This window comes from Lolium perenne, chromosome 4 (assembly GCF_019359855.2).
Source record: "Lolium perenne isolate Kyuss_39 chromosome 4, Kyuss_2.0, whole genome shotgun sequence".
Taxonomy (NCBI): Eukaryota; Viridiplantae; Streptophyta; class Magnoliopsida; order Poales; family Poaceae; genus Lolium; species Lolium perenne.
In genome coordinates, this window is record NC_067247.2 from 302,578,266 (window position 1) to 302,643,019 (window position 64,754).

The following is a 64,754-nucleotide window of genomic DNA, read 5'->3' on the forward strand; positions in this document are numbered from 1 at the left end:
TATCTGAGATGGTGCTTGCGGATATCCCATGTAGACGAACAATTTTCCGAAAAAACAAAGTAGCAACATGTGAAGCATCGTCGGTCTTGTTGCATGGTGTAAATGAGCCATCTTAGCGAAACGATCAATGACAACAAAAATGGAGCCATGACCATATCTAGTGCGTGGTAAGCCTAACACTAATCCATGCTTATGTCGGACCATGGAGCATATGGAATTGGTAATGGAGTGTAAAGGCCATAAGGGTTTGTAGTAGACTTAGCTTGAAGGCAAGTGTTGCAACGGTTGCATAGTTGATCCACGTCACCTTTCATCTTGGGACAATAGTAATGGGTGGATAGCATGACAAGTGTCTTGTCGCGTCCAAAGTGTCCCATGAGGACACCGCTATGTGACTCTTGCAAAAGTAATTTTTGAAGAGAGGACTCGGGGATGCAAATTTTGTTAGCATTGAACAAGAAACCATCATACAAATAGAAATCATCAAATCCCTTTTCAATGGAATATTGTCAAAAATGGGACCGAAGAATGTGTCGGAAGGGTAAAGCTCCTTGATCTCACCAAGACCCAACAGGTACATGCATGAAAATCCAAGCGAGTAAGTGATGCATGTAAAATGCATACATGAAGTTTGTCCTTTATCATATTGAATTCCCACATATTTGCAACATATATGATGATAATACCATGTTTTACATTGATTTATGGGGATTTACCAATGATCCCATTTATTTGGTTTATAACTATGCAGAACAGGAAAACCCTGTTTTGTGTATTTTTCACTTTCAGGGACCTATACGGAGTCAAATTGACCTGAGATTTTTGGAGCATCATTTTTTCATCGGGAGAAGCATCCTGGGACCTAGAAGCACACCTGGATGGGCCTGAGGCCAAAAGACACCAGGTGGCGCGCCCAAACATCTAGGACACACCACATGCGCTCTTTCAGCCGTCGATCATTCAAATCACGTGATCTTTTCGCCCACCGACGTTTTTTGACCTAAAAATCACTATATATATGGCCCCGAAGAGTTCTAGGGAGGAGAGAGCCGCAGAAAAACAGAAACACGAAAACGGAGGCTGTAACAGAGAAGATTGGAGGGGGGAACTCCGTCGGAATCACCGCCGGAGGGATCTCCATCTTCTCCAACGTCTTCATCATCATCACCATGATCAAGAAAGAGTAGTCCACCTCTGGACTACGGGTTTGTGGCAGTAGCTTGATCTATTTATCTCATGTTCTTCATAGTTCTTAGTGCCATATGAGCTGCCTCACATGATTATGGCCATATTTGTAATACCTATGTGGGGGATCCTATATTCCACTTTTTGGTGATGTATCATTTATAGACCACCTATTTTAAGTGCCTTATTATTCATCATATGTTAGGGTTTATTTGTCAAAAATCATATGTTAGGGTTGCTTTAGGACCAAAGGAAATAACATGCAAAGCTAATGTTCCCTTGTATTTTTTGCGATAATCCCACCGATCTATTAATAATCATCAATAATAGTTAAATAACTAAAAAATAATAAAATTTACAAATAGGTACTTGTTCCACCTATCGAAGGGCCGAAGACGCGCCGCTGTCCTTGCCACTCCATCACTGGAGCTGGGTAAAGCTTATCGTAGTCGAGCTTGATGTAGTAGGGAGAGAAAAAGTCATCGTGCTAACCCACAAAAAACTAGCGCATCAGGACAACAACTATCGTCAATGATAACAACCATAATACTTCACCAGAAGGAGAATGCATGCACTGGCGCACCTAAGGCCTATCATGCATATGACCCAATCCTTCCCAAGAGCCGAAACTAGGCAGTTACAATGGTATATAGATCATGCCTATGACCCGATCCTCCTAAAGATTAGGAAACTACATTTACAATGGTATACTATATCGGTACAGTATGTGCAGTACAGCTACAGCTACAGGTGTTTCAACAATTTCTGTTCTAGGTGAGAGAGGATATACTATTCCCTCCAACCCTAAATATTTTGTGGCAGGTTTAATAAATCTAGATGTATTTTACCCTCCATTTTGCCTAAACTTGCTACAAGTAGTACATATGTTAAAACGTTGCACCGGCAGGTATGGTGATCAACGTTGCACCCACAGGTATGGTAAAATGAAAGCGTAACTAGGGGCGGCCAAGAGGCTACAGACAGCTGGGGAGCTGGGGAGCTGTTGAGGAGCACCTGCCTTGAAGCAGAGCAGACAGCGAAGCAAGTCACCAACGTCGGCAAAGCCCTTTTTCGAAGACCTTAGATTGGAGAGATGATGCACGGAAGTTTCTGAGAAAGCATCATAGAAACCTTACTGACTTCTCTAATTTGTTAGCCTGGCCTGATTACATCACAAAAAGGAAGCCAAGCTTTCAGATAGATAAACTCACTGGAAACTCCATCAACGTAGAAGTTGAAATTTTCATAGCGTCGGAGGAAGAGCAAACATAGTAAATCCGCCAAAGTCATTTATTCTCGAAGATTCATAAAATGTCAAAATAAGAGGAAAATTTTCTGCAGGGTTCTAACTAAATCCTACATAGTTTATTCTATAAGAAGTAACTTGATACGTCCAATCGGCAAAAATTTCACAAACTAAGCAGCTATCTATAACCATATCCTGATAAGAAAAGATAATGCAACGTTCTTGGCTTGGTGGTGAAACCCTCAGTTGGCGCTTACACCGGTAGAGTCGACGAAGCCAGGGTGTAAGGCCCCTTGATCCTCAGTTTTTGTCGGTGGCTGCTTCTGGAGCAGCTGGACACACTCGTTCATTTTTGCAGACAACATGTCTGGCGAGTGGATCATCGCTTCCATGAGTTTAGTATCTAGCTCCAGTAATAGCTCCAGTAACATTCCAGTGATTTTACTTGCAAGATGAGGCTGCAACAGCCAGGGCACACCAAGTTAGCATAAAACTAGCTAGATTCCTCAATAATTTTGAAATAAACAAAAGCTATATCAAATAAGGGACTAATTAAACTGGATGAGGAATTACATAATATCTCTGAACCAGTGGATATATCCTATTCCCCAGCATATCTCTTTGCTTGTCGGGTGGAGCAGCAGCCAGTAATTCGATGAATGGATCATTCCCTGATGAAACATGGTCACCATGATGGATGGCCATGCCATTAGTCATAACATCAGCTGGAATGTACTTTGCATGGCCGAATTGCTGCATAACAAGTAGCAAGTTAGACTCATGAGTCAACGAATTTTAGCATAACATCTACATCAAATATTATAATATATATAATCTGTGTTCTGCAATATATTATTTTTCTGAATTATAAGATATATATTGTAATAGAAATAAGTGGTCAAATTGAGTTTTTACGACTGTCCCGGTGTCACAACAGCTTTGTAGTAAGAGTATTACACCTAAGTGCAACACTCGTTTTCTGATTTTTTTATTATAACATTCAATTGTACTAAATATCAACAAAATGAAGATATAAATCATACCTGTTGGGACATTGACATGAAATCTTTAGCTGTCTGTGCGTGTGACACATAGTTCACAGCGTGGGGAAAAGTCATCATATTGCCAGTCATCCGTCCTCTGTTGTTTCTGTATTGCCTTGGGGCATTTGGCATCTGTGCAGAAAATAAATAAGATTTTGCCAGATTTGCAACTCAAGTAATGGAATTTTAGTACATCAAGACAAGGACATACGAGAGGCGCATGAATCTGTTGGATGCTATGCGGGGAAGGGAACACATTCTGCCTCCATTCTTGTCCAATCCCCATGGGTGGATACATAAATCCTTGTCTTGAAGGACCTTGAGGGAAGTGCGTGCTAGGATGGGCAAAATACACATGAGGATACCCTGTGGGGATTACAGGGCTTGCAGCTCCTGACCTCGTAGCAAATTCAGCAAAACGTTGCTCCAGCCTAGCTTTTCTGTCCTCTTTCCTTTGAGCAATAGCAACATACAATGGTTTGCCGTAAAACATAACACCTGTTTATTCCAAACAAAGTGACAAACTTTAAGTATCGTGATATCAACGTGTTACTCTCCCTAGTACACAGATAAGTGAAAATATTAATACTCTGACTAGCCATGTTATTTTAGAAAATAAAATTGGCAACTTAAAAAATCATATCATATGTATATATTTGTATCAGACATATTTTTTACTATGTTGTTATTAGTTCTGGGGGTTCTATGCAGATGTATGCTATGACAGAACCTAGTGATCAAAGTTAAGTCTTCAATACCGGTCAGGTCCAAAATGACACTTATCTATGAACTGGAGAGAATGAAAAATAACAAAGGATTACCACGCATGTTGCCTACAGCACAATTTGCTTCATCGGGTGTGGCGTAACATACAAATCCAAATCCCTTGCTAATGCCCTTGTCATCACGCATAATCTTTACTGATGTAATGTTTCCAAATTCTTCAAAACGTTCACGTAGAGTGTCATCGTCAACTTTATCGCTAATGTTTTTGATATAGACATTTGACCCCTGTAAACAATAAATACACATTCATAAATATAAGATGGAACATATGAGTGCACATAACAGAGAATAATGAAACTTGCATTGCTCTTGGTGATTATTTCATTTCTCTTCTCCTCATGCAAGAGCTGCAAATATTGCTTTCTTTCAGCCTTTTTCTGAGCCCTTGCCACATACAGAGTTTTGGATCCTAATAATAATAACAATATTATTATTAAACAGAAACCCATAGATTAGTCAAGAGTTATTTGTGAAATGAAATGCACATAAGTAATATGCTTACCAAGTGCCATCCCATTCATAGCCTCTTTTGCTTTCTTGGCACTTTCTGGGTTTTTGAAGCTGACAAACCCAAAACCCTTCGATGTTCCATCATCTCTCTTCATTATCTTCACACTAATTATTGGACCAAACTGAGAGAACTTCAACTTAATAAGCTCCTCTGTCATGTCATCATCTAGATTCTTCATGTACAGGTTAGTATATTTGTCATCATTATTGGCAGACCTTTCACTCTTCTTGACAAAATGAGCAACATGCCTACACAAATCGATCATTGTCAAATAAAACTGGGTAAGCAACAATGTGAAAAACCAATAAGTAATAGTAAGACAAAATCATTATAACAAATATATGTTGTATTACAGATATATTAACTTACAGTTGCTTGCCCTCAAAGTAAGAGTTGTTAAGATTCTCTATTGCTATGTCTGCTGATTCTTGTGCTGCAAACTGAACAAATCCATAGCCTCGACTTGTCCCATCCTCATTTCTAGCAACTTTACATGATAATATTTCTCCAAACTTGGAGAACAACTCTTGAAGAATTACGTTGTCAATATGATCACTAAAGTTCTGTAAATTAATGCCATATCATATTAGTACTTACATATGACAACACACAGTGAGAAATATAAACATGAAATGATGATATTGTTCTTTTTTTTTACCTTAATAAACACATTTCCAACACCACTCCGTCTCGCATCAGGATCTCGATTAGACCACATTACTCTAATTTCCTTGTCCAAGATAAAGCTATGATTCATCTTTTCTAAAGCAGTCATGGCTGTCAAGTTTAAACAAACAAATAGTTTATTTAATCAATGGCCCCACGATAAACAAAAGTTAATAGGGCCTTTGGGCATTAACTTTAATAAAAAAATCAGTAAGAAAATGGGGAAAAATAGAATGAAACATAGGAAAGTAGACAAGGTGCTTCCACGAATTTGGTGGGAAAAGAGTTGGATCTAATAAAAACATATATTGATACCTTTAATCAATAAATTTAATCTTTTATAGTAAAACTGAAGAGTGACGCAACAAGAGGTGCCAATAATTAAAAAAGAAAAAAAAGGAAGGGAAATTCACAACTGCGAGATAGATAGTGTTGTAAGCAGTAAACATAACAATGGTTTATACACCTTTTACCAAAGGAAATGTAATTTGAATTTAGGTAAATATTTCATGTTCCCCATATCATAGTATATATCCATATATCTTGCAAGAAAAACCACTCTTAAAACCATTATATGGTATGCAATTCATTATGGTCAAATTTTGTCTCTTTCGTTTCAACACATGGGCATATTTCCTAGATTAATCTTATAGGAAAACTGAAGAGTGACCCAACAAGAGGTGCCAATCAAATTAACCACGCTCCCATGGAAAAGGCAATAGTTAAAAAGGGAAAAAGAAAGTTGTAAGCAGTAAACATAACAACAATTTATACACTTTTTACCAAAGGAAATGTAATTTGAATTTAGGTAATAAATGTCTCATGTACCCCATATCCTAGTATATAAACCACTCTTAAAACCATTATATGGTACACAATTCATTATGGTAAATTTTTGGTAATTATCAATGTGACATAATATCACACTAAGAGATCACACTTTGAAAGATTTTTATCTTTTCTAGATGACCAATGCATCTCTCTCTATCTCTCTCCACAAGCGCACACCCACAATTGCAAGGTAAAAATCAAGGAGTGTGCGTTTTCCTATTTAAAACATTAACAAAGTTAATTGCAGGCCACATACATGTCCACAACAACCAACCAACTGCCTCTAGTCATTATGTGGATGCGCAAATTGCATGCTGAACAACACAAACCATAGGAAACTACACAAGGGCTGATGACTATCACATCAAAAGTGACACCGTCCCACAACAACACACCAATTACTAGAACACAATGGAAAATGCAATGACAATGACACACATAGATTTTACAAATACAGTTCAACAACATTTCACATAATTAAATAGACATCGATCAATCCAGAGAAGGCATAAGACCACATTCAAAACATATGTGATCATTACAAGGCAACAATAAGATCACACCAAAGGGCTCAAGGCATATTTATATGATTATTACAAGGCAACATTAAGTTCACACAGACACAAATAACATTAAAATCACACCAAAAGGCTCAAAACATATATGCTTACAAGGCAACATATGGTGTCCACACAAAGAAAGGCACATAAATACAAATGTAGTTAATTTTTTTTTGTAATAGTTCAAAGATTGTATTAAGATCACACCAAAGGATCATGCTTCACAAGATTTATATATTTTTTACATGATCAACCTCACTATCTTTCTCACACATAGACGCAAAAGTTTGAAAAGTTCATTTTGTTCTCTAAACTAGTTAATTGCAGGCAACATACAAGCTCAAAATTATCCAACCAACGGCCTGGCCATTATGTGTGTGCAAAAAAAAAAAAAAGATGCAAAACAACGCAGACTATACCAATTGGCGAATGCTATCACACCAAAAGTGGCAGCATGCTGCTTTCGATAACACTGCAATAAAACGAGGATTCGATGACAATGACACACATACTCCATGTAGAGCTGTTTCACATTACTAAATATACGCATATACACTTCCAATCCAACAAGATTGCAGTCAAAACATATATACATGATTAGTTTCTCCTTACTGAGAAGAGAAACATGTCGCTCCAAATCTATCAAACCCTAGTTAGAACTATATATCGAGGGAGGCGCGGATGGAAACAATTAACGCGCGCGGTAGGCAGCAGCAGATATCAACGACGACGTACGTACATGGATCCTAAAATAAGAAACGCGCGAGATCGAGAGGCACAGGGCGATCACGCGTAATGCATACCGTCGGCCTGGGAGAAGTAGTTGACGTATCCGTATCTGAGCGAGCTGCTGGTTGCGTTGTCGCGGCAGACCCGCACGGAGGTTACGGCGCCGACGGTGCTGAAGGCGTCGAAGAGGTGGTCCTCCTTGGCGTTCTCGGGCAGATCGCCGACGTAGAGCGCGGGCACCGTGGTGGCGGTGGTCGCCGGCGGCGGCGCCTGATCCTCGCCCGCCTCGACCGCGGGCTCCTCCTCCCTGGCGGCGGACATCTCCTCCGTCGTGGGCACCTCCGCCTCCGGCGCCGCCATGGGCAGGGGGCTAGGGCTCCTCCTGTGTCTAGGCTAGGTCGTCCTGGGACAATGCGGGCGGGCGGGGGAGAGAAGAGACGATCGGGCGACGCGGAGCGAAACAAGGAAAGAAACGCGAGGGGACTGGCCTTTTTGTGTGGCGATGGCGGGGGCCGATGGGGAGCGACGGCTGCGCGTGCGTTGCGGCGCTCGCGGTAGCCGGAAACCGCTGAGCCGTCTGACTGACCCGTGGGCCCCTTATACTCCCACGCGGTGGCCGCCCGCCTCTCTCGCATCAACCCAACTCTACCAGACCACACTTTCCTTTTCATTCTCTCTGCGCGCCGGGCCCGGCCTGTCGGCGTCACAAGCTGTTCGCTCGGCTCTTCTGTTCGGTTCGGCCACGCCTACCACCAGCTCGTCGCCTCGCCAGCTACGGGGCGAAATTACCAGCCTGCCACCGGCGCGGCTCCGGCGCGCCCAGGGGCAGAAGCGTCCACCGCGCGCCCGGTCGGTATTTGACGACCTCCATCTCCCTCACCGCTCCGTGTCGGCGAGTCCTCCTCCTTTCCTTCTCCCCTCCACCCCGCTCGCCCGGCCCGGCCACCAACCTTCCCCGCGGCGCCCGATCCCGGATCCGGGCCGGCAGATCCGAGCCCGGCGATGGCGGCCACGGCGGCGCGGCGGCTGCGGGACCTGCAGGCGCAGCCGGGGAACAAGACGTGCGTCGACTGCGCGCAGCGCAACCCGCAGTGGGCCAGCGTCTCCTACGGCGTCTTCATGTGCCTCGAGTGCTCCGGCAAGCACCGCGGCCTCGGCGTCCACATCAGCTTCGTCCGCTCCGTCACCATGGACTCCTGGACCGAGCCGCAGCTCCGCAAGATGGAGGCCGGCGGCAACGACCGCCTCAACGCCTTCCTCGCCGCCAGGGGCGTGCCCAAGGACACGCCGCACGTCCCCAAGTACAACTCCAACGCCGCCGCCGCCTACCGCGACCGCGTCGTCGCGCTCGCCGAGGGCCGGCCCTGGACCGACCCGCCCGTCGTTAGGGAGACGCCCGGATCTGGCGCGCCCGCGCCCGCCAGGAAGCCGCCCCTGCCCGCTGGCGGAGGCGGTGGGGGTGGCGGCGGTGGGTGGGACGACTGGGACGACGAGGTCCGCCCGGACATGAGGCGGAACCAGTCGGCCGGCTCCTTCGGTAACGGCGGAGCCGACTCGGGGAGGCAGCCCACCAGGTCCAGGTCCACCCAGGACATGTACACCAAGCAGGAGCTGGAGGCCTCCGCGGCCAGCAAGGAGGATTTCTTCGCTAGGAGGATGGCCGAGAACGAGTCCAAGCCTCAGGGGATCCCTCCCTCCCAGGGCGGCAAGTACGTCGGCTTTGGATCCACCCCGCCGCCCTCGGCCAATAGGAACAACGGGGCTGCCCAGGGCGGCGATGTCATGCAGGCCGTCTCACAGGTAAACAATCATCATCTACCATTATCTCCTGGTCCCCAATACTAGTTGCAATACTGTTGTTTACTGATTTTGAGAAGGGGAAATCTGCTACATCATTAAGTTGGTATCTTTAGATCTGCAAATGGTGACCTGTTAGCAAATTTTTTTAGGGGATGAATGGCAATGTTGTAACCACTATTGATTATTTAATTATCATCACATACTGCTGCTAGAGTTCTGAGACATCCATCTTGGTTATTTTGTGCCATAGATTTTGGTAAGCAAATGTGGTTAAAACGCACTTTCTACCTTAATCTTCAGTAAACTATACATAGGACTCTGGCCGGGCACAGAAAACCGAACCCGAAGCCTGAACCCGAAATAACCGGGACCGAACCCAAACAAACCGTAAAATTCGGTCTTCAGTTACACCTCGGTCTTGAAAAACTTCAGGTGACCGAAATTTTATTGCGCTGTTTGGTTGTTGCAGGATGGAAACTGATACGACTATAGACCGAGCTTCTTGCCAGACATCAATTTATTTCCAATGTGCAGCGCCGCAATCGCATGTCCCCATCCATCTCCGTATTATCCTATAGCTTTTCTCCTTTAGCTAGCCAAACAGGTGTGCCGCTGCCATCTCTTCTACACCGGACGCTGTCGTCAGCTGCAAGCGCTGCAGCCATCCCGCCACACCACCTCGCCGGCAGCCAGCCAACCATCCTTGCCGACCCCGCCTGCCTCTCCGACTACGGGCGCTAGCAGCCGCAAGGCTCAGCTGCGCGGCCGTCGCCGTCCCGTCCACACCACCTCGCTGCCATCGACCCAAATGACACCGCTGCATCTCCTACCACGGGTGCCGGCAGCCAAACAGCCTACAAGAAGTTGCGCTGCCGTCACACCCCAGCCACAGGACCTCCAGACCCCCATCGATACAGACTGGCCTGTCTCTCCTGAGATGCATTTTCTCTGATGTATCTTGTAATTTGTACTGTAGATATTTTTTATTGGTCAGATCTGAGATGTATTAGCTGCTGAGAATGGATACTGACGCAATTTTCTTGCTGCTAGTTTCGTAGAGTGCATCCGTATCTCAAGATAAAATTTGGGTAACCAATATGTAGATGAGTGATGATAATTAGATGAACGGGGGATGCAGTTGTGCTGATCGTTTCTACAGTACATGGCTAATTGTAAATTGTGTGCTATTTGTGTAACTTTTGTGCTGCCACCGTATGGTGTTGTGCTTTCATTTTTATGCACTTTACTGCCAATATAAATTGAATTGCAAGTGAAATGCTGCCATTTTGTATATATATCTCTGCTGCCAATTTTATCTATTTGGTCTATATATATGGTCATGACCGAAGACCGGACCGAAAAGACCGAAGACCGAATACAGAAAAACCGAAAAGACCGAAGGAAATACGGGTAGCATTTCTAGATGACCGAAATTGACAAAGACTGAAAAGACTGGACCCAGCAACCGAACAGACCGAACACCCGGCAGACATAGGACCACCTTTTGAGCCTGATCCTTATCATTGACGACATCTCATGTAGACTTAATATGGCTATTGCTGTAACCCAGCAGCACTCCTTCGAATTACCATTAGCAAAGTACGTCTGAGATCTGGTTACTCCAGGCTTATATTTTGTGTTTTGTGCCAAGCTTGAGGTGTCATACCTGAGTCATGTGCATAGATACATTCGTGTCAGAATTCAACCTTTTCTGAGTTTCAGTTTTTATCTCATGAATGTTCTTTACCATTTTGCCTTTTCAGGGATTAGGACGTCTTTCACTTGTTGCAGCATGTGCTGCCCAATCTGCTGCAAGTGTTGTCCAAGTTGGCACAAAAGAGATCCAGTCAAAGGTACCTTGAATGCTTTGCCTGATTCATAATATGCAAGAGTTGAATTTCCCTAGTCTAATTTATCTTGAGTGCTTTTCCTGATTTGTAGTATGCAAAGGTCCTAGTCTAATTGATCATGGAACTTGGATTGCTCTTTGTTCACTCTGCTCATCTAGTATCATGGTTAAACTTGTTGTAATAATACATTTCATCAAACTCACCTGAATACTGTTATGATAGCGAGGTGTGGTCTCTTTGGAGCAGTCTTAACTCGAGCAATTAATCTTTTATCATAATTATTTGTACTGCACCTGAATTTGAACAACATTTCTTTTCATAGTTCATTCTTCACACTTCCTTGATTGAGCATGCCTTGTCACATTCATTTCTCAATGGGAACAATATTACTCCCTCCGTACATAAAAGGATGTCTCAACTTTGTCTAAATTTGTATGTATATCTACACACTAAAACATGTCTAGATGCATTCATATTTTGACAAAGTTGAGACATCCTCTTGTGGATGGGAGGGAATACTACATTTATTTAGATCGTTTGTCAAAGTATTTTATCCTGTGTTGCATTATTATTTGTGTTGAGAATGGTGATTATCTGGAATGCAGATGAGCGAAGGGGGCTACGATCAGAAGTTGAATGAAACAGTGAATGTTGTTACGAATAAAACTGCAGAGATTGGAAGCAGAACCTGGGGGATTATGCGAGGAGTGATGGCATTGGCCTCGCAGAAGGTGGAGGAGTATGCCAAGGAAGGAGGCGTGGGCGGTGGCTGGGGAGACGACTGGCAACAACAAAGGACGCAGAACAGCAGTGAGCCGTACCGCAGGTATGAGCATGAGACCAGTAACGGCGGAAACAGCTGGAATTCTCCTCAAGATGGATCATCGAAGAATCAGAATTCCAATTCTTGGGATGATTGGGATGAACAAGACAAGAAGGCCGAGCCTGCAAAACCAAGCCAGAGCAGCGACTCATGGGCTGGCTGGGATGATGCGAAGGATGATGGCTTTGATAGTTACAACAGTAACAGCCCTGCCAACAAGGGGAGCAACCAGAATGGGATCTCCGGTGGGTCATATTGGGACGGTGGCTTCCGCTGATGCTGGTGTCTTTGTGAGAGCTATATATACTTTCAGAGTTGTTATATGCCAGAAAATGTGGTGGTTATCATTATTCAGGATACTAAAATGTGGGAGTAAAAGAGTTTGTTTTTTTGTAAGTTGTCTACAATTGTTGTGTTGTGGTGGCATGTTCCTATGGTCAAACTTCATTTGAAACTGCCGTCCCAGATCCTAAGAAATGTCTTGAATTGAAATTGTAATCTACAGATACCTACTTGCAATTCTTTATTCATTGTACTGATTTGTCGTAGCTGCTAGTCTGGCAAGTGGCAAAGTGGGGGGCACATGCACTCTCAGTTGTGCTGTATTATGCGTGGGGTGTAATTGTAATTGCTTTTGTTTGGGCTGATCCACCGACTGATATCCAGTGCTTTTCTGGTGTAATGATTTGCCTTTGGTTAGTTGATTCCAGGAAGAGGAGCTGACTGGGTCCCCACTTTTGAAAGCTGGTGGCATGGTACCGTCGAAGATTGGAAGATGCAGAGTGGATCCAAGAGTCGGCATAACAACAGCCCTACAGGCCACAACCTTAAGAGCATCTCCAGCCACACCCCCGAGAAAACCCCCAGGACCGAATTTTTACATCCGGATGGCGTAAAACGACCCAGTCGTGCACCCAGAGTCTCAATTTCGTCCGGATTTAGACTTATATCCGTCCGGACTCCACACGCCAACCCCGGTTCCTCGGGGAGCTATCGGGGGCTCCGGATGAAAGATTTTCGTCCGCGTGGCCCACTGTCACGGACTAGTCTCCTTCTCTCTCCCTGACTCGATCGAACCAACGAACCTGGATCGCGAACGGCGGTGGAGCCAGATGCGTCCCAGCTCGGCGACTACGCCACCCCTCCTCCCCCGCGTCGATGCTCATCGTGCTCCTGCTCTACCTCTGCGTCGCTGCTCATCGTGCTCCTGCTCTACCTCTGCGTCGCCATCGCCGTCCGCCGCTTCCGCTCCCGCCACCCCTGCGCCGGCGGCCAGGACGAGGAGGGCCGCCGCGGCGCCCCGTCCCAAACCTAGTCCTCCCGCGCCGCCGCGTTCCTCCGCCGCGTTCCTCCGCCGCCACGGCCTCCACCACAACCGCCCATCCTTCACCTACGAGCAGCTCGCGCCGCCACCGCCGGCTTCGACGCCGCGCGGAAGCTCGGCGACGGCGGCCGGGACGGTCTACCTCGGCTACCTCCCGCCCGCCGCCCGCCCCGCCGCTGTCAAGCGCCTGCACGTGCCGCCCTCCCCGGGCCCGTCCCTCCCCTCCGCCGCTGCCGCCATCTTGATGGCCGCAGGATGGAGGCGCCGGGGCGCGGGCTGGCGGGCGCGTGGGGGAGAGAGGGCCGGAGCGCGTGAGGACAGAGCGGCGCGGTACGGCATGGCCGGAGCGGCACGGCGCAGCACGGCATGGCCGGAGCGGCGCGGGCGTGGCCGGGGCGTCGGGGCGCGAGCATGGCCAGGGCATCGCGGTGGAAGCATGGCGTCTCCATGCCGGCACACATCATGGGCTTCTTCGCCACCACCTTCTGCACCGCCCGCTGACGCTGCACCACCGTCGGGTGCGTGGCCGGCATGGTCGATGTCGGTCGAACACCTCCCGGGCATCCTCACGAGCGCCGTGTGTGGGGAGACGGCTGGAAAAATGTAGCTCCCCGTACCAAAAATAGGTCCAATCCGGATCAATTTTTATCCGGATTGTGCCTCGGGGGCCTCCAACGAGTGGGGATGCTCTAATGGAAGGATCAGCTCGCCCTATTTTGTAGATGTATGGCCGGAGTGGGTACAACAATGACGCACGATTGCTGTGGCTTTTGCTTAGTTGGAGCATGTGCATGCCAACTTTACATCCAGAACCCGACCATGTTTGTCCTCCAGGTGTAGCACTAGCTCGAAATTCGCTTTTTTGCATCTGGACGACATATTCTCTATCATTGGATCCAATATAAACTATTCTCTGTCACTATTTGGAATATGCAGGATTGATCAAGTGTCGGTGTAGAATCTGAACCCACACCAGGATGAAGTGGACAACCAGGTTTGTGCTGCTCAAAATTCCCCAGCTTTTGTTTTCTCATTGGTAGACTTAATTAGCTAGTTAGTTATGTCTTTTGTTTGCTCAAGATTCGGCAGTTGAGAGTGGATTGAAGACATCGGACATATCTTGCCAGACCCCAACTCTATATAAGTACTATACTAAATAGTAGCAAACATCTTTGAATTTTTTTGGGGATTAATGATATGTTAACACGTATGTGTTCAGATGGTTTAATTCCAGCAGGTGTATTTCTGCGTGAACTTTCGATGCTCTCTAGAATTTTTCTGGAGACTGGAAACTCATTATTTCTTCATGCTGCTTCTCAGTGGTCTGCACTTGCTGCCTTGAGCGTGTGGATTTAGTGTTTGCCTATGCGGTCAAAGCGGTGCCCTCTTTTCATGGTGAAATAATCCGAAGCTCCACCGCTTAACCTGTCAATTTGCACCCACCCATCACTTCTCTCTCCCATCACCGCTAGGCATATCTTCCGGACTCCAGCGCCGCTGTCTTTTTTTCTCCGCCTGCACGGGCGTCCACTTTGTCTTGCCCATCATCTCCTCCCGATTCCTCTCAAAAAATAGGGAGGGGATCCTCCTCTTCGAATGCACCCATGAAGCTCCGACCAAGAGATCGAGTTCGTCGGCTGGCCAGGTTCGAGGCGAAGGCAGGAGCTCGAGGTCCTCAGGTCCCCGCGAGCGGATGAAGGTGGCGGGTAAACCCTAGGCCGCAGACTGCAGAGGGAGACCAGGCTCTTTCTTTCGTCACGCCGTTCTTGAGGCGCCCATGCGCGCCGGGCTTCGCCGCCAGGGTGCCGCGCTGACCAGCCGGCTGCTCCTACGCATGGCCTGGCCTGCGCTGTGCAGCTGACCATGGTGGCTGGAGGTAGCAAGAAGGCATTCACGGAGCTGCCGACGGGGTCTGCGGCCTCCACTGCGGTGGAAGGGGCGGGGGAAGCTGCTGCTTCTTTATCTCTTACCCTCTACAGGGGCGGAGGGAAGGCTATTGCTTATGCTTCATCGAAGGTAAGCGCGCTGGGGTTGCCGACTCAGCATCGAGGCTGGCCCGCCGACTTCTTCTCGCCAGCGTCGCTCCTGCCATGGTGATTTCTTCCGGGCTCCCCTCTAATCTGGCTTCTGGAGACGTGGAGGAGGTCGACTTGGCTGGACCATGTCGAGGCGCAAGGCGGGGTGGACTCCCCTTCTCTCTCCCACTTCCCAGGTTTCCTCTCTGCCCGAAACCATCAGTATGAAATTCGATTTTGGGATTTAGTGTCTCACCTCCCTTGATTTAGGCCTCCGATTTGAGCTCCACATCGTGGTTTGTTTGCTTATGTGGTTTGGGTTTCAGCTACCCGTTTCCTATTCGCCTGGGGGCTTTGGGATGTCTCCCCCAACCTCAGGTATTCCCTCTTGATAAGGGCTAAGCCCTAGGGGAGGCCCGATCTTCACGGATTTGGGTGGAATTCGTGGGGGAGGTGGTAGAACACGAAGAACATGAAGGGGATCGGAGATACAAACTCACACACGCACAAATCGGTTTGTCCTCGTTTGCCCAAACCACCAACTCGATAGAAGTTGCAGGAAAAGACCTTTCGGTAGAAGTCCCGCAAAAAGATCGACAAATCGAATCCTAGAGATCTAGAAGGGTGAAAAGATCGAGGTTGATAGAAGTGCAAGCGAAAGACCGAAAAGGTAGAAGTGCAAGCAAAAGACCAACAATCGATAGAAGTCGCCAAAGAGATCGCAAGGATTCAACAGGGAGATCGCGTGGTACAAGATCTAGGATCTATGGTAGGGGTTCCCACATGGGGCAAGATCAAAGCTCAGGTTTAATCTCACATCAAGTCTGAATCTCAGATCTGAGCCAACAAGGCTATTTATAGTTGGTGGGGCGAAAGGGTAAGTTACATGCTGAAACGTGTTGTTTTGAGCTGAAAGTCGTGCAGGCGGAAGTTCCGGTCGCTAGGGGCGGAAGTTCCGGCTGGATTCCCTTCACAAGGTGTTGGATAGCATCTGGGAGGCATTGGGGCGGAAGTTCCGGTCGGGGCGGTACTTCCGGCCAACTTCCGGTCTAGTTCCGAAAATGGTCGTTTTTCTTGCATAACCATCCAGGGTTGTTTTGGCGCGATTTCGGAACTTCCGGTCGCTCGGGGCGGAAGTTCCGGCTGGATTCTCTTTCCTGGACACTGGAAGGCATCTGGGAGGCATCTGGCCGGAAGTTCCGGTCCTGGGGGCGGAAGTTCCGGCTGGAGCATTGGGTCTCCATCTTCTCCATTTTCAGCTCCCTCTCCATTGGCTTGGTCTCCATGGCTTGCATCTTGATCGATGTACCTGATTGAACACATGGTATTTGCATGAAGTAGCATGCCATCCAATGAGGTATCAAATGCATACGTGGAAAGGAGCCAATTCACCTCTTGGTGTATGGCTTTGGCCCGAGCTCGTGTCGTTGGGCCGCGAGGAGGGATTGTCGGTCTTGAGGAGGAGGTGTCCAAAAGCCACCCCGTATCATCTCCCCCCTTGCGAAAGAGTCGTCCTCGACTCTATGTTCCCCTCATCACCGTGATAGGGTGAGAGGTCGGACACATTGAATGTGTTGCTCACCAAGTACTTGGATGTTGGTATGTCGATGACGTAGGTGTTGTTGTTGATGCGCTTGAGGACCTTGAAGGGACCATCGCCTCGGGACTTGAGCTTGGAGTTTCGTTCATGAGGGAAGCCGTATTTGCGAAGGTGTATCCACACTAGGTCTCCTTCATTGAAGATCCTTGCCTTCTTCTTCATGTTGAGTCTAGTGGCTTGACGAAGGACTTGTTGCTCGATTGTTGCCCTTGTATCTTCATGTAGCTTCTTCATGTATTGGGCTCGCTTGTCGATGTTCATGTTTACTTGCTCATGTAGCAGAAGAGGAAGTAGGTCGATCGTTGTAGGTGGTTCAAACCCATATACGACCATGAAGTGACTTCTCATTATTGTAGAGTGCTTGGCGCGGTTGTAGGCGAACTCCGCATGCGGGATGCAATCTTCCCATGCTTTCAAATTCTTCTTGACAAGGACTCGTAGTAGTGTGGAGAGGCTTCGGTTCACCACTTCGGTTTGTGGATGTGAGGATGATGAGAACAAAAGCTTGACGTTGAACTTGGCCATTAGTGTCTTCCAAAGGTAGCTCATGAATTTGACATCTCGGTCCGAGACAATGCTTCTTCGGACACCGTGGAGTCTCACAATTTCCGTAAAAAACAAGGAGGCAATATGTGAAGCATCATCCGTTCGGGAGCATAGTATAAAATGAGCCATTTTAGAGAATCTATCAACCACTACAAAAATTGAATCATGACCATATTTGGTTCGAGGCAATCCTAGTACAAAGTCCATGTTTATATCGGACCAAGGAGCATAAGGAATAGGCAACGGTGTATAAAGGCCATAGGGGTTGGAAGTGGACTTAGCTTGTAAGCATGTTGTGCACCATCGGCAAAGGCGTTCCACGTCGCGGTACATTCTTGGCCAATAGTAGTGAGTTGAAAGCATTGCATACGTCTTCTCTCGTCCAAAGTGTCCCATAAGACCACCACCATGCGATTCTTTTAAGAGCAAAAGGCGAAGCGAAGACATGGAAATACAAAGTTTGTTGCCCTTGAACAAGAATCCTTGGTGCAAATAGAAATCATCGATGCCCTTTTCACTAGAACACTTTGCAAAGATTGGGCCAAAGAAGGTATCGGAGGCATATAGGTCTTTGATTTCATCAAGACCCAAAACATGGAAATCCAAACGAGTGAGTAAAAGGGTGAGCTTGCGGGAAAGAGCATCTGCAACTACATTTTCCTTGCCCTTCTTGTATTTGATTACATATGGAAAGGACTCAATGAACTCAACCCATTTTGCATGTATTTTGTTCAAATTGTGTTGACTTTTCAAATACTTCAAAGACTCATGGTCGGAGTGAATAACAAACTCTTTTGGCCAAAGGTAATGTTGCCAAACTTCAAGAACTCGAACAAGCACATAAAGTTCCTTGTCATATATAGGATAGTTGAGGCGTGCGCCATCCAACTTCTCACTATAATATGCCACGGGTTTTCCATCTTTCATAAGGACTCCACCAATACCGAGTCCACTCGCATCACACTCAATCTCAAAAGTTTTTGCAAAGTTCGGAAGAACAAGAAGTGGAGCATCGGTAAGTTTCCTTTTCAACTCATCAAAATATTTTTGTTGGGCCTTGCCCTACACAAATGGAACATTCTTTTTAGTAAGCTCATTTAAAGGGCAAGCAATGGTGCTAAAATCTTTCACAAATCATCTATAAAAGCCGGCAAGTCCATGGAAACTTCGAACTTGACCAACATTAGTAGGAGTGGGCCAATTGTGAATGGCCTCAACCTTCAAAGAGTCCACTTCAATGCCATTGGCGGAAACAACAAATCCAAGAAAAAACCAATTTGTTTTGTGCAAAGGTGCACTTTGGAAGATTTGGAAATAGCTTCTCGCGGCGTAATATGCATAAGACTTCTCTCACATGTTGCACATGGTCCTCGAGATTTTTGCTATAAATGAGAATATCATCAAAGTAGACAACCACACTCTTACCAATGAGAGGTCTCAAGATATGGTTCATAAGGCGCATAAAAGTTGATGGAGCATTTGAAAGACCAAATGGCATGACAAGCCATTCATAGAGACCAAGTTTGGTCTTGAATGCCGTCTTCCATTCATCACAAATTTCCATGCGGATTTGGTGGTAGCCACTACGCAAATCTAGTTTCGAGAAAATTGTGGCACCACTCAACTCATCAAGCATGTCATCTAAACGCGGAATGGGATAGTGGTATCGAACGCTAATGGCATTGATGGGGCGACAATCCATACACATTCTTTGCGACTCATCCGATTTAGGAGCGAGAATTACCGGAACCGCACAATGGCTTAAGCTTTCTCGTACATACCCTTTTTCGAGGAGATCTTGAATTTGGAGTTGAATCTCCTTTGTGTCTTCGGGGTTGGTGCGGTAGGCGGCACGGTTTGGTAGAGGGGCGTCGGGTATGAGGTCGATGCGGTGCTCAATTCCTCTAAGCGTTGGTAGTCCATGAGGGAGCTCGTTGGGTAAGACATATTGAAATTCCTTAAAAAGAGACAACAAAGATGAAGGAAGTGTTGTTAAGTTGTTATTCTCCAAGGGTGGCCCCTTGCAAATGAGCACATAGTGCAATTTGGTGGATGGGTTGTGGTTCACTTCTCTCATCTCACTCTTGGTAGCTATGGGGACACTCTTCAACTCACTCACATATGGCTTGTGGCGCTCACTCTCTTTTTGGTGGATCACTCTCTCACCTCACATCTCACTAGGGATAGTAGCTTCCGTAGCCCTCGCTAAAGCCTTTGCATTATCCGCAATTACTTGGCTAGGAGTCATTGGGCGTAGGATGAAGCACTTGTCGTCGGTCTTGAAGCTATAGGCATTTGTGTAACCATCATGGTTTGCTTTTTTGTCATATTGCCAAGGGCGACCAAGTAGCATGTGGCACACCGTCATAGGCACGCCATCACAATCAATAGTGTCTTCATAGGCACCGATCTTGAAGGATATTGTGACGGTGTGTTGTATCTTCACATTTCCATTGTCACTTAGCCATTGCACATGGTAAGAATGGGGGTGTTTCCGGAGCGGGAGGTTGAGCTTGGAGCATAGTTCGGTGCTTGCAAGGTTGTGGCAACTACCTCCATCAATGATAACCTTTATTGACTTGCCATTGATTTCGGCTCTTGTTTGGAAGATATTGCATCTTTGGTCTTCATTGGGGAGTGCATGGGTTGTCAAAACTTTGGTCACCACAAGTGATGGTCTTGCATCATGCACACATAGGATTTGCTCTCGGTCTTCCAAGTCATCATCTTCAAGATTGGTTGGGGCTTGTACTAAGGCTTCATATTCACCTTCACTCAAGTACTCCACATCTCCATCATCCCGAGTTATCATAACTATTGTGTTCTTGCATTCAAAGGATTTATGTCCTTGTGCACCACACTTGAAGCAAGTGATGTTACTAGATCCCGTGGAAGCTTTGGAGGACATAGTTGATTGCTCCGGCTTGAAGCTTGTTGTCTTGATGGCACTTCTTGTTTGCTTGGGAGGATCCTTGGAGGCAATAGCACTTGTATTTTTGATGATTGAAGAGGCATTCGTTGCATTTCTTGCGGCGAAGAAGTTCTTGGACTTTGCACTTGCTAAGTCTTCTCGCACTTGGCGCTCAGCCCTTGTAGCTTGATGAAGTAACTCAACCATGTTGGTGTAAGGCGAGAATTCCACTATCCTCTTGACGGGAATATTCAATCCATTCAAGAATCTTGCCATAGTTTGCTCTTCTCGCTCATCCACATTCACACTCATCATGGTCATGTGCATCTCCTTGTAATACTCCTCAAAGGACTTGAAGCTTTGCTTGAGTTGAGTGAGCTTGTTGAAGAGGTCACGTTTGTGGTGGGTGGGCACAAAGAGTTTGTGCATGACTTTTTGCATCTCTTCCCATGTGTCAATGGGCTCTAAGTCTTCTTTGGCATGCTTCTTGTTTACTTCTTCCCACCAAACATTTGCATAACCCTCAAACTCAAGTGATGCCATGACCACCTTCTTTCCTTCGGAGAAGTTGTGGATGCGGAAGATCTTGTCAACCTTGAGTACCCAAGATAAGTATGCATCAGGGTCTTCTTCTCCTTGTAACTTGGGCATGGTGAACTTTAGCTTCACAAAGATTTCTTCCTCATTACAGTCATTGCGTCTAGGAGGTGGTCTTTCTTCACCATGGTCTTGACGTTGTTGCGGTTGAGGTTGTGGACCTTGAGCATATCGATTGTTGTTTCTATTTTGTTGACAAGGAGGTGGTCTTCCATGACCTTGATCTTGATCTTCATTGTTGCGGCGATGTCGAGGCATCACACTTTCTTCACTTGATGCTTGGTGATTACTTGATTCATCATTTCTCTCAACATCTCGTGCCCGATGATGTGGTGTTCTACCATGAGGTCGATCATCATGATGGCGGCGATTATCTTGACCTTGAGGGCGTGGTGCCCCATCACATTGAGGTTGAACAACATTGATGATTTGGCGCTCTTGTTGCGCTTGCCTTTGTTCCTCTTCATTAAGACGTTGTCTTCTAGCTTGAGCTTCGTGTGCTTGCCGTTGCCGTTATTATTCTTCAAGTGCTTGTTGTTCATTGCGGATGCATTCTTGTTCCCTTGCACGAACTAGCTGTTGGTCATGTCGTAGGCGCTCTTGCTCTTGTTGGAATTTGAGCATGGAGAGTCTTTTGTTGAAGGCACTCTTCTTCAAGCCGTTGACGTTCTTGGTCAAGTCGAAATCGTGCTTGCTCCGCTTCTTGAGCTTGTTGTTGAAGCACTTGATCATCCACATTATGGTGGCGTGGGTCTTCATTGGAATCATGATGAGATGGTGTAGGAGCTCGTGACCTTGAACTTTGAGAGCGCGAAGACCTTGAGTGATGTCTCCTATTGTCTTGCTGGTTGAGTGTTTGAAGGATAGTGTCCAACACCGTCTTCATCTCTCTTGTTTCTTGGCCTTATATGGCGAGTGTTGCTTTCAACTCTTGGCCTTGAGCGTCAATCTTCTCATGGAGGTCTTGAACTTGGATATTGAGGTAGACCCATTTTGTCCCTAAAACCCTTGTTTCGCCACCTCCCATCTAAGGGATCACCATGAAATTAACAATAAACCTATAAAAATCAAGGCAAAAAGGGTGGGGCACACCACCATGCACAGTTGTGCCAAATATTGGCCCCATACAAGGTGGTTAGATCTATTTTAGGGCAAGGTAGACCCATTTTTACCCTAAAACCCTTGTTTCGGCACCTCCCAACCATGGGATCACCATGAAAGTAACAACCAACCTAGAAAAAGCAAGTTATCAAGGGTGGGTCACCCCACCATGCAAAAGTGTGCCAAATATTGGCCTCATCCAAGGTGGTTGGATCTATTTTAGGTCATGGTAGACCCATTTTGTCCCTAAAACCCTTGTTTCGCCACCTCCCAACCATGGGATCACCATGCAACACACAACCAACCTAAAAAAAGCAAGGCAAAAAGGGTGGGGCACCCCACCATACACAAGTGTGCCAAATATTGGCCCCATCCAAGTTGGTTAGATCTATTTTTGGGCAAGGTAGACCCATTTTCACCCTAAAACCCTTATTTCGGCACCTCCCAACCATGGGATCACCATGCAACACACAACCAACGTACAAAAATCAAGTTAGAAAGGGTGGGGCACCCCACCATGCACAGTTGTGCCAAATATTGGCCCCATCCAAGGTGGTTAGATCTATTTTAGGACAAGGTAGACCCATTTTCACCCTAAAACCCTTGTTTCGCCACCTCCCAACCATGAAGCATCCATTAGTAATTAAAAAATATTCAAAATGAAAAAAATCGTCACATTCCATGTTTTCTTGTGTTACATACAATGTGTGCAAAATTTGAGGTGATTTGGAGGAGGTCGAAAAATCACTTGCTTTAAAAATGGGGCTAAATGTTAGACCTAACGGTCCGTCGTAGAGAAAATGATTTTTTCGACCATGTATAATTCATCCTAATTTTTTATATGCTCCCTTGCATGTAATATAAAGTACTATTCGAAAAAACATTTAAAAATAAAGTTTACAATTTTATTTCAATCACTATACTTTCAAGTATATTTTGATAAAGGACAATTCGAAAACAAATTAATGAAAACATACAAGGTTGGGTTGATCTGCCAACCTTCAATGCATATTTTGTACATTTTCGTATATGAACTTTTTATAAATTCAAATTTTTAAAATTCACATATGAAATATCATATACAAATAACATATGAAATTGCTACTCTTTTTTATTCTCATGACATTGGTGGTTGCTATTCTCATCACATAGCGGCTTGCTATTCATTCATGTAACTTATCTACTATGTGTTTTTTAAACTATTGACAACATAATGAGAGAGATTAAATTGGTACATAAGTCATTATTACTGAACTAGCAATTTTTAAAACAAGCAAAATTTTAGAAGTACCATTTCCTTGCAAACAAGATAATATTTATGGACTACCATTTTTCCAACAGAACATGCATGGTAGATAAAAAAGGCTGCAAAAGCAAACACAATGTGCTACATACCATGTAGCACAGTGGTACAGTGCATACATAGCTACCATAGCTAAATTTCACATGGCTAACAAGTCCATACATAGTTACCGCACCATAACAGAAGGTGCACACATAAAGTAGCAGTTCTTAATAACATACATTACTTAACATCATCATAACTACTGATGATGTACTTCTTCGGTAACTTCCGACATTCAGTCCATCCAGACCATGCATAGTACTCCAGTACTTTGGTCAAGGCAGCATGGTTCGCCTTATCGCGGCGGTCCTTCGGGTGCACAGTTTACACATGGCTAACAAGTCCTTCACGCATACCATCCCTAGGAACCTGCTTGTTGGGATGGAACTTGCAGTAGTACCTCCCATCATTTTTCATGTAAGCACTGATTCCCTCAGCCCAGATCTTCTCCTCCACCTTCTCATATGATAGCACATTATACTTGCTGACTTCAGTATCCGATGAAGCATCTGAGTTGTACTGCAAAACAACAATATCATAAGAATATGTCACAACTATTGTACAACAATGAGTTCAATAAATTTGTCAACCATGCACAATCAATATTAAGAAAGCTATCTTACCGACACAACGTCCCCGGACTGGACCTCGGAGGAAATGCAGGAGTGGGCAGAGTCCTCCCTGTCATGCAACTCCTCAAACTTCCTCTTGCGGACAGAGGAGGTCTCACCAACCTGATAAGAATAAATTTAAAAACAATGTTCATATATACATATTTCACATTGCCTAATTTAAAGAAAATAAGTGGAAAAACTAAGAAAATAATAAACTCAATGATGCATTGTTATAAATTAAAGAGTACACATTGCAATTAACTATACAATGTTTATCGAATGGATAATGCTAGTACAAAACTTTGGGAACTAATAACTCGGCATATTTACTGTTTATAGTACCATATATAGGTGCTATCATTCCATTTCAATTAATATACTAGCAGGGAGCAAATTATTATGTCAATCTAAATTGCAATCATAGCAGCATAACACATATACTACAAATCCTTATTGCAATCATTACAATAATAGGCCAGTAACATTATATTTCTCCTACTATGTTAAGGTGAAACATAATCTGTCAACCTATCACTAATACTGATCTTAATATCATAGAACAATCATAGAAAATATTATGTTTCACCTTAACATAATATTTCTCTTAATAGTAAATTTCATAGAGTAAACGGAGTCAAGATTCTATTGCAATCATTACTACATTATAGGTGCTTCAAAGAAATGGAGCACATTCTAAATTACAACAGTAATTTCAAAACATGACAACTATATCTTACTATACAAAGCATGTTAAATCTTACTACATAAATCATGTTTAATAGATGTGAAATTAATAGATTACAACACATTCTGAAAAAGGAAATATCTTATGCACAAATGGGAATGCCCCTGGAGCAGCAGTACCATAAATTCTATAAGCAATAATTATCACCAGAAGATGTTAAATCTTGTGGTCAGTATTTGGATGAAAAACAATTGCTATAGGTTAGCAATGGGTGGCTATCTAAAAGTCCATAGGCCTAAAGAGAAAACATACTGCCAACATATGTTAGCAAAAGGGCAATGAAAGATACTGCCAACAGATCTTAGCAAAATGGTTGTACTTATACTTGAGGATGTGTCCAATCTGGGCAAAGTTACTGCAAACACATGTTACCAAAGGGCAATGAAATAATTAGCATTTGCAGCATTGCTCTTGTGTTGAGACGATTATGAATCAGAAGCAAAATAAACTTTATGATGCTGCTGACGGCATCAATTTCCACATCCATTTCAAATGGCATTCCAACACATAATATTTGTAGCAAATTTATCCATGTAAAATGAAATAAAATCCGTCACAAACCCTAGGACAATCTGGTACTACCTCCAACCGAAATTTATTTCATCTAACCCTAACCACCACCAAAGAAGGGGATAGAAGATGGAGAGTCGAGCGAGGAGGATATACCAGAGTGTCGCCGGTCGGCACCACTTTCAGATCTGGCACGGTCGCGCCGGAAATCCGTGCTCCTCCTGGTCCACCGCTGCCGCCACTAATCCGCCCGACGCGGCCGCTCCACCACGCCCTCCTCCGCCGGCCACAACTACATCTTCCTCCACCACGGCCTTGTTCCTCACCAGATCAGCGGCGGCCGCCCGTGGTGCTCCGCTCGTACCCTCCATCGGCTACAGATTAGATCGCGAGCAGTGGAGTGGGAGTGGAGAAGCTAAAGTGGCGGAGGGAGAGGAGGGTTTTCTGGCTCCTGATCTGGGGGAATGGTGGGGCGAGGGAGGCGGAGAAGGAAACGTCCACTTTTATATGAGTTTCTATTTCGGTACATGCTCGTACGCACATGCTGTAGCCTCGCTGTAGATACGTACATAATAACGTACGCGGGCCATATGGGCCTGTACAGGGCTGTACGGACGGTCTATGCACAGTGGAATTACGATTTTACCCCTGCTACCGAAGATGTATCAGAAGATCTCAGCCGTCCATGTGTTTGGCGCGTCCAGACTTTTCCCGGGGGGAGCACCGGAGCAGAAGCGAGGAATCACGACGAAAACCTCGACGACCGAGTCGAATTCCCTCCGCGGCGACTTCCTGCAGTTTGATGAGCCGTGTCCACGAGACTTGCCGCAGCTGCATGTATAGGGGGAGGCTTGCCATGCATGAGCTGCGATGTGCAAGCACATCTAGACGAGGCCACCGTTTGAAGGAAGACCATGTGGTCGTGCAAGGTGGCGTGGCTCGTTAGCTCGCCGACGTGCCCGGACATCATCAGCAAACCTTGCGCGTAGGAAAGGTTACACCAGCTGTGGTCCGACCAGGTGGACGTGGTTGAAAATAAGGCCGAGAAACGTCAAGCAAGAAGCTTGTGCGGCATCGTCCAGACGACTGCTTGACACCGCCGCCTCTCCGGTGTGCCTTGAGGAGATGGCGCCGCTGCTGGTGGACTAGCTAGGAGGCGCGTCCGCAGCGTGGCAGGTGCCGGCGTGCCGCTGCCGGAAGTCGGTCCAAGCAAGTGTTTCACGCGGTGGAAGCGCAGCCGCGCGAGGCGGGCGGCGCCGTGCATCGTGTGCTGGGCGAGGACGCCGATCCTGGATCGAGAAAATGACCAGCAGCAGTAGATGAACCTCTGCCGAGCATATTGATATGGTGGATATGCAAAGCATAGATGGGTGCCTCTATGCTGAATAATGCGATAATGTTTCTTGGTATATATGATAAAAGTACAGTAGTTCATATGGAACCGATATGAGTCTGCAAAGTCCAAGATTTGAGTAGTGACCCTATCTCCTGGACAATAAATACTTATCAGGATTACCTATGATGATCTATCAGATACTGAACGAGTAAGACGAAGTTTTTTATACAAATCTGCGAGGACAATCTGAAATTGCTACGTTAATTCTCCTTCATTGCATGGGGCTCTCAGTATGTACAGAGGTGTAGAATTTCTTTGGAGAATTAACAGGCGGCCCAGTGAGATCATGCGGGAAAACCTGAAACAATCGCTATGCAAGAGACTGCTAGCTGTTTCTCTAACACTCCACCTAGGCCTCTCTCAGTTAGAGCATCCCCACTCGTTGGCGCTCCTCATCGGCGAAGTTTTCGTCCGGATTGGACGAAAATTTGGCGTGGGAGCGCCGAAGTTCCAGCCGTCCCCCCGGAAGGAAACCCCCAACCTCGACCATTTAACATATTTCAAACAAATTCGACATAAAATTTAACAAGTTCGGTCAGCAAGAGTCCGAAAATTGCTGAAACAAATGAAGCACACAATTTCACAATTTTTGAAACAAATTATGACAGACTAGTTGGCGTCGGCGTTGGCGTTGCCTCGGATCGTCCATATGTGCTCCACCTCGAAAAATGGCGGAATATAGGCAGGTGGGGGAGGAGGGGTGGTGAAATCTGGGCAACAAGCCGGCGGGGTGGTGACGGCGGCGAGAGAGATACGAGGGGTGGGAGAGATTTTGAGTGAGGTTCGTGTGTCCAGTCGCCGACAGAGCGGACCCTTCCCTGCTTTTCACTCGTTCGGAGTCCCCGAGCGCGCCTCGGGGGACCGGGGTTGGCGTGGGCTCGCCGGATGTATTTAGGGCCAAATCCGGACGAAAACGAGGAACCGGGGGCGCGACTGGACCGAATTACGCTGTCCGGGTGAAAAAAACGTCGATCGAGGGTCTCGTCGGGGAGATGAGTGGGGATGCTCTTAACCACTAACGCATCTACCTATTTCGACATCCAATTCACCGCTTGAAGGATTGCTCTGGCAGCTCGCCGTTGACATGTTGATTCCATTGATATGTTTTGCATGGTTTTGGAAGTAGATTTCAATGGAGAGCCATTCCGCATCATACTCCGTGATGCAACAGACACAATGTACATCACTTTTCCACACGTCGGATAGTGCCATCATTTAACGTTGATGGCTACTTTGCCCCTAAGCATCGGAGAGAGTAGCAACACATATAAAAAATCCTTGCCATTTGGATTCCACGGATTTAAACTTATAAAATTTTGTTCAGTTAATTAAATGTGGCCGTAGCAACCACGGATTTATCCTAGTAGTATATAACTTAGTTTAAGAACAGTGGATCTTAGTCTTAGGTGTGCAGTTTAATATGCTCACTCATGGACACAATTAGTTGTTGTAGTTTGATTTTTTGATAATATGGTATTCCTGCCATGTTGTACACACACGTTTAGGATTCGACGAACTGTGGCATGTTTTATCCTACGAACATCCACAGGTTTAGATGTCCTTTGTCCTATATAACAATTCACTTCACTTGGAATGAAAGCTGCAGAGAATAGATATAGACAGATAAATCAGTTTAATTTAAAATAAAAACATACGTTAACTTTTGAACAATTTGGAGAACTAATTTAGGTCTCTTTGACTCTCCCAGATTTTTATTCTGTAAAGAGTGTCACTTTGCGGGAAATACAAAGGAGCTCTCGGGTGCAACGCAACCCCATACTTGGAAAAATTTAAAAAAAATGTAAAAAAGTTTTTAAAAATTTAAATTTTTTTTTGGAAATCAAAGATGATCAGGTATTGTACCTGAAACAAAATATTTTCCTAGGAAATTACTTTTATTGTATTCTGGGAAAAAAAACAAACTCGAAATGCCCCATGACCAGGTACTATTCACTTTATTTTTGTCATAATTTTGTCTTTTTTGCCCTGGAGTCCATGGGAATCATTTCGTGTCCAAACATTTCTTTTACGAATACAAACTTGATCATCTTTTATTTCCAGGAAGATTCAAAATTTTTTTTTTGACTTATTTAAATTATTATAATTTTTTTGGTCTATGGGCGTGCGTTGCACCCGAGAGCCATAAGTCCGTTTTGGTCACTTTGCCTGCTTACATCCTTACCACTGTTTTGTGTTTCCTATTTAATTATACACTGAACTGAGAAAAATACACGAGAAAATGTAGATAGTTTGCATCTTAGTATTCTACCCCTCTCAGTATATGTGATGCCATATGTTCTACCCCTTTCAGCGGTTTCTTCATGTCATTATTTTGCTCCCTGGGCTGCTGGGCTCTATTGTCGCTGGCATGAGTGGTCGGCGTTCTGGTGGCCACCGGCAAGGCGTGTCTCCTTCCGATGCCATCTGTTATGTCCACAATAAGCGTGCTAACCCCTCGGGCCTTGGCCCTTGGGTAAGGTAGGCGTGGCAGGTCTACTGATCTCCGGCAAACGCATGAATAATTCTAGAGAAAGCAACAGTGGCCTCATATCTTTTTCTATGTGAAAGATCAATATTTTTTCCTCCAACAAGTCCTCAACTGTGATAGCACAGGTGATATTGTTGGACTTCCCCATTTAGATGAAGCTTACAGTGCCAGTATTTTATTCTGGTCCAAGAAATCCTAACTCTCACTTACTAGGATGATACTTGGTCCTATAAATGGCGAACTCCAGGCTGTATCCATAGTAACATTTAAAATATGTTAGCTGCCCCTTTTCAGTATGGAAGTTATTACATAATGGCCTAGCAGGTGCTGCAGTAGGCAATTTGTATCATGTTTACCTTTAAAAAGGAAAAATCTGCAAGTGGATATGGACCCTCAAAGGAGGGTAATTCACCTAGGCATGAACTGATTGTGCTTCCAGTATGTTTCTATTTTTTTTCTTGACAGCTTTGAGAGAAGAATAAGAATTGCTTATTTCACTACTTTCAGTTGTCTGTACCCAGCTACCCACTTATTCCTATGCTTCTGTTATTAAAAATAAATCATACATAAATGAAGAAGGGTCCCTTTAGTTTGGCTTCCACGCAATTGAGGACTGTGCATTAGTAAAACTGCTGTTTTTTTGTTTGGATAATTAAACATGCTATTTCTGGCTTAACTAAGTGATGCAATTTTGCATGAAAATTACTTTGGGTCAGGTGCTTTTGTTGTACTAAAGATTTGCAGGTGGGATAAGTATGCAGCATAAAATTCTTGATGCATATACTTGGATGATTTTAATTGAGATGGATTCATGTAGGCTGTTAGGCTCAGACTCACTGATAGACATGTACTCTGGATATTTATTTTACATAGAATTATCTGTTAACATTTTTTTCAGTAAACAGATGGTATTTGGATAAACAAGTTAGATGATTTGCAAATTGCAACGGAGAATATATTTTCTGTTTATAATTTTTGTAGCACTTGGGACATGACGAGATGGAAGCTCATAGTATTACATGAGTCATGGACAATTCTAAAGTTGCGGTATCAAGAGTGACATCAAAGGAAGGGTTAAACATACTTGCACTTTATGGAAACGGTGCATCAACTACCGATCTTAGAAATTTGGTGTACCAAATAATACTTGATTTATTGATCATTTGTAATAATGCTCACCTTCAACTATTCAGATTATAACTTCGGTTGTGCTCACACAACTTCCTGCAATTAAGAGGTCTATACATATTTATATTCAGTTAATTCGACCCTCTATGTGCAAATTTTGACACTTCACTCTTTTTACAGCTCTTACTCTATATTCTTGTTCTCTCTTTCATGACACTCTTTTGATGGAATTAATCATATATCAGTGAAATCTCATCTATTTTGCTTATTCTATGTGATACTTGTGTCTCTTGAACTTTGTAAAATACACGTTACTTTCTTGATGTGCCAGACTATGTTTCGCTCTATCTGTAAATAATGTGAAAGCTTTATCATGCCAATGTTTTCATATATTTAGAGTACAGTTAGGGATGCGCAACTCCAGGGAGTTCTATTCGATCAGCCTTTTGAAGTGTATAAACACCATTGCTTGGCAGCTATTTATTGAATCCTTCCATTCCCTGCTATTAAACAGATGCTAGATACCATCAGCATTTCAACAACACATCACATGCAAGTTTCCTCAGAAGATTGTGTGCGGCAATACCGCTGTTAAAGCGTGAGGCGCACAACTGACAGAGTGAAGGGCCAAATATTCATCGAGCACAAGTGGGCAGCATTTGCTGAAGTAAACGGCATGGGCAGCGTTTGCTTAAGCAAACGGCGTGGCTGCAGCTAGTCTAATATTCACATATATCGCCGGCTCCGTGTTGAAGGTATCTATCCTCGGCAGCAACGAATGTGAGAAATACATCAGCCATGTCCTATGAGCTACTTCATTGGAGCAATAAACTGCTAATCCATTTAGTCAAATATCAAGCTATTACCTTTCGTCTTCCAGACTTGAGTGTGTCGTTACCCACCGATGCAGGCATGCAGCTATCCGCTCTTCTCTACATTATTACCACCAGACCAGAATCCTGGTTCTGTTCTTGTAGTGTTTACAATAAACTATATAACATATCCAGGTATTTCATGTTCTAGATTTTTCAAAAAGCCATTTTTCATCCACCAGCCAGATCACATGCGTGGCGTGCCGTCGCGCCAGACATTGCTAGTCTTTCTGTGGTCTCATTTTGTGCAGTTCACTCTGGTTAGATGTTGTAGGCTTGTAGCACCAAGAAAACACATAAACAATATAACCTCTGCTGCATGTTGCGCTAAATATTTTATTCTCTGGAAATTCAAATTACCTGCTAAAGGTTACACTCCACTTCAGTTTTGTTCCTAAAAGGTCATTATTAACTGCATAACAGTAACATGATACATGCCACGGTCATCATCCTAATTACTGGAAAACCACACACCTCGATGCTACCTACGAGAGAGACGAACATTATCATTCATCAGTTGTTATCTTCCTTCCACACCTGATGAACGGACTCCACAACTGTCTTCCTCTCTATTGGCTTAGTCAGGTAGAGATCCATCCCTGCTTGGATGGTCTTCTGCAGGTCCTCCTCCTCAGAGTGCGCGGTCAGCGCGATGATTGGGGTGTGGATCCCGTAACAGCTTTCTTCCTCGCGGATGCGCTTTGTCGCTTCGTAGCCATCCATCACCGGCATCTGGAAACAAAGAAGACCGAGCAGTGTCAAAACCGTCATTACAAACAAAAGACTGAATTGATGCTTACTTGGCATCGACAAATGGCAAATGTACCTGGCAATCCATGAATATCAAGTCATAGGGCGAGGCCACCCGTTCCTCTGAACCAGAACCATCGATTGCAATCTCAAGAGCATTGATGAACATTGCCACAGCCTCGGATCCATCCGCTGCTACCACAACAGTTGCACCCAGAGTGCTCAGCATTTTCTTTTGGATAAACTGCAGCACCCTCGTGTCTTCCACCAGCAGGACGCGCTTCCCTTCCAGAGGCTTGTCATCTTCAAGCTTGGGCGGCTCCTGGGGCACCGCCGCCGCAGCCGTGGTTTCAGACGACACGGCAATTGCCTCTAGTGGCTTGTCGTCTCCAAGCCTGGGCGGCTCCTGGGGCACTTCCCCCGCAGATGTGATTTCAGATGACACTGCAGTGGCCTGATCCGCTGCCGGCAACTCATTGATGGTGATCCCGGCCTGATGTGAATGTTGTTGCGGAAACGGAGAGGCCTGGAGCTCTCTCATGACCTGGAGGAGCTTGCGTAGCCGGGAGCCGTGGATCGGCTTGCGCAGGTCCATGTCGTAGCTTGCCGCCTCCTTGAGCCTCCTCAAATCCTCGGAGGAGGACATGAGGTCACTAATGCACGCCACCCTGCATGGAACTTGGTGCTTGATCCTCGCGAGGTTCGGCGCCTCGTGGAGGACCTCGTTGAGCCTCCCACCGGAGACGTCGACCACGACGAGTAGGCCGAAGGGGTGGAGGTGCCCTGCGTGGTTGCCGCTGCTGTTCCGCAGGACCTGGGTGACCATCTCCTTGGAGCTGAAGCACCGGTCAGCTACACCGTCCAAGTCATCACCGTCGCCCTGCGACAAAGAGATCGACGCTGGCCTGGACGGCGAGGCGCCCACGGCGGCTCGTGCCCTCTCCATTGTCGGGGCGAGGAGCTCGGCGCGCAGGACGGGCCAGACCTTCATCCCGACGTTCTCCATCCATGTCTGGAGGATCCGCCGGGTCTCGTCCCCGTGGACTAGGAGGATGCACTGCCCACCCTTGAAGCAGTCGGGCTCCCTGAAGGACGGCATCGCCCTCCCGTGCTCAATGTCCTCTTCAGCGTCACTGATCTTGAGGAAGACGTTGAATCCGAAGCACGTTCCCGCTTCTCCTGCCTCTTTGTCCTTGATGCTTATCTCCCCGCCCATCAAACGAACCTTATCAAAACAAGAACAACAAATAAGCAACAAATTATAAGAATACAAAGTAAAAAAAAAACATCACAGCCTGCAAAGTTATACATAGCCTACAAACCAAAAATTTCATTAATACACAATACCTTGTGCAGTTGTGTTATATACAAAGGCAACATAAACCTAGTGAAAAATAGCTTTTGGATCAATATGTTGCCATCCTAATTCACAAAGGAAAATTGTCCTCATTTTTATTGAAGTTGCAAAAGGAAAAAAATAGTATAAATTTTACTAGTCTATAATTTATGCATCTGGTCATACAACTATTTGGTTGGATTTGCAGGACTCTAAAATGCAATATTGTAATTTCATGCCCATTTGAATCCTATGGGATTTTTATCTATTTGATTGCATCACCGAAAAAACAAAGGACATTCTAAAGAAATCCAAGGATTATTTCCAAAAGGGTTGAGTGGATATAAATTTTCTCCTCATCAATATAGTGCAAATGAATTCTTAGATCTTTTTATGTTATTAAGTCCTACATATCAAACAACCAACATAGAAAATTTTCTATGAATTACAATCTCCAAACTTCCTATGAAAATCCTCTTAATAAAATAGGACACTAGAATCATTGCTGTAATTATGGTGGTTTAACATGAATATATATTAAGGAGGGAAGCCACTTACCAAAGATTGAACTATACCAAGTCCAAGTCCGGTGCCACCATGCCCTTCCTTCACCTGGACATAGTTCTCAAACACCGATTGCCTTTTTTCTTTTGCTATGCCAATACCAGTATCAACCACCTCGAAGTAAAACTCAAGGTAGTTGGGATAGTTTTGGACTGAACGGTGAGCATTCTGTTCGGCGCCGTCTTCCCTCATTCCAAGCAGCCACCGATAGAACACGCTCGCACGCCAGCGGGGGGCGAATCTAGATGGGGTGCTGATCATGGAAGTCTTTGCGATAGGGCGGTTGGCCCACGCGCGGAGCACGACGTGGCCATCCTGCGTGAACTTAATGGCATTTCCAAGAAGGTTGTCGAGGATCTGTTTGAAGCGCTTGCAGTCACCAATGACTGCATCACATCGAAGAACAGAGAAGTCGCAGGGGTCCCAAACCACCTCAACGCCTCTAGACATACCGACGACGTTCGCCATGTCCATAGATTCTTCAAGGACGTCGGCCATGCTGAACTGCACCTCCTCCAATTGCATCTTCCCGGACTCTACCTTGCTCATGTCTAGTATTGTGTTTAGTATATCTGCAACACACATGTTACATATATGAATAATGAATCAATAGATGTTCAACAAAGAAACTTGTTGCGCATCCGAGTACGCACATAACCAAGATGGAGCCTCAATGTGCTCCTAAATCCGAAAACATACACAACCAAGATGAATCGTACGTTTGGTAAAATATTAGCCTAGCTCTTTAATAGACAAAGATTAAACACATTGTGTGGCTAACATGAATGCGACCATCTATGTAAACTACTCAAAACATTATATATATTCTTTCTTGGAAACTAAATGAATATTAACTCGTCAAAAAACAGACTGGAGAATCTATGGACTACATTTTTTCTACTGGGAAAAAATGTACAGCTGAATTGTTGCACAGTTTACAATTTTTTGTGAATTCATTGTTTGTGCAACCTCACGTTATATGACGTGCAAATCAGTAGTGATGTGATTACATTAATTAGTTAAATTAACATGGACGGATCACATCTTCCAAAAAAAAACATGGCAAGTATACATGGCATGAACAGGGAAGATATATGGATGTATGGAACTGACCAAAGAGCTTCTTGGTGCCAATCTCCATCTGGTCGAGGTAGTAGGTGAGGTTGGGGTTTGCCCGCGCCTCCGTCCGGGAGACATTGATGAGTCCAGCGATGACTGAGAGCGAGGAGCGGATGTCGTGGCTGGCGGACGTGAATGCGTTGCTCTTATTCATGCTCTTGCGCTCTGCCTGCTGGAGTGCTTCCTTCTGCCTCATGAGGTCACCCTGGAGCGCCGCCTCCTGCGACCCCGCCCGCCACAGTGCCCGTGCCATGAAGAAGCACGCCACAGTCGTCATGGCCGCGAGCAAGCACACGACAGAGACCACGGCCACCCCTATCTCGTGAAGCATGGCCTCCTTTTGCCACACCAACCGGAGTCCCTGAAGAAGAAGGAGATGATTATCCCTCTAGATGTTAGTACTACGCTGTTGCACCGGTGACCAATCCGAAATTTTCAAGTATGCTGTATCCGTGCTAGCTGCTAGTACGATGAAAGGATCGAAGAGGAACAAAAATTCATGGAGGTTCATTCTTCGGATCCGTGTGATATGGAAGCAAACCTGTTTTCCATCACTTTCCCTCATGGAAAGTTTCTAGTTTTTACGTACATATGCACCTTATCTGGCGGATCTAGGATTTTATCATTGAGTATGCCACATCAAAATTTGAAAAAAAATATTTAATAAAAAATAGTTAAATAAATATCTATACAACTTGCATTGTAAAACGGTATAGGAGCAGTATAATGCATAATTGGAAGATTAAATTAGAAAGTTGCACAAATTATCACATGGGTAGTTCAAAACACCAAACTAATAATCTAGAATATGCGTAAAAAACTTATAATACTAATTGTTTGACTTTCTAAAGCATATGAAGTCTCGATGATATTAATATCAAGCTCAATGTATATTCGTAATTTATTTTTAACTATTTAATCTATATATATGTGAATATATGGCTTAAAAAAGATCGGCCAGTTGGATATAATTACCTTAACGCATATGCAACTTGCGTGCGTCGATTATCCTAAGTTCGTGCTCGTGGGCTCGGTTCGGCCGCTGGCCGGCGAAGAACTGGTGTTAAACTCACGGCGCGCAGGCGAAGTAGGAAGGAAGAACTAGTTGCGACAAGGAGCGTGCCTTAGTAAACCTCGTAATGCCGGCGTCGAGGACGTCCAACGACGGTTTAGGATTGGCAGTCGATGAAGATGGGTAGAATAGGCTGCAGCAGTTTTAATCGATCGGCTTCTTTCCCTACTAGGCCACACATGCACGGAACGATCAGCTAGCTAGGCTGAGCACTTTTGCATGCAATCGATCAGATCTTATTTTCCCTAGCACTACACGGAACGGCCGGCTGCAGGGTATGCCGCAGCATACCCGGTATACCTTATGGGTCCACCAATCATCCTGGATAGTTAATGGCATTTGTTTTGTGAAGATTTCGCAGATACTTGACTCCTTAATACGTGCTACGGTATAATTACCTCATTATTAAAAGCTTAATTTGGTAGTGATGTGTTTGCAAAGGGAGAAAGATGGGCCGTCCGTATGTCTATAGTTAGGAAAGTTTGCTCCCACTCGAGGTCACGTTTCTACTACCATTATATTTGTATCCAATGGTAAAGATTTGCTCATTTATTCTTATATCTCCCAACCACATCTTCATGGGCCCTATGTTGATTCATCATCCATACAGCAAAAACGGAAGAAATAGTCCGAAAAAATGGAAACAATAATTGCGTTAGACATCAGAGGTGGATGCAGGTTTCTACGCTAGGGCCACAAACATATAAACATGCTAATGTACATGTGTAGAATTTACTAAAATAAAGTGATAGAGATAGATGGTAAGATCTCACAAGCATCCTAGATTAAATGGTTACGTCTGAAATGTGCAAATATGCAGATAAGAATATTAATACCTTCAAGAATCGTAAATAAATGTATGAATGAATGTCGCAATTCTACATCTCAAAAAGATGTGTTGCGATGTGTGTGCTACCGGTCGGTTTACGTGCCCGAGCCATGCCCACTCTGCTACATACTACAGCGATGCCATGCTCATGCCCGCGAGATGCGGCGGTTGATCAGGTAAGAGTATTTTCCTAGCGCAATAGGATTGATTGGCTTAGACCCAAGGGCGGATCCAGGATTTGAGTATGGGGTTGGGGGAGGGGAAGGAGAACATATCAGGTTCTCTACTTAAAATTATGGATTTGCATATTTACGACAGCGATATCCATTAATAATTTGTTTCGGAATTTTTCACATATAAACATAATGACATATTTTGTTTATCCAATCGGTTTAAATTCAGCTTTGTGATTTTCTTACAAGATCTTATAGGTTAATATCTCGTAATGGTGCTGATCTAAGTCTAAGTCGAAGTCTAAGCTGAATCTGAATTTGAATCTTTAGTGCACAAGGATCTGCTTGAAGCAACACAGAAAGTAAGACTTTATGTTTTATCAGTGTTTTCTTTTATGTTTTATGTAGAGAAGCATAGCTAAACTAAACGAAGATAGAATTGGGTCTCTAACTCTTATCTAATGAGACTAATGTGTTAGACATTACCGCATGAAAGCAGAAACACAGTACGGTATAACTTAGCAAATAATCTGGGGGCGAGTTCCCTGGACGACTAGACGATACGCCGCGCGGCAAGCCGGTACGGAAGACGTCGCCGCACAGTGAGACCGGGAGTTTCAACTCGGAAGAGGAGAAAAACGTTCTCAAGGGTATCCGCCCGAGCGGGGTGGGTGATGGCAGTAGGCATGAGCCGGCGGCGGCGGTAAACAGACCGAGGTGGGTTCAACGCTAAGCTGAGTTTAGATCGTGTGATAGTAGGCCATGTAATTCGTGCATATGCTAGCTGGGCTTTGGGCTATGACACATGATGCAGCAAGGCTTTCAGTTTAATGGCCGTAAGCAATAGATGTTAGCAATGTAATTAGCACTGGCCCCTGTCGTTTGTTCATGGGGGTGACCGATCGTTGGGGTTGGTCTGAACCCTGCTCGCCCCCCTCACGATCTGCCGGATCCATCTGAGCAAAGCAAGATTTTATATTGGGTATGCAAAGTTAATAAATTAGGGAGTACGTAGGTATGTTAGATATGCAAGATATGCCATGTACGGAGTTCGTGCGTGTATCCCCTAAAAAAAAGAGTACGTAGGGATGTTGCATGCTCCCCTGATTAAAAAAAAGGATGTTGTATGCACACGTACCAGGTGTACTTCTCCGGAGAGGTCGAAGCTCGTGCACGCGGCTGTGTACTCCCTCTGGTGGGACCCGATCCGGACGTCGTGGAGCTCTAGCTTGGGAGCATCAACGGTGGACACGGTGCATTTGATATCTGAGAACAGATCCTCCATCTTCTTCTTCTTCGCGTCGGAACCAACGACCAAAGGTTTATAGCCCGTGGATACGTTGTGCTTAGTGTCGGTGATCGAGTAGTATGCGTCCACGGCGCCGATACCTAGAGCGGCCCGATCGGCGATCGATAGGATGTCCTTAGTGGGGACGGCGGCGGAGACCACGCCGGCGTCACCGACTGGCGCAGAGAAGACCACCATCTGGACGCTGGGGCGGGCCAAACCGGCACCGAGGGCCACCAATGAGCCGCTCTTGGCATCTGCTAGGGCCCGTGCGGTGTTGGGTAGGCCCTTTGGCGGTGGCGCTGCCGCGATAGGTCCGACGGGGCCGCCGGTCACCGGATCAGCGGCCTGCTTGTACCACTTGCCGCGGCGACTGACGAACATCTTTCTGGGCCGGCCATCCTTGCCGCGGTAGTAGGTGAAGGCGGCGCCGTCCAAGCCAGCGTATGACATCTCGGCCACGTGCGGCTGCATTGCGAACGCCATGAACAAGTTTTGTTCCACCTGACATGTCAACACGTACCGGAATATACATGAGTAATTCGGAGTACAGTAGATTTGTACTGATTTAGCCGTACATATGTGTGTACATCTTGTTTTGGGCGTGTTCATAATTATCAAATTAACATAGTATGAAGAGGCTAGGAGGCCATATTTTTCCAACTAAGAAAATATTTTTGCATAAACACATAATAATTACTCAGTATTCAAAATATCTTCATAAATGCCTAAATTAATTTATCACGGTATTTTTTTCTCTCTCTGCTACCTAACATGTCAACATGTACCGGAATATACATGGGTAATTCATGAGAGTACAGTAGAATTGAACTAATTTAGCTGGTCGTACATGCTTACATCTTCTTCTTGGATGTGCTCATAATTATCAAATTAACATTGTATGAAAAGGTCATAATTTTCCATCTAAGAAAATATTTGTGCATACAAACATAATAATTACTCAATATTTCAAAATATCTTCATAAATGCCAAAAAATTCACAGTATATTACATTATATAGTACAGTGATTAGTACATATTACGTCTCCATCTAAAGATTGTGTTTGGAAAGGAAAGTGCATAAAAATTACTAATTAGTCGTGCATGCATTGCAAAATATTTGTACAACTAAGAAAACATGTTTTGCGTACACATATAATTAACCAATATTACAAAATATATTCATTAATGCTCACATTTATATCACTATATATCAAAACATATACCAGAGTGATTAATACGTATTATATACATCTTGTTTTGGGCGTGTTCATAATTATCAAATTAACATGGTATAAAGAGGCTAGGAGGCCATATTTTTCCAATTAAGAAAATATTTTTACATCCACACATAATAATTACTCAATATTTCAAAATATCTTCATAAATGCCCAAATTTATCACAGTATATATACTTTTTGCCACCTGACATGTCAACATGTACCAGAATATATATGTGTAATTCATGAGAGTACAGTAGAATTAAACTAATTTAGCTGTTCGTACATGTTTACATCTTCTTTTTGGACGTGTTCATAATTATCAAATTAACATTGTATGAAGAGGTCATATTTTTCCATCTAAGAAAATATTTATGCATACACGCAGAATAATTACTCAATATTTCAAAATATCTTCATAAATGCCCAAATTTATCACATTATATCACATTGTATAGTACAGTGATTAGTACATATTACGTTTCCATCTAAAGATTGTGTTTGGAAAGGAAAGTGCATAAAAATTACTAATTAGTCGTGCATGCATTGCAAAATATATTACAACTAAGAAACCATGGTTTGCGTACATATAATTAATCAATATTACAAAATATATTCATTAATGCTCAAATTTATATCACTGTGTCTCAAAACATATACCAGAGTGATCAATACGTATTATATTTTTAAATTTTTTAAAAGATTGTGTTTGGAAAGGAAACTGCATCAACATTAGTCATGCATGCATTGCCAAAAAAAAGGCATAAAAAAATCAAGGCGGTTACCTGAGATAAATGATTCTTGTTGCTCGCCGCTAGGTAGTCTGCAACTACGAAGGCCGAATGGTTGGCTGTCAGGATAGCCTGCATGCCGGCGGCGACGTGATCCAACGGTGCGTACATGTTGCTCGACACAGCAACACTAGTGGCTTCTTTTACATACCTAGAGACGGAAATGTAGGCCAGAGCTACCATGAGAACAGTCGCTCCATGGGAAACCTGCAAATGCATACACAGTTGGGGCCTCTTAATATAAACATCAAATAGCAATACATGTATATATAATTAAGTGTTTCTAATGGACAATATCCAAAAGCAATGTTCATACTAAATAATTTATATATCATCGCCAAACCTAAACATACTTTAAGAATGGGTCTAATTTTTTTCAGCAGGTCTGCCCAGTTTGCAACGTTGCACCGGGGCTTAAAGTGTGTTGTGTTATCCTGCTAATTCGTGGAGATATTGTGCTTACATTTTTGTTTTTGTTTTGATGTACCGTATCTACTGAGTCATTCGTGGAGATATTGTGCTTACAATTTTTTGTTTTGCTTAAAGTTATTCATGGAGAATGATGCCACATTCTCCTCTTTCACATATCATTTTCATTTATTTTCACACCTCATTAATGTATATATGATATATGATATATAAGTCTATTTTGAAATATTCAAAAGATTGCGCAATCATAAATGTTTTTTCCAGCTCACTAGGGGACGTGACAAAGGGATGTTGCCACGTGTCTCCACTCATATAATGCCAACATTTTTCATGACTTTTGATCTGTAGTTGCAAGTAGTAAGGCAGGACATTAACTTTTGTCGCGACATTCGATAGAAGATGCAACTATTAAGTTGAGATTTCAAGTGTTCTACTCATCTAGAGGTATTGTTTGCCATGACATTCCAAGCCTCAAGATTCAAGTATTTTCACTCATCTAACGGAATGATGTCGTGATATTCCATCAGTAAGTGTAAGTACATAAAAGTGAAGTTCAAAATGATGACAGGTTACATTGTTATTTTGATGGACCGAATCTACTCAAGCATATGTAGGTTTGAAAACTAATGTCACTTTTCTGCGTATCATTTTTATTTATTTTGTTTTTTAGAATACACAAAATACTTACATGTCATTTCCTTTAAAATTGGGAGAAGTTATATATACCAGGATTGAAGCAAAAAATGAAAACAAGGTAGATCCACCAAATGGAAGAATCAGAACTACTGACAAAGGAAGAAAAACTATAATCTACATCATTAATACTTAAAATATTGCAAAATAACTATGCAAAAAGTGACATCATTTTTCATATATATTTATTAAAATATTAATAAGACTAGTGTATATTTTGATATATGAGTGGAAACGATTATTGTCTCGTCTCATTAATGTATATGATATCAAAATATTTATCAAATATTTAAAAGATTGCACAACCATAAATTATTTTTTGTTCACGGGGACGTGACAAGGGATGCTGTCGCATGTCTCCACTCATCCAATGGTAACATTTTTCATGAGTTACGATTTGTAGTTGCAAGTATTAAGGCAGGCCACCAAGTGTTTATGCTCGTCTAACGGTAATTTTTGTCGCGACATTCGATAGAAGATGGAAGTTTTAAGTTGAGATTTTAAACGCTCTACTCATCAAGAGGTATCATTTGTAGTGACATTCAAAGTCAAGATTCAATTGTATCCACTCATCTAACACTTTTATTTGTCACGACATTCCATCGGTAAGTGCAAGTACATAAAACGTAAAGTTCGAAGTGTACCAATCATCTTAGCATCTCATCAATAGTTGTGATACTTGCACTTACAACAAAGTGTGTTCCCCTACTTACGACAAGCGCAGGCTAGCTCGACACCGCCTAATGAACTTGGAAGGATAGGACATATTTAGTAGGGCATACAACATATGTAGGTTAGACATATTTAGTAGTACGTCACAATATAAAGAAAACATTAGTAGAGCGTACGACAAAGTGTGTTCCCCTACTTGCGACAAGAACGGGCTAGCTCGCTACCGCCTCATGAACTTGGAAGAATATATGTGTTGCATGTAGTGGAAGCTTAGAGGATAAAAACTATATTGGTCAAACTTCTCTGGCCCATACACATAACACACGTGGGAAGATATCCTTTATCTTGCATGGTGAAATTGTCTCTAACTTAAGAGCTTATGTCTCACATAAGTATGAGGATATCTTTGCAATAAAGGCGGAATGTTGCAAGATAAAAACTATAGTTTAGAGGACAGGTTCATGCCTCACACGAGCCGGGAGGGCAAAGAACCAAGTTTACATGCGCAAATTACAAATAAAATTATTTAGCAAGTCATCAGCTAGGGAATCCGAGACATCCCACGCAACATCTATGGTCTCCTACCAACTAGGACTAAAAGCAACAGCCGAAGAGAAGCGGTCTCTAGTCTGTAAGTGGTCTGATTCGCAAAGGAGACACAAAAAGTCTTCCCCAATGTCAAAGTGGCGTCTACGAAGCACGTCACACGTGTTTAATCTGTCGATCAAGAAGAGCCAGTAGAATACCCAATGCATCATATTGCATCTGGATTTTTATATGGCGGGATGGTAGGCCGGCCGTGGTCTAGACAAGATGATGAAAACCATCTAGGGAGAATGAAAACTATCTAGTCTAGATCTATATCTCAAGGCCACGCACCATACCACGTGGGAGGATACAATGGACCAGATCTTACAAAATGTGAAAAAATATGCATATACTTTCGGCTGAAAAATAAGCCATTAGCCATGACTTTCATTAATTTTAAAAAAATATGAGACAGATAGACCCGTGTGCTCTACATACCGGAGGGATAAAGGCTAGGAAGTGCTTCAAGCGACTACCACACTTTCGAATCTCTTCAGCCATCCCGTTGGGTGTCGCAAATTGCATACTAGTGTATAGAAATGGATCTCTCGTAGTTTACGTATTTCTTAGAATGCATGCCCTCCTTTTATAATGTCGGGAGGGAAACCTAGACACCAGGGTATTTCAAACCGTGGCCTCGAAACTACCATATAGTCAGCCGCTTGTTTTGAATTAAACCATGTATGTGTATAGCGCTATTTATTTTCCTTTAATTTGCTTTTATTTTTCCTTCTATATCGGTTCCTCATAGTAGTAGTGGAAAAAAGATATTGTACGTAATCTACAAGATCCTCTCCTTGCTAGATTTTTTTTTTTTTGAAAGATTGTGGTAGATTACTACCAGCCACGTGATGGCAAATAACACAGTATCATTCTCTTGTGGAAGCTAGTGATTTAATATCGTGATATAATAGTAAAAATCTTCCAAATAGGGATCATTAACTCACTACAACTCTTTTGTTATCTTGATGATATTTCTTTGCAAAAAGGACTCTATTGACTAAAACAACAGTGCACACCCTGAAAAATAAACAAAATACATTGTGGTCCCTATGGGTTAATGCATTATTCCTCATGAACACGATAGTGTGCCACCGCCGCTGCTCCTCCATCATAGAGGCAGCCCACCATTGTTGATTGCGTATGGGAAGTCATCAAGGTGATGACCTTGCATAAACAATGCTTGGGGAAGATACCATCGAAGTCATCAATATCGAAAGATCCAAATATTCAAGATCTTAATTAATCTCCAAAAATATTCATACGCCTCATTTTGGAACCGGAGGCTGCACCAACAAGGCGGAGAGGAGGGAGGAAAAAACTACAAAGGGAATCCTCCGCCTCCGTGCCGAAAAACATTTCAAACCCTAACCTCAACGCCAAGAGATGCCGACGGGAATCTAGGCCAATAAGCCATCGACGTTGTCGCAGGCCGGAACCGTCGAGATCGAGAAGCTCAGGGAAAAATTATTCGGCATCTCGGCACCGTCGCTGTCATCAGCGAAGTGTCAACCGAGATCCCTACTAAAATCCCCGAAGCAGGGGAAAACCATGACTCTAGCCATTAGATCTGGGCCTCCCTGCACTCCCACATCGGTCGAGCTAGCGGAGGAAGAGGGGGCGACGGTCTATTGATAGGGGAGAAGTGGCGGCGTGGAACGCTCACAAGATCACCTCTCTAGGGTTTTCTCTAGCTCACGCAGGGAAGGTCCTATGTTGATGCTATATATAGAGCGTGTATTCGTCCCAGTGCCTCGCATTGAGCTATCTCAGATATTAAAACAACGATTCAGGTTTTGTCCCTCATTAAAACTCCATCAAAAAGTTGCGTGCCTATCTAATTCGATTCATTATTAGATAAAAAAATATCTCGAATTAAGGACGGAATTTGGAATATTCCATTTGTTGATGTTTATTGTCAAATTTGGGATTAGAATATAAGACTAAGTTGGTATCTGGATTGAACATATTGTGCAGAAGGAATTGGTCATACATGTTTACAACTTTACATGTTATTTTGGGCGTGTTCATAACTATCGGCTCTGTATGGAACGTGCCATATTTCTACTATCAAGTACTCCCTCCATCCACCAAAAGTGTCGCAACTTTGTCAAAATTATACATCTAAATTTTGACAAACTTGCGACACTTTTGGTGGGATACGGAGGAGTACAATCTTTTAATATATGCCAAAATTTGGTTTTATACATATACAAATGCTCAGCTTTTCAAACAATATTTATAAATGCTCATACTTTTATAACGCAGATCAAAAGAAATCAAAGTGATTAAATACTCTAGTTTAACAGATGAAAAAATGCTATTGTTTGTAAGAAAAGTATATGATGGAGAAATTGTACAAAAACCTGGTTCAATTATTAGCTAAAGTTTTCGCTATAAAAAGAAAAGTGGCCTGCAAGTATTCTAGGACGGATGGAGTAGTGAACCATGGCGTGTTCCTGCGTAACTTATCGGTAATTTTTTCCAACCGGCCTTCCACCCCTTTCCTTTGCATTTAACGGAAAGAACAGTTCGAGTTATTTTACAAAAGAGAGGGGTAGGAAGAAAGGAAGCGAGCTGAGGCAGTTCAACAAATAACTAAGGGAGCAATAGTTCTGAAGGGAGTAGGAAACACAAAACTGATCGCGGAAGACATCAGCAGCTTCAGGCGCCTGTGATCATCAGCATCTGCGTCTAGTTCGGAGTAGCTGTTGTCCGCCTGGTGTAGATGGACGAAGCAGCTTGCACCATCTTCTCTGCGCCGCCAATCAAGCTCTTTTTGTCATCCGCCTTTTGTAGACCCGCCCAGTACACAATCAAAGCCCCATCAAAATATGTAATTTCATTTGGCGACCTCAGGACATGTTTTTTAAAAGTGATCTTGTTCTTCACATTCCAAATAACCCAGCAAACAGTTGTGATGATAACAACATAGAATTTCTCAAAACCAGGAGCATAAGAATGAAACCAGGCCATAGCTTGCCAAAAGGAGGTAGGGATACATTTTGCCCCCATGGCCGAAGCTAAAACACCCCAGATCACTCTCGAAGTGTTACAAGTAAAGAAAAGTTGATCATTCGATTCAACTTGCCTGCAAAAGGAACAAATTGGTGCTCTAGGCCACTTCCTTTTGTTTCATATTCTCGCGAGTAAGAATAGCATCTTGATATAATTGCCACATGAAGAACTTAATTTTCAATGGAATCTTGGATTTCCATATCCAATTGTTATGAGATCCAGCCAGGTTCGTTTCCAGCAAGGTCTAAACAGATCTAGTCAAAAAAATAGCATTCTTGTTCAAGGACCAAGCAATTATATCATTTTAATCATGAAAGGGAGCCCAAAGAAGGGTGTTTAAGACATAATGCCAATGATCAAGTAACTCACCTCTCAAGCGTCTGCGGAAAGGAATATCGAAGTTTGCATCTCTGCAAAAGTACAGTCTTGCACCTGGCAGAGGTTAAAAAGAACAGGGAATTTATCACGAAAAGGTTGCTCGCCCATAATTGGATCTTTCCATAGCATGGTAATATTCCCATTGTTCAAAACCACTTTCCTCCCAACAAAGTAAGTTTATTTGACTTTTAAAATTGCTTTCCAACAAGGGAAATCATTAAACCTTGGGGTGACCGTAGCCACTGTTTTATTTCTTAAATACTTTGATTTAATGATTTTCTCCCACAAGCCATCTAGGGTATCAAGTTTTCACCACCACTTGCATAGAAGGCTTATGTTTTGTTTCCTTAGATCCTTAACCCATAGACCACCTTTCTTTTTATATCGACAAACTCTGGTCCATTTGACCATATAGTATCCTTATCGGTAATGTTTTGTCAAAAAGGAAAATCAAGGAGCGTGCATGCATGCATTTTACATAAAAGGTTAGCAGCATTCCTACGCAACAATGGCAACAGTGTGATGGTTAAGTGGTCATCCCTCCCTGAAAATTTTGTTCGTTAGACACAGCTGATGAGCATCTGCTTATGCGAGTGAAGCATCGTCGTACATGTCTTCGAAGTTGCTCTCCAACACATAAGGCTCTAGAGAAGTTCATTAGTTCATTGACAACTGTGCCATCTTCCTGGAAAGTTGTGCTATCCTCTCAAACTCCATATGAAGTTATCAGATTCATTCCGGATGTAGAGTTTTATATGAAAATCACCTCCGAAATTATCTATAATCTCCATAGTTGAAGTTCAGATAGGCCACCCAAACGCCCCCGAGGTGGGCGGGGATACCCAAGCAAAGTCTTCCCCGCCTAAAAGGCGATTTAGAAAACGTATTGAGTAATTCCATTTTCCTATCTTAGAAATGGAAACAAAATCTAAAGCACGTTCCTTAATACTATCAGCGATGTGTAAGTGCTTAGCCAAGTCCTTTAGATCTCTGCTATTCTTAAACATGCCATTCATTTGGAAACAATAGGAGAGTTAGTCACCTTCACCTTTTTATTAGGCCAAGCATTTCGTTTAATGAAGGAAGCTCTAGATTTACGTTGCGCTGCTTGAAGTTCAACGCATGAACCTAGCGCTCTGTCATCTAGACCAACCTCCGATACCTCTCCAACTAGATGTGAGAGAAGTTGCCTGTCTGAGATGGCGTACACTTCCTCATCATCCTCATCAGAAAAAGAGGTATCAAACTTGCTCAAAATCGTAGGAGTAAGTTTGATTCTATCAAACTCCATACGTCTAAGAGCATTAGCAGAAACTGAAATAGCACTAACAGACTTGTTGAACGAAAGACCCACATTATTTAGATTGGCAGCAATAAGTGGTGTTGTGAAAGTTAAAAAAGACTTAGAACTTTTATTAATACCTGCATAGTCGAGGTTCTCCTCCGCCTTGCGACTCATAGCCTTAGCTAATGAGTCCTCACCCGATGTTGCAGACCCATCGGGGCCAACTCTATGGCGCGTGCTACGCCGAGAAGGCATGCTAGCAGCAACTGAAGGTGGTGCTACTGGGCACCTCTGGCTACCAGCGAGGGCGTCATCAGCTTTAGGGGAGGAAGGCGTTGGAGAAGACCCTCCCCTACAGCCATAGGACATCAACGATGCATAGGCGTCCGCCGTCGCTGACCCTGCACTCGAGGCAGTAGGCAGCTCCTCCGCAACGCCCCCTGGCCTTGTCGGTCCTGTAGGGGCAGCCACCTCAACAGTCGTGTGAGGGGGTGTAGTCAGCGAAGGACCCCCTCCACGGGTTGGCGGCATGGCGACACCACCCGCCTCGACGGCTGGCGCGGGACTCGAAGATGGGATAGCCCCAGGGGAGAGGGAAAGGGCGGTGCAGCCCCCGCGAGCAGCCTGCTGCACTGTAGCATCGGCGACCGGTCCAGGCGACACCGCCACCCGCTGGGAGGCAACGCCCGACACGGGCCCGAGCGCGGATGCGACTCCGCCATCAGCACCCTCCGCAGCTGGTGTCACGGTAGTTGATGACTCACAAGTATAGGGAATCGTAGTACTTCCGATAAATAAGAGTGTCGAACCCAACTAGGAGCAGAAGGTGTTGACGAGCAGTTTTGATCGAGGATTCACTGTAAACACTAGCAAACAGATTTGCAGGGGTATTTGGTATTGCAGATAAATAAAGTACGAGTAAATAAAATGTAGTAATAATAATTGCAACGAGTAGCCCAATCCTTTTCGGAGCAAAGGACAGGTATGATGAACAAATGTTCCTGAGGACACACGGGAATTACGTCAAGTGCTTTCGCTTCACATAGCTGAATAATATTCAATGGTTCGGTAAGTGTTGTGTGGGTGAACCTATGCTAATGCACTACCCCATACTTGGACTAATACATACTTGTGATTATACCTCTTGCAAGCATCCGCAACTACAAGAAAGTAATTAAGATAAATCTAACCACAGTCTTAAACTTTGAGATCCTACACTCCCTCGTGCACCGGTTTCCCAAAGGGGGTTTGGGTTTCTATCACTCCCGCAACCCCACAATTAGTAGCCAAATACACAATGCATTCCCCTAGGCCCATAAAGGTGAAGTATCATGTAGTTGACGTTCACATGATACCACTAGAAGAATAGCACCACAACTTAAATATCAAATCATTGCATATTACTCAACATAGTTCCACTACTAACATCATGACTTATCCCATGTCGTCAAAAACTAAACGAACTACTCACGAGACATCGTATGGATCATAATCAGAGGTGATATAATGATGAATAACAATCTGGACATAAACCTTCATTCAATGGTTCCACTCAATAGCATCAACTACAAAGATTAATCAACACTGGGAAAGTTTCCCCTATGAACTAGACAAGTATCAAACCCAAGATGTTACAGCGGGATGGCGTGGAGGCGGCGGTGATGATGGTGCTGGTGGTGGAGATGATGGTGATGATGATCACGATGAAGTCCAGCTCGATGGCGGTGGCGATGGCGATGATCTCCCTCTCAGGGAAGGAATTTCCTCGGCAGATTTCAGCCTGCCGGAGAGCTTTTCTCCCTCTCTGGTTCTCCGCCCCGTAGCGGCGCCAGAATATTTCTCTCGTCGTACCCCCGATCTTACGATTACCGAGGGGTTGAAATACGCGAGGGGGCATCGTCAGAAGTGGGCCAGGGCGTCCACACCATGCCTAGGCGCGGCCTGAGGTGGGCCCGCGCCTAGGAGTGGTTTGGAACCCCCTAGCCCATCTCGGCCTCCCCTCCTGGCTTTCTCCGTCATCTGGAAAAATATGATTTTCTGTATCTTTGTTGGGAATTGTTGGTCTTCAGAAATATGGTGCCTTGACGGTCCTTTTTCCAGCAGATTCCTGGCTCCGGTGGTTAGTTCTCCAATAATCATCAAACATGCAAAAAATAGATGGAATAACATAAGTATTACCTCTAAATATGAAATATATCAATGAATAACAGTATAAAATAGTGATGCAAATTGGACATATCAGTAGTCCCTGGCAGCTGCATCCCCGGGTGTGCAGCCTCCACACCATCGTCCGTCACGTCGCGGGCCAGCCTCTACTCCGGCACTCGGTGGATGAGCCCGAAGCGTGAGCAATGCCCCGTCGGCCATCGGTGTCGATGAAGAAGAGGCACGATGTGACGGAGAATGCAAAGCGCGGCACGATGCGGAGTGAGTCAGGCGCTCAACTGTGTGCACCCGCCCCTAGCCAGCTTGTCCAAACTCGACGACCCCGAGATCGACGAGGAACCCGGCCGACTCTGCGGAGTGACCAAAGACAATGCCTTCTAAAGCTCCTCGGCAAAAACAATAGCCCGAGGTGTACTAGGTGACTGTCTCTCAAGTCCGGGACTAATCTCACGCAGTTTAGCAACAACCACCTTGGCAAGAGGAGTTTGCATATTGGAATTAAAAGGGGTAACCGCATAGGTGGTTGTCCACATTCTTCCAGAACCCCCAGTACCGGAACCCCCGAGCTGAACATGTGTTGTGATGGCCTCCGATGGTCCCGTCCTGGTGTCAGAAGTATCCATGGGATCATCATCATCAGCAGCATCATCACCATTGACATTGCCCTTCTTCGCTATCATCCTTCTTTACCCAAACAAGTGGGATGAAGTCAACATCAATCACAAAATCATCGGGTTCCCGTCGAAACTGAAACTCGAAACCCTTGAACTTGACAAGCACATCAGACTTAACAAAAATATTCGAATCATCAGCCAGCTTCTCCAAAACCTTGGAATCCACCATGGCAACCTGAATGCGAACAACCCCTGCGCCTAAGGCTAATAAGGTCGACATCCACTTTCCTGTCCACCAGTGATCCAACAGCCCACAACCCCAAGAAGTGGCGCACACTATGTGGCACACCCTCAACATGGAGCCAAAGCTTATGAAGCTCGAACTTATGAGGCACCTTGGCCGACAGCCACTTGGAAATAGAAATATTAGAATTAAAAGACATAACCCCAACTTAAAATCCGTTTACCCTGCCCAAGTCCTGAAAGGAAGAGAGGCTAATCAGGAACTCCTTCTCCCCATTTGGCAAGGATTCCCACTTCTAGCTGGGACAATCAGAGCATCGCCTCGCCACCTGCTTAGCAACAACATCCGTAGGCACCGCATCTCCAGAAATCACCACCCTTGCAATCAGAGACTGAATAGGAACCAACTCATCATGGACCACGGAATCAGGCAGCGAGCTAAAGTAGGTCTCAGCAAGCTTGTTACCAAAACGAGAGCAGAAGGTCTGGTAGCTCGTAGTACAGGACACCGCTGAGTCGGATGTGCAAGCTTGTCACAAATGTAGCAATAGTGTTACACCTTACAATCCTTAGAAGCGTGAGAATCCCCGGAGCACTTCCAACACCAAACCTTCTTACCCTTGCCAGCAATTTTTGACAACTGTATCCACGGGAGACATAACTGACTGCATAGGCACAACCAGGGCGACACCCTGCGACTACGAAGGAACCTGCTAATATTGCAACTATTGGGGAACTATTTGCACATATGTTTGATCGCAACCAGAAGACTATGGTTTTTTCAATAAAAGGAATATATTAATATTGATAGATACCAATTACAAACATCCTCTGCAACAACGCAATACCCTAATGGTAGTACGAATGCACACAACCAAAAAAGGAAAAGACTATGGTAGATAGCATAGATGATGATTATTTACCTAGTAGACGACATGCACGACATCATCGCCCTGCGCAGCCCCGTTGTTCCTATCGGTCGAGGGCGGCGGAGTGGATCCAAAGCCGACGTACTTGCCTCCCTGGGATGGAGGGATCCCCTGAGGCTTGGACTCATTTTCCGAATTCCCCCTAGCAAAGAAATCCTCCTTTCTGGCCGCGGACGCCTCCTGTTCCTGCTTGGTGTACATGTCCTAGGTGGACCTGGACCTGGTGGGCTGCCTCCCTGAGTCGGATCTGCCGTTACCGAACGAGCCCGTCGACTGGTTTCGCCTCATGTCCGGGCGGACACCGTCGTCCCAGTCGTCCCACCCACCGCCGCCACCTTCTCCGCTAGCAGGAAGGGGTGGCTTCCTGGCGGGCGCGGGCGCGCCAGATCCAGGCATCTCCCTAGCGACGAGCGGGTCGGTCCACGGCCGGCCCTCGGCGAGGGCGCAGACGCGGTCGCGGTAGGCGGCGGCAGTGTTAGAGTTGTACTTGGGGACGTGTGGCGTCTAATTGGGCACGCCCCTAGCGGCGAGGAAGGCATTGAGTCGGTCGTTGCCCCCGGCCTCCATCTTGCGGAGCAGCGGCTCGGTCCAGGAGTCCATGCTGACGGAGCGGACGAAGCTGATGTGGATGCCGAGCCCCGGTGCTTGCTGAAACACTCGAGGCACATGAAGACGCTGTAGGAGACATCGGCACACTTGTTTAGCATGTTTTGTATCTTTCGGTCCTTCCAGGCTTTTGGGGATTGTAATTTGCCTAGATACCCTCAAGAGAAGAGTAGAGGCAGATTTGCCACACATTGGCCCTTTTATTCAATGTTGTCATTGACGATTTGGATTTAAGGGAGGTTTCAATGGTTGGGAGACAGTTTACCTGGGCAAACAGTGTCCCAGAGCCAATTACGAGAAACTGGATCGTGTACTGATGGACTCGGACTGGGAACTCAAATTGCCTCTAGTCTCGGTACGAGCACTACCTCGTATAAAAGCTTTGTCGGAGTTTGCCCATATTTTATTAACTATTGGGACACCATCTCCACAGCGTAAACATCCGTTAAAATTTGAACTTGGATGGCTACAACCGGGAGGGTTTCCCGGATATGATTAAATTTATATGGGACAAACCAGTTGCTAGGAACATCCCAATCCAAAGGTGGAATAACAAACTACGCTCTACGCGTATATACCTTGGGGTGGTCTAGGCACATGACTGGGCAACTCAAATTGGAGAAACTCAGCCTATCATCAAAAAATTATGATCTAGAGGCACTCGCTAAGATACTACCTTTGACAAAGCATGAGATTGAACTTAAAAGTCAATATAATGCAACGTTAACCGGTCTACTTTGGGAGGAGGAACTCAAGTGGTACCAAAGCTCTAAAGCTCAATTCTTGTTGGAAGGGGATTCGAATACGAGATACTTTCACAGCATGGCCAATGGTCGGCACAGAAAGAAGCTCATTCATTCCCTAACCCAGGAAGATGGCGTGATCGAAGGTCATGAGCAGCTTAAGTCATATATTACATCGTATTATAAAGGACTATTTGGCGCCTGATGTCTACGCACACTCCTTTTCCTGTAGACAGTGTTGGGCCTCCAAGAGCAGAGGTTTGTAGAACAGTAGCAAGTTTTCCCTTAAGTGGATCACCCAAGGTTTTATCGAACTCAGGGAGGAAGAGGTCAAAGATATCCCTCTCAAGCAACCCTGCAATCACGATACAAGAAGTCTCTTGTGTCCCCAACACACCTAATACACTTGTCAGATGTATATGTGCACTAGTTCGGCGAAGAGATAGTGAAATACAAGTGGTATGGATGAATATGAGTGGTAATAGCAATCTGAATAAAATATGGCAGTGAGTAAACATGCAACAGAACAGTAAATAAACGGAGATTCGATGCTTAGAAACAAGGCCTAGGGATCATACTTTCACTAGTGGACACTCTCAACATTGATCACATAATAAAGCCACTCTACACTCTCTTGTTGGATGACAAACACCATTAATTGTGTAGGGCTACAAGAGCACCTCAATGCCGGAGTTAACAAGCTCCACAAAATTCGATGTTCATATTTAAATAACCTTAGAGTGCATGATAGACCAACACAATTATACCGAGTACTAACATATCATGCACACCGTCACCGACAGACTATGAAAGGAGGAATAGATCGCATCAATAGTATCATAGTAATAGTTAACTTCATAATCTACAAGAGATCACAATCATAGCTTATACCAAGTACTTCATGATGCACACACTGTCAACATTACATCATGGAGGAGGAATAGACTACTTTAATAACATCACTAGAGTAGCACATAGATGATATTCAACTAGATCACAAAGAGAGAGAGATGAACCACATAGCTACAGCAGAGCCCTCAGCCCCGGGGGTGAATTACTCCCTCCTCATCATGGAGACAGCGATGGCGGTGAAGATGGCGGTGGAGATGACTCCGGGGGCAATTCCCCGTCCCGGCAGGGTGCCGGAACAGAGACTTCTGTCCCCCGAATTGGAGTTTCTCAATGGCGGTGGCTCTGGAAGGTTTTCTTGGGTTTCGTCAATCGGTGTCGATATTTTAGGTCAGGGAGGCTTAAATAGGCGAAGAGGCGGAGTCGGAGGGGATGCGGGGCAGCCACACAGTAGGGGGGCGCCCCCCCTGGGCCGCGCCGCCCACACGTGTGGGCCCCCCAGGGCTCCCCTCTGGTGCCTCTCCGGTGTTCTGGAAGCTTCGTGGAATTATAAGATGCTGGGCGTTGATTTCGTCCGATTCCGAGAATATTTCCTTTGTAGGATTTCTGAAACCAAAAACAGCAGAAAATAGGAACTGGCACTTCGGCATCTCGTCAATAGGTTAGTTCCGGAAAACGCATCAAAATGATATAAAGTGTGAACAAAACATGTAGGTATTGTCATAAAACAAGCATGGAACATCAGAAATTATAGATACGTTGGAGACGTATCAGCATCCCCAAGCTTAGTTCCTACTCGTCCTCGAGTAGGTAAACGATAAAAGAATAATTTATGAAGTGACATGCTACCAACATAATCTTGATCATACTATTGTAAAGCATATGAGATGAATGCATCGATTCTAAGCAATGGTAAAGACAATGAGTAAACAAATGAACCATATAGCAAAGACTTTTCATGAATAGTACTTTCAAGACAAGCATCAATAAGTCTTGCATAAGAGTTAACTCATAAAGCAATAAATTCAAAGTAAAGGCATTGGAGCAACACAAAGGAAGATATAAGTTTCAGCGGTTGCTTTCAACTTGTAACATGTATATCTCATGGATAGTTGTCAATATAAAGTAATATGATGAGTGCAAATATGCAAGTATGTAAGAATCAATGCACGGTTAACACAAGTGTTTGCTTCTAAGATGGAAGGAAGTAGGTAAACTGACTCAACATAAAGTAAAAGAATGGCCCTTCGAAGAGGGAAGCATGGATTGCTATATTTGTGCTAGAGCTTTTATTTTGAAATCAAGAAACAATTTTGTCAACGGTAGTAATAAAGCATATGTATTATGTATAAGATATCCTACAAGTTGCAAGACTCGTGCATAGATTACCAATAGTGCCCGCACCTTGTCCTAATTAGCTCGGATTTACATGGATTATCATCGCAATACATATGTTTTAACCAAGTATCACAAATGGGTACCTCTATGCCGCCTGTACAAAGGTCTAAGGAGAAAGCTCGCATTGGATTTCTCGCTTTTGATTATTCTCAACTTAGACATCCATACCGGGACAACATAGACAACAGATAATGGACTCCTCTTTAATGCATAAGCATTCAACAACAAATAATATTCTCATAAGAGATTGAGGATTGTTGTCCAAAACTGAAACTTCCACCATGGATCATGGCTTTAGTTAGCGGCCCAATGTTCTTCTCTAACAATATGCATGCTCAAACCATTCAACTCATGATAAATCACCCTTACTTCAGACAAGACGAACATGCATAGCAACTCACATGATATTCAACAAAGATAGTTGATGGCGTCCCCAGGAACATGGTTATCGCTCAACAAGCAACTTAATAAGAAATAAGATACATAAGTACATATTCAATACCACAATAGTTTTTAGGCTATTTTTCCCATGAGCTATATATTGCAAAGACAAAGAATGGAATTTTAAAGGTAGCACTCAAGCAATTTACTTTGAAATGGCAGAGAAATACCATGTAGTAGGTAGGTATGGTGGACACAAATGGCATAGTTTTCGGCTCAAGGATTTTGGATGCATGAGAAGTAATACCTCTCAATACAAGGCTTAGGCTAGCAAGGTTGTTTGAAGCAAACACAAGTATGAACTAGTACATCAAAACTTAAATAAGAACATATTGCAAGCATTATAAGACTCTACATTGTCTTCCTTGTTGTTCAAACACTTTACTAGAAAATATCTAGACCTTAGAGAGACCAATCATGCAAACCAAATTTTAGCAAGCTCTATGTATTTCTTCACTAATAGGTGCAAGGTATATGATGCAAGAGTTTAAACATAATCTATATGAGCGCAACAATTTTCAAGTATCAAGTTATTCAAGACATCATACCAATTACCACATGTGGCATTTTCTATTTCCAACCATATAACAATTAATGAAGCAGTTTCAACCTTCGCCATGAACATTAAAAGCTAAGAACACATGTGTTCATATGAACCAGCGGAGCGTGTCTCTCTCCCACACAAGCATGAATTTATTCAAACAAAACAAAAATAAAAACAAACAGACGCTCCAAGTAAAGTACATAAGATGTGACCGAATAAAAATATAGTTTCAAGAGAAGAAACCTGATAAATTGTTGATGAAAAAGGGGATGCCTTGGGCATCCCCAAGCTTAGATGCTTGAGTCTTCTTGAAATATGCAGGGATGAACCACGGGAGCATCCCCAAGCTTAGACTTTTCACTCTTCTTAATCATATATCATTCTCCTCTCTTGACCCTTGAAAACTTCCTCCACACCAAACTCAAAGCAAACTCATTAGAGGGTTAGTGCATAATCAAAAATTCACATGTTCAGAGGTGACACAATCATTCTTAATACTTCTGGACATTGCTCAAAGCTTCTGAAAGTTAATGGAACAAAGAAATCCATTCAACATAGCAAAAGAGGCAATGCGAAATAAAAGGTAGAATCTGTCAAAACAGAACAGTCCGTAAAGACGATTTTTTTAGAGGCACCAAACTTGCTCAGATGAAAATGCTCAAATTGAATGAAAGTTGCGTAAATATCTGAGGATCACACACAAAAATTGGCAGATTTTTCTGAGTTACCTACAGAGAACCCTGCCCAAATTCGTGACAGACAGAAATCTGTTTCTGCGCAGTAATCCAAATCTAGTATCAACCTTGCTATCAAAGACTTTACTTGGCACAACAATGCAATAAAATAAAGATAAGGAGAGATTGCTACAGTAGTAACAACTTCCAAGACTCAAATATAAAATAAAAGTATTGTACTAAAATAAACACATGGGTTATCTCCCAAGAAGTGCTTTCTTTATAGCCATTAAGATGGGCTCGGTAATTTCAATGATGCAATCCCAAGAAATAAGAGTTGAAACAAAAGAGAGCATCAAGAAGCAAATTTAAAACACATTTAAGTCTAACCCACTTCCTATGCAAAGGAATCTTGTACACAAATGAATTCATGAAGAACAAAGTGACAAGCATAGGAGGATAAAACACGAGTAACTTCAAGATTCTCAACATAAAGAGGGGAAACTTAATATTATTAAGATGCATATAACCATGTTTCCCTCTCTCATAATAACTTTCAGTAGTATCATTGATGAAATCCACAATATACCCATCACTTAAAACATTCTTATCATGGTTCATATGCATAGAAGTATCATTAATTTTGGCATAAGAAGAGTTCTTCTCATTAATAATAGTTGGAGCAAGATTATTATCAAGAATTTGAACATGGTAAACAAGTTGCATATTAAGGGAATTGTTTTTGGCAATCCAATCATAACTATGACAAGTTTCATAAGGATAGTTATAACCTATATCATAGCATTATTTATAATAATGATCAAAGGTTGGAGGCATAGTGTCATCATAAGAAATAGAATAGTTATCTTTCACAGTATGTTCATCTGTGACCATACCATCATTATTACTAGAAGGAGATGTATCAAGCATATAATGATCAGTAGCAAAAGGATTTTCAAACACCTCATCCCCAAGCTTAGAGCTTTCTATATCATTATGGGAGGAAGCATGGATAGTACTGATACTATGGCAATTATTATCATCATCATTTTCAGAATTAGTTTCCCAGAGATTTTTAATATCAAAAGTAGTGTGCTCTTCTAAATCATGATCACTAATATATGTAAAGGGCATAGGAAGATCATTGTATTCAGATTCATTATCATAATAGTCATTACGAGCAACAAACTTACGGTTACCTATCGTTATCTCATTCACGCGGGGATATGCTGTTACCTCTTTCTCTTTATTTCCCTTCTTCTTCTTCTTTGTTCCCTTCTTCTTCGTTCCCTTCTTCTTTTTCTTCTTCTCTTCCTTCTCCTCGTTCCCTTCTTTAGGAGGAAGAGGCTTGAAGGGAGGCTTCTCCACATAACCTGATTTATTTCTAGAAACAATAGAAGAAACTTGGGAGGATTCCTCCTTTTCATTAATAAGTTCAAAACACACAACGGTCCTATCATATTTTGGCAAGGTGTCATATTCTAAAATATTTTGTATGTAAGTATTTGTATGGCAATTATCAATGCAATAAGAAAAACACCCATGCAGGACGTCATCAATATCAAGATCGTTAATATCTAACAAAGAAATTTTTCTTGATAACTCTTCACACCACAAAAACAAAGTAAGTTCATCATGCTGATTAGGAGTAATTTCATCATCACAATACAAATTTGCAGCACTCATGGGGTTCAAATTATCATTGGAGGAGCATTGAAAATTAAAATGACCCACTCTATGGCAAAGTTCACAAATAAAAGGATAGAGGGCACAAACTTTTTTACCAAGATCATCTAGAGCCCTAGACCACTTTCTAGTTTTTTCATTAATATGATGGATACAATATTCATCTTCGATTTGATTAATTCCACAAGGTCTATGCATTCCACAAAAATTAACATGCTTATAGGAAATAGCATTCTTAGGAGTTTGAGCATGTTTATTGCAATCATTAACAACAATTTCATCTTTCATGCAAGCATCTTTAAAAGGTTCATGATACTTATCAAAATTCTTCTTAGGCAATTCAAAATAAGAGGCAAAAGCTTTATAAAGATTTGCAGCAACTTGAGAGTCAAGACCATAAGTAGCACTCATATTTCGAAATTTACCAGTATCCATAAAGGTTTCAATGCATTCATAATCATAATTTATACCTAACTCTTTACCTTTGTTGTTCTCCCATCCTTCAGTGTTCTCCTCAATCCGATCAAGAAGATCCCACCTAGCTTCAACCTCCTTGCTTGTGAAAGATCCCTCCGAACAGGCATCTAGATAGTCCTTGTGATGTCCTGAAAGCCTTGCATAAAAATTATTAATAATAACATTACGAGGAAGCTCATGAATGGGACATTTGAGCATTAGTGACTTCAATCTCCCCCATACTTGAGAAATACTCTCTCCATCACGAGGATAAAAGTTATAAATGTAATTTCTATCAATATGAACTTCATGAGGAGGATAAAATTTAGAATAAAAGAGAGATACAATTTCCTCCCAACCAAGAGAATGACTATTCTTCAGCAATTTATACCAATGCGCCGCTTTACCAGACAGCGAAAAAGAGAATAGTTTCTTCCTCACTTCATCCATAGAGATACCTGCACACTTGAATAACCCGCATAATTCATGCAAAAACAGTAAATGATCTCCAGGATGGACAGTTCCATCCCCTTCATAACGGTTATCCATAACACGTTCAATAATTTGCATGGGTATCTTGAAAGCAGTACTTGCAGTAGGTCCATTTAAAATATCACAAGCATCATTAGAGTTGTCGCATATGGGAGATAAAGTATTATCAGAGCAAATTTTCTCCCCTAAAGGTGGGAAGCTAAAAAGATCATAAAAACTAGCTTCCCCAAGCTTAGACTTCTCCATAGCATTAGCAGTGATTGCGTTCATACTAATAACATTGCTACTAGCATGCAAATAAGGTTCCATAGGTTTTTCAATTTTCGCATCACATAATTCATGTCTTAACTTAGGAAATAAATTAAAAAGCTCACAGTTATCTTAACTTAGGAGGAACTCAAGTGGTACCAAAGCTCTAAAGCTCAATTCTTGTTGGAAGGGGATTCGAATACGAGATAATTTCACAGCATGGCCAATGGTCGGCACAGAAAGAAGCTCATTCATTCCCTAACCCAGGAAGATGGCGCGATCGAAGGTCATGAGCAGCTTAAGTCATATATTACATCGTATTATAAAGGACTATTTGGCGCCTGATGTCTACGCACACTCCTTTTTCTGTAGACAGTGTTGGGCCTCCAAGAGCAGAGGTTTGTAGAACAGTAGCAAGTTTTCCCTTAAGTGGATCACCCAAGGTTTTATCGAACTCAGGGAGGAAGAGGTCAAAAATATCCCTCTCAAGCAACCCTGCAATCACGATACGAGAAGTCTCTTGTGTCCCCAACACACCTAATACACTTGTCAGATGTATAGGTGCACTAGTTCGGCGAAGAGATAGTGAAATACAAGTGGTATGGATGAATATGAGTGGTAATAGCAATCTGAATAAAATATGGCAGCGAGTAAACATGCAACAGAACAGTAAATAAACGGAGATTCGATGCTTAGAAACAAGGCCTAGGGATCATACTTTCACTAGTGGACACTCTCAACATTGATCACATAATAAAACCACTCTACACTCTCTTGTTGGATGACAAACACCATTAATTGTGTAGGGCTACAAGAGCACCTCAATGCCGGAGTTAACAAGCTTCACAACATTCGATGTTCATATTTAAACAACCTTAGAGTGCATGATAGACCAACGCAATTATACCGAGTACTAACATAGCATGCACACCGTCACCGACAGACTATGAAAGGAGGAATAGATCGCATCAATACTATCATAGTAATAGTTAACTTCATAATCTAGAAGAGATCACAATCATAGCTTATACCAAGTACTTCATGATGCACACACTGTCAACATTACATCATGGAGGAGGAATAGACTACTTTAATAACATCACTAGAGTAGCACATAGATGATATTCAACTAGATCACAAAGAGAGAGAGATGAACCACATAGCTACAGCAGAGCCCTCAGCCCCGGGGGTGAATTACTCCCTCCTCATCATGGAGACAGCGATGGCGGTGAAGATGGCGGTGGAGATGGCGGTGGAGATGACTCCGGGGGCAATTCCCCGTCCCGGCAGGATGCCGGAACAGAGACTTCTGCCCCCCCTCCCCCCCCCCCCCGAATTGGAGTTTCGCGATGGCGGCGGCTCTGGAAGGTTTTCTCGGGTTTCGTCAATCGGTGTCGATATTTTAGGTCAGTGAGGCTTAAATAGGCGAAGAGGCGGAGTCGGAGGGGATGCGGGGCAGCCACACAGTAGGGGGCGCGCCCCCTGGGCCGCGCCGCCCACACGTGTGGGCTGATACGTCTCCGACGTATCGATAATTTCTTATGTTCCATGCCACATTATTGATGATATCTACATATTTTATGCACACTTTATGTCATATTCGTGCATTTTCTGGAACTAACCTATTAACAAGATGCCGAAGTGCCGATTGCTTTGTCTGCTGTTTTTGGTTTCAGAAATCCTAGTAAAGAAATATTCTCGGAATTGGACGAAATCAACGCCCAGGGTCCTATTTTGCCACGAAGCTTCCAGAAGACCGAAGAGTCAACGAAGTGGGGCCACGAGGTGGCCAAACCATAGGGCGGCGCGGCCCAAGCCCTGGCCACGCCGACCTAGGGTGTGGGCCCCTCGTGACGCCCCTTGACCTGCCCTTCCGCCTACAAATAGCCTTCGTCGCGAAACCCCCAGTACCGAGAGCCACGATACGGAAAACCTTCCAGAGACGCCGCCGCCGCCAATCCCATCTCGGGGGATTCAGGAGATCGCCTCCGGCACCCTGCCGGAGAGGGGAATCATCTCCCGGAGGACTCTACGCCGCCATGGTCGCCTCCGGAGTGATGTGTGAGTAGTCCACCCCTGGACTATGGGTCCATAGCAGTAGCTAGATGGTTGTCTTCTCCCCATTGTGCTTAATTGTCGGGTCTTGTGAGCTGCCGAACATGATCAAGATCATCTATCTGTAATTCTATATGTTGTGTTTGTTGGGATCCGATGAATAGAGAATACTTGTTATGTTGATTATCAAAGTTATGTCTATGTGTTGTTTATGATCTTGCATGCTCTCCGTTACTAGTAGATGCTCTGGCCAAGTAGATGCTTGTAACTCCAAGAGGGAGTATTTATGCTCGATAGTGGGTTCATGTCTCCGTGAACTGGGAAGTGACAGAAATCTCTAAGATTATGGATGTGCTGTTGCCACTAGGGATAAAACATTGGTGCTATGTTCGAGGATGTAGTTACTGATTACATTACGCGCAATACTTAATGCAATTGTCTGTAGTTAGCAACTTAATACTGGAGGGGGTTCGGATGATAACCTGAAGGTGGACTTTTTAGGCATAGATGCATGCTGGATAGCGGTCTATGTACTTTGTCGTAATGCCCAATTAAATCTCACTATACTCGTCATAATATGTATGTGCATGGTCATGCCCTCTTTATTTGTCAATTGCCCAACTGTAATTTGTTCACCCAACATGCTGTTTATCTTATGGGAGAGACACCTCTAGTGAACTGTGGACCCCGGTCCAATTCTCTTTACTGAAATACAATCTCTTGCAATCTTGTTCTACCGTTTTCTGCAAACAATCATCATCCACACTATACATCTAATCCTTTGTTACAGACAAGCCGGTGAGATTGACAACCTCATTGTTTCGTTGGGGCAAAGTACTTGGTTTGTGTTGTGCGGGTTCCACGTTGGCGCCGGAATCCACGGTGTTGCGCTCGCACTACATCTCGCCGCCATCAACCTTCAACGTGCTTCTTGGCTCCTACTGGTTCGATAAACCTTGGTTTCATACTGAGGGAAAACTTGCTGCTGTACGCATCACACCTTCCTCTTGGGGTTCCCAACGGACGCGTGCTGTACGCGTATCATGGGCCCCCCAGGGCTCCCCTCTGGTGCCTCTCCGGTGTTCTGGAAGCTTCGTGGAATTATAATATGTTGGGCGTTGATTTCGTCCGATTCCGAGAATATTTCCTTTGTAGGATTTCTGAAACCAAAAACAGCAGAAAACAGGAACTGGCACTTCGGCATCTCGTCAATAGGTTAGTTCCGGAAAATGCATCAAAATGATATAAAGTGTGAACAAAACATGTAGGTATTGTCATAAAACAAGCATGGAACATCAGAAATTATAGATAAGTTGGAGACGTATCAGCGCCCCGGAAGAATCTGACATATTTATGGTTGAGTCCAGGATTGATGATATACCCAAGTGTCTCCACAAGAAAATACGATTCTGACCTCTCCTTATTCTGAGGAGGAGATAAGGAAATCGGTTTTCCAAATGGAGTATAATAAGGCGTCTGGCCCAGATGGTTTTCCAGCAGAATTTTATCATACCTTCCAGGACATTATAAAAGATGATTTAATTTTTAGTCAACTCCATAAGGGGCACCTTGAGTTCTCTGCATCAATTCAGATGCGGAACGGATTCAGCAATACAAACCAATATGTCTTCTTAATGTTTGCTTTAATATTTTTTACGAAAGTGGCAACTATTAGACTAAATTCGGTGGCTGATCATGTGGTGCTTCCGTCTCAGACTACTTTTATGCAAGGTAGGTACATCCTAGATGGTGTTGTCACTTTACATGAAACAATTTATGAGATGCATCGCAGAAAGTTGAATGGGGTAATACTCAAAATCGACTTTGAAACGGCCTACGATAAAGTTAAATGGTCCTTTCTTCAACAAACACTCAGGCTGAAAGGTTTTTCTGATGAGTGGCGTGCTCTGGTTAATAACTTTGTTTTTTGGAGGAAATGTTGCCATTAAGGTCGATGATGAAATTGGTAGATATTTCCAGACAAAAAGGTTTGAGGCAAGGCGATCCTCTATCTCCATTGTTGTTTAAAATTGTGGTAGATATGCTTGCTATTATAATTGAGCATGCTAAATTTGATGGCCAGATCAAAGGGGTAGTTCCTCACTTGCTTGATGGGCGTGTATCCATCCTTCAATATGTTGATGACACAATCTTATTTATGGATCATGACTTGGAGAAAGCAAGAAATCTGAAGTTAATTCTTTCAGCTTTTGAGCAACTGTCAGGTCTTGAGATTAATTTCCATAAAAGTGAATTGTTCTGTTTCGGTGAAGCCCAAGACGATGCCAACCTATATGCCGAGTCATTCGGATGTGGGTTTGGATGTTTTCCAATTAGCTATCCTGGTATTCCGATTCATTGTCGGATACTGACGTTGGCTGAATGGAAAGTTGTTGAGGAAAGACTTCAGAAACGCCTGAGTAGTTGGAAAGGAAAATTATTACCCCTTGAGGGAAGATTAGTTCTCATAAATTCAGTACTTACGAATATGGTGTTGTATATGATATCTTTCTTCAAGTTGACCAAAGGATTCTTGCATAGATTGGATTATTTCCAATAATGATTCTTTTGGCAAGGGGATCATGAGAAAAAGAAATATTGGTAGATGAAATGGAGTGTTGTTTGCCGCCCAAAAGGTCAAGGTGGACTTGGTGTCCATGATCTTGAAGTTAAAAACAGGGCCTTGCTAGGAAAATGGCTAGCCAGGTTGTTAACTTAGGATGGCATATGGCAACAAATACTACAGAAAAACTATGTGGGCTCAAAAGCAATATCTCAGGTTCTTTGGAAACTAGGAGATTCAAATTTTTGGGCTGGCATTATGGCAACTGATACGTCTCCAACGTATCGATAAATTCTTATGTTCCATGCTTGTTTTATGACAATACCTACATGTTTTGTTCACACTTTATATCGTTTTTATGCGTTTTTCGGAACTAACCTATTGACGAGATGCCGAAGGGCCAGTTGCTGTTTTCTGCTGTTTTTGGTTTCAGAAATCCTATAAAGGAAATATTCTCGGAATCGGACGAAATCAACGCCCAATATCTTATTTTCCCCGGAAGCTTCCAGAGAACCGAAGAGGGGCCAGAGGGGAGCCAGGGGGCCCACCCCACAGGGCGGCGTGGCCAAGGGGGGGCGTGTAAGCCCCAGGAGTAGGAAAACCTAGAGCGCGCAGGTAA

The 64,754-nt window shown here is 43.8% G+C and overlaps 3 protein-coding genes across 3 annotated transcripts; 1 reads left to right on the forward strand and 2 right to left on the reverse strand.

Annotated features, from left to right (window-relative positions):
• Positions 1 to 2,454: 2,454 nt before the first annotated feature.
• LOC127295967 (polyadenylate-binding protein 7) lies at positions 2,455 to 8,061 on the reverse strand. The gene is made up of 10 exons (XM_051325997.2): positions 7,632 to 8,061; positions 5,430 to 5,548; positions 5,141 to 5,334; positions 4,763 to 5,019; positions 4,563 to 4,669; positions 4,296 to 4,485; positions 3,686 to 3,972; positions 3,475 to 3,606; positions 3,005 to 3,184; positions 2,455 to 2,889 (listed from the first exon to the last, which is right to left on the reverse strand). Exons 1-10 carry the CDS (start codon positions 7,915 to 7,917, stop codon positions 2,674 to 2,676), a joined length of 1,968 nt encoding a protein of 655 aa, XP_051181957.1. The 5' UTR covers positions 7,918 to 8,061; the 3' UTR covers positions 2,455 to 2,673.
• A 372-nt stretch (positions 8,062 to 8,433) lies between these two features.
• On the forward strand, positions 8,434 to 12,578 carry LOC127295968 (ADP-ribosylation factor GTPase-activating protein AGD7). Its single transcript, XM_051325998.2, has 3 exons — positions 8,434 to 9,357; positions 11,121 to 11,210; positions 11,813 to 12,578. Exons 1-3 carry the CDS (start codon positions 8,560 to 8,562, stop codon positions 12,305 to 12,307), a joined length of 1,383 nt encoding a protein of 460 aa, XP_051181958.1. The 5' UTR covers positions 8,434 to 8,559; the 3' UTR covers positions 12,308 to 12,578.
• An 18,964-nt stretch (positions 12,579 to 31,542) lies between these two features.
• On the reverse strand, positions 31,543 to 51,775 carry LOC127347775 (probable histidine kinase 2). Its single transcript, XM_071818204.1, has 13 exons — positions 51,637 to 51,775; positions 50,780 to 50,961; positions 50,492 to 50,617; positions 50,363 to 50,442; positions 50,147 to 50,277; positions 47,565 to 48,164; positions 47,296 to 47,456; positions 40,397 to 40,571; positions 38,732 to 38,922; positions 34,986 to 35,352; positions 33,867 to 34,444; positions 32,049 to 33,197; positions 31,543 to 31,954 (listed from the first exon to the last, which is right to left on the reverse strand). The coding sequence occupies exons 1-13, from the start codon at positions 51,773 to 51,775 to the stop codon at positions 31,736 to 31,738; spliced, it is 4,098 nt and encodes a 1,365-aa protein (XP_071674305.1). The 3' UTR covers positions 31,543 to 31,735.
• Positions 51,776 to 64,754: the final 12,979 nt, after the last annotated feature.

Coding starts and splice junctions, on each gene's coding strand:
- LOC127295967 (XM_051325997.2), bottom strand. CDS start 7,917: ATGGCGGCGCCGGAGGCGGAGGTGCCCACGACGGAGGAGATGTCCGCC. Junction 4,486..4,562: donor AAATAATCACCAAGAGCAAT/GCAAGTTTCATT, acceptor TATTGTTTACAG/GGGTCAAATGTCTATATCAA. Junction 2,890..3,004: donor CACTGGTTCAGAGATATTAT/GTAATTCCTCAT, acceptor TGGCTGTTGCAG/CCTCATCTTGCAAGTAAAAT.
- LOC127295968 (XM_051325998.2), top strand. CDS start 8,560: ATGGCGGCCACGGCGGCGCGGCGGCTGCGGGACCTGCAGGCGCAGCCG. Junction 9,358..11,120: donor TCATGCAGGCCGTCTCACAG/GTAAACAATCAT, acceptor TTGCCTTTTCAG/GGATTAGGACGTCTTTCACT. Junction 11,211..11,812: donor CAAAAGAGATCCAGTCAAAG/GTACCTTGAATG, acceptor TCTGGAATGCAG/ATGAGCGAAGGGGGCTACGA.
- LOC127347775 (XM_071818204.1), bottom strand. CDS start 51,775: ATGCCTGGATCTGGCGCGCCCGCGCCCGCCAGGAAGCCACCCCTTCCT. Junction 50,962..51,636: donor CCAGTCGACGGGCTCGTTCG/GTAACGGCAGAT, acceptor CATCCGACTCAG/CGGTGTCCTGTACTACGAGC. Junction 48,165..50,146: donor TGTTCAGCTCGGGGGTTCCG/GTACTGGGGGTT, acceptor CCGTGACACCAG/CTGCGGAGGGTGCTGATGGC.